Source organism: Megalobrama amblycephala, linkage group LG4, assembly GCF_018812025.1.
Source record: "Megalobrama amblycephala isolate DHTTF-2021 linkage group LG4, ASM1881202v1, whole genome shotgun sequence".
NCBI classification, from domain to species: domain Eukaryota; kingdom Metazoa; phylum Chordata; class Actinopteri; order Cypriniformes; family Xenocyprididae; genus Megalobrama; species Megalobrama amblycephala.
The window spans coordinates 49,260,220-49,326,838 of record NC_063047.1 but is presented as its reverse complement, the minus strand read 5'-3'; the positions used below and the strand labels follow the sequence as shown (position 1 = coordinate 49,326,838).

The following is a 66,619-nucleotide window of genomic DNA, read 5'->3' as shown; positions in this document are numbered from 1 at the left end:
TCTACTTATATTGTGGACAGATATTATGCAAGAGTTGTTTAGGAAATTGTTGTCTCGAACAACATTGAATACAAAGCTCATTATAATATTTGATGAAAGAATTGATTGGCCAATCAGAATCAAGTATTCCAGAGCACTGTGTAATAACTGAAATCAAATACCTCTCCAAGGCCCTTATAAGTGAAAATACTGTGCAGTCTTCATTTATTTAACCAAACCTGAGCATGTATCTGGAGCTTCTCTTTCCAAACAGTTGAAAACATCAACCAGAATGGAGAACTTGGTTCAGCAGTTTGCTCAGTCCACTATGTAGCATCAGCAGTTCCATCAATCTAGCGGTCAATGGATGCTGTTCCACACACACACACACACACACACACACACACACACACACACACACACACACACACACAGAGAGAGAGAGAGAGAGATACACTCGTTGGGTTTTCATGTTTTATGGGCACATTCCATTGACATGATTTTTATACTGTACAAACTGTCATTTATATCCCCTTAATATTCAACAATATTATTGATCTGCCTGCATTGACACCATTGAATGTGAACTGAACTGAGCTGTACGATGACATAACTGTTTTCTCCAGAGCTGCTGTAAAGATAAATAACTAAATTAATAACTAATGATTTCTACAAAGGAAATTAATCAATACTGAACTTACTTGCAACTTTATATCATGCAGTTCTGACTATAACTCACAATCGCAACTTTATATCACGCAGTTCTGACTATAACTAGCAATCATGACTTTATATCACGCAGTTCTGACTATAACTCGCGATTGCGACTTGATATCACACAGTTCTGACTATAACTAGCAATCGCGACTTTATATCCCGCAGTTCTGACTATAACTCGCGATCGCGACTTATATCACACAGTTCTGACTATAACTAGCAATCGTGACTTTATATCACGCAGTTCTGACTATAACTAGCAATCGTGACTTTATATCATGCAGTTCTGACTATAACTCGCGATCGCTACATTATATCACGCAGTTCTGACTATAACTAGCAATCGTGACTTTATATCACGCAGTTCTGACTATAGCTAGCAATTGCGACTTTATATGACGCAGTTCTGACTATAACTCGCATTAGCGACATTGTATGACGCAATTCTGACTATAACTCGCATTAGCAACTTTATATCATGCAGTTCTGACTATAACTAGCAATCGTGACTTTATATCACGCAGTTCTGACTATAGCTAGCAATCGCGACTTTATATCACGCAGTTCTGACTATAACTCGCATTAGCGACTTTATATCACGCAATTCTGACTATAACTCGCATTAGCAACTTTATATCACGCAATTCTGACTATAACTCGCATTAGCAACTTTATATCATGCAGGTCTGACTATAACTAGCAATCGTGACTTTATATCATGCAGTTCTGACTATAGCTAGCAATCGCGACTTTATATCACGCAGTTCTGACTATAACTCGCATTAGCGACTTTATATCACGCAATTCTGACTATAACTCGCATTAGCAACTTTATATCACGCAATTCTGACTATAACTCGCATTAGCAACTTATATCATGCAGTTCTGACTATAACTAGCAATCGTGACTTTATATCACGCAGTTCTGACTATAGCTAGCAATCGCAACTTTATATCACGCAGTTCTGACTATAACTCGCATTAGCGACTTTATATCACGCAATTCTGACTATAACTCGCATTAGCAACTTTATATCATGCAGTTCTGACTATAACTAGCAATTGTGACTTTATATCACGCAGTTCACATTATATCGAGCAATCGCAACTTTATATCACGCAGTTCTGACTATAACTCCCATTAGCGACTTTATATCACGCAATTCTGACTATAACTCGCAATCGCAACTTTATATCACACAGTTATGATTCTAACTAGCAATCACGACTTTATATCACGCAATTCTGACTATAACTTGCATTAGCAACTTTATATCTCGAAGTTCTGACTATAACTCGCATTAGCGACTTTATATCACGCAGTTCTGACTATAACTTGCATTAGTGACTTTATATGACGCAATTCTGACTATAACTTGCATTAGCAACTTTATATGACGCAATTCTGACTATAACTTGCATTAGCAACTTTATATGACGCAATTCTGACTATAACTTGCATTAGCAACTTTATATGACGCAATTCTGACTATAACTCGCATAAGCAACTTTATATCATGCAATTCTGACTATAACTCGCAATCGCAACTTTATATCACGCAGTTCTAGCTATAACTCGCGATCGCTACTTTATATCACACAGTTCTGACTATAACTAGCAATCACGACTTTATATCATGCAATTCTGACTATAACTTGCATTAGCGACTTTATATCACGAAGTTCTGACTATAACTTGCGATCGCTACATTATACCATGCAGTTCTGACTATAACTCGCAATCGCAACTTTATATTACGCAGTTCTAGCTATAACTCGCGATCGCTACTTTATATCACACAGTTCTGACTATAACTTGCATTAACGACTTTATATCACAAAGTTCTGACTATAACTTGCGATCGCTACATTATATCATGAAGTTCTGACTATAACTCGCATTAGCGACTTTATATCATGCAGTTCTGACTATAACTCGCAATCACTACTTTATATCCCGCAGTTCTGAATATAACTCACAATCGTGACTTTGTATCACGCAATTCTGACTATAACTCACATTAGCAACTTTATATCATGCTGTTCTGACTTTATATCACACAGTTCTGACTATAACTCGCGATCGCTACTTTATATCACGCAGTTCTGACTATAACTCACATTAGCGACTTTATATCACAAAGTTCTGACTATAACTCGCAATCTCGACTTTATATCACGCAGTTCTGTCTATAACTCGCGATCGATACTTTATATCACGCTGTTCTGACTATAACTAGCAATCGCGACTTTATATCACGCAATTCTGACTGTAACTCGCATTAGTGACTTTATATCACGAAGTTCTGACTATAACTCGTAATAGCTACATTATATCATGCAGTTCTGACTATAACTCGCATTAGCGACTTTATATCATGCAGTTCTGACTATAACTCTCATTAGCGACTTTATATCATGCAGTTCTGACTATAACTAGCAATCGCGACTTTATATCATGCAATTCTGACTATAACTTGCATTAGCGACTTTATATCACAAAGTTCTGACTATAACTCGTAATCGCTACATTATATCACGCAGTTCTAGCTATAACTCGCGATCGCTACTTTATATCACACAGTTGTGACTATAACTAGCAATCACGACTTTATATCACGCAATTCTGACTATAACTTGCATTAGCGACTTTATATCACGAAGTTCTGACTATAACTTGCGATCGCTACATTATATCATGCAGTTCTGACTATAACTCGCATTAGCGACTTTATATCATGCAGTTCTGACTATAACTTGCATTAGCGACTTTATATCACAAAGTTCTGACTATAACTTGCGATCGCTACATTATATCATGCAGTTCTGACTATAACTCGCATTAGCGACTTTATATCATGCAGTTCTGACTATAACTTGCATTAGCGACTTTATATCACAAAGTTCTGACTATAACTCGTAATCGCTACATTATATCTTGCAGTTCTGACTATAACTCGCAATCGCAACTTTATATCACGCAGTTCTACTATAACTCGCGATCGCTACTTTATATCACACAGTTGTGACTATAACTAGCAATCACGACTTTATATCACGCAATTCTGACTATAACTTGCATTAGCGACTTTATATCACGAAGTTCTGACTATAACTTGCGATCGCTACATTATATCATGCAGTTCTGACTATAACTCGCATTAGCGACTTTATATCATGCAGTTCTGACTATAACTTGCATTAGCGACTTTATATCACAAAGTTCTGACTATAACTCGTAATCGCTACATTACATCTTGCAGTTCTGACTATAACTCGCAATCGCAACTTTATATCACGCAGTTCTAGCTATAACTCGCGATCTCTACTTTATATCATACAGTTCTGACTATAAATAGCAATCACGACTTTATATCACGCAGTTCTGACTATAACTCGCATTAGCGACTTTAAATCACACAGTTCTGACTATAACTAGCAATCGAGACTTTATATCATGTAATTCTGATTATAACTTGCATTAGCGACTTTATATCACAAAGTTCTGACTATAACTCGTAATCGCTACATTATATCACGCAGTTCTGACTATAACTCGTAATCGCAACTTTATATCACGCAGTTCTGACTATAACTAGCAATCGCGACTTTATATCATGCAATTCTGATTATAACTTGCATTAGCAACTTTATATCACAAAGTTCTGACTATAACTCGTAATTGCTACATTATATCACACAGTTCTGACTATAACTAGCAATCGTGACTTTATATCATGCAATTCTGATTATAACTTGCATTAGCAACTTTATATCACGCAGTTCTGACTATAACTCGCATTAGCAACTTTATATCACGCAATTCTGACTATAACTCGCATTAGCAACTTATATCATGCAGTTCTGACTATAACTAGCAATCGTGACTTTATATCACGCAGTTCTGACTATAGCTAGCAATCGCAACTTTATATCACGCAGTTCTGACTATAACTCGCATTAGCGACTTTATATCACGCAATTCTGACTATAACTCGCATTAGCAACTTTATATCACGCAATTCTGACTATAACTCGCATTAGCAACTTATATCATGCAGTTCTGACTATAACTAGCAATCGTGACTTTATATCACGCAGTTCTGACTATAGCTAGCAATCGCAACTTTATATCACGCAGTTCTGACTATAACTCGCATTAGCGACTTTATATCACGCAATTCTGACTATAACTCGCATTAGCAACTTTATATCATGCAGTTCTGACTATAACTAGCAATTGTGACTTTATATCACGCAGTTCACATTATATCGAGCAATCGCAACTTTATATCACGCAGTTCTGACTATAACTCGCATTAGCGACTTTATATCACGCAATTCTGACTATAACTCGCAATCGCAACTTTATATCACACAGTTATGATTCTAACTAGCAATCACGACTTTATATCACGCAATTCTGACTATAACTTGCATTAGCAACTTTATATCTCGAAGTTCTGACTATAACTCGCATTAGCGACTTTATATCACGCAGTTCTGACTATAACTTGCATTAGTGACTTTATATGACGCAATTCTGACTATAACTTGCATTAGCAACTTTATATGACGCAATTCTGACTATAACTTGCATTAGCAACTTTATATGACGCAATTCTGACTATAACTCGCATAAGCAACTTTATATCATGCAATTCTGACTATAACTCGCAATCGCAACTTTATATCACGCAGTTCTAGCTATAACTCGCGATCGCTACTTTATATCACACAGTTCTGACTATAACTAGCAATCACGACTTTATATCATGCAATTCTGACTATAACTTGCATTAGCGACTTTATATCACGAAGTTCTGACTATAACTTGCGATCGCTACATTATATCATGCAGTTCTGACTATAACTCGCAATCGCAACTTTATATCACGCAGTTCTAGCTATAACTCGCGATCGCTACTTTATATCACACAGTTCTGACTATAACTTGCATTAACGACTTTATATCACGAAGTTCTGACTATAACTTGCGATCGCTACATTATATCATGAAGTTCTGACTATAACTCGCATTAGCGACTTTATATCATGCAGTTCTGACTATAACTCGCAATCACTACTTTATATCCCGCAGTTCTGAATATAACTCACAATCGTGACTTTGTATCACGCAATTCTGACTATAACTCACATTAGCAACTTTATATCATGCTGTTCTGACTTTATATCACACAGTTCTGACTATAACTCGCGATCGCTACTTTATATCACGCAGTTCTGACTATAACTCACATTAGCGACTTTATATCACAAAGTTCTGACTATAACTCGCAATCTCGACTTTATATCACGCAGTTCTGTCTATAACTCGCGATCGATACTTTATATCACGCTGTTCTGACTATAACTAGCAATCGCGACTTTATATCACGCAATTCTGACTGTAACTCGCATTAGTGACTTTATATCACGAAGTTCTGACTATAACTCGTAATAGCTACATTATATCATGCAGTTCTGACTATAACTCGCATTAGCGACTTTATATCATGCAGTTCTGACTATAACTCTCATTAGCGACTTTATATCATGCAGTTCTGACTATAACTAGCAATCGCGACTTTATATCATGCAATTCTGACTATAACTTGCATTAGCGACTTTATATCACAAAGTTCTGACTATAACTCGTAATCGCTACATTATATCACGCAGTTCTAGCTATAACTCGCGATCGCTACTTTATATCACACAGTTGTGACTATAACTAGCAATCACGACTTTATATCACGCAATTCTGACTATAACTTGCATTAGCGACTTTATATCACGAAGTTCTGACTATAACTTGCGATCGCTACATTATATCATGCAGTTCTGTTCTGACTATAACTCGCATTATCGCTTTATATCGACTTTATATCATGCAGTTCTGACTATAACTTGCATTAGCGACTTTATATCACGAAGTTCTGACTATAACTTGCGATCGCTACATTATATCATGCAGTTCTGACTATAACTCGCATTAGCGACTTTATATCATGCAGTTCTGACTATAACTTGCATTAGCGACTTTATATCACAAAGTTCTGACTATAACTCGTAATCGCTACATTATATCTTGCAGTTCTGACTATAACTCGCAATCGCAACTTTATATCACGCAGTTCTAGCTATAACTCGCGATCGCTACTTTATATCACACAGTTGTGACTATAACTAGCAATCACGACTTTATATCACGCAATTCTGACTATAACTTGCATTAGCGACTTTATATCACGAAGTTCTGACTATAACTTGCGATCGCTACATTATATCATGCAGTTCTGACTATAACTCGCATTAGCGACTTTATATCATGCAGTTCTGACTATAACTTGCATTAGCGACTTTATATCACAAAGTTCTGACTATAACTCGTAATCGCTACATTATATCTTGCAGTTCTGACTATAACTCGCAATCGCAACTTTATATCACGCAGTTCTAGCTATAACTCGCGATCGCTACTTTATATCATACAGTTCTGACTATAAATAGCAATCACGACTTTATATCACGCAGTTCTGACTATAACTCGCATTAGCGACTTTAAATCACACAGTTCTGACTATAACTAGCAATCGAGACTTTATATCATGTAATTCTGATTATAACTTGCATTAGCGACTTTATATCACAAAGTTCTGACTATAACTCGTAATCGCTACATTATATCACGCAGTTCTGACTATAACTCGTAATCGCAACTTTATATCACGCAGTTCTGACTATAACTAGCAATCGCGACTTTATATCATGCAATTCTGATTATAACTTGCATTAGCGACTTTATATCACAAAGTTCTGACTATAACTCGTAATTGCTACATTATATCACACAGTTCTGACTATAACTAGCAATCGTGACTTTATATCATGCAATTCTGATTATAACTTGCATTAGCGACTTTATATCACGCAGTTCTGACTATAACTCGCAATCGCAACTTTATATCACGCAGTTCTGACTATGACTCGCAATTGCGAATTTTTTTCACACAATTCTGACTTATAGCATGCAATTGCGTATTTATATCATGCAATTCTGACAAACTTCCATACATTTCTGTATATGTTTTTTAGTTGCGTTGTGAGTATTTGCAGCAAATGTTGTCAAACTGATGAAGATATTTTCTTAATTTGCTGGTGTTTTTTTCTATTTGCATGTGTTTTCTTCAATTAGAGCACACTGAGGTCTCTCGGCCACGTACATTCAATACAATTAAGAGCACTTAATTTTCACAAGGAGCCTTTAGTAAGGTTGCTGGACTCTGTACACACTATTTATCACTATCATGAACTCCTGGGTTGCAGCAGTTCCTATCGATAGGTTTATCAGTGTGTCCTGGTGTGTCAACAGTTTACTATCTAATGTAAATGTGTTCTTTTCCCTTTGAAAGGTGAATAGATGGTACTTTCATTCTAGAATGTCTTTCAGCAAATCAGCAAACATACATTGCTTATACAGGACTGACATAACTTTCCTTCTCCACCCAGTATCTGATTCATTTCCAGCCAAACACAAACACAAGTTTAGTGAATCAGATTCAGTGGTCAGCAGCAAAACTGAACAACATGATCTGAGCAGCTTGACAGGCTGCTGTGACCCCTGAGAAATCATTTGTCTATTTATATCTCCACTGGGTGATGTCATAAAGGGATCTGTCAGTAAAAACAAGGGAGGGCATATCTAGACCACATCTACATGACAGAAAATAATATAACTCTAAAAAGATGGTCGTATGAACTTACGCATCAGAGACTTTAAAAACGCACACACTGTCGAATTCGCAGGCACATTTAGTAACACACATGAATGAGTAAAAGAGCCATAATGCATGGTGACAGGGAGACGCCAAAGGCATTGCACAGCCTTCAGGAAACACTGTGATGGGTTATCATGTTGCACCAAAGGAAAACTGCCAACCAGTACTGTCAAAGGAGCAGGAAATGTACACAATAAGAAAACACACACAAGCAGCAAAGAATAAACTATACTAACCTAATATGAACACAGATGTCATTTGGATTTGTGCAGGGCAAATTTCATCATTGGTTACACACATGGCTGAAAACATACATAATCATACTCTTTATATTTCTACAAATAAACTCAATTATTTCATGCCTTAGGCAACTAAACATAAACGGAATATAAAATGTATTCACACATATGAATATGCTAAGTTCACACACTATATCTCATATCTACCAGAATATGCTATTATTCTACAGACTCTTAAAAAGAAAGGTTTCAAAAAGGAATGTTTGCTGTAATGCCATTAAAGAACCATTTTTGTGCCATTGAAGAAAATTACAGTTCTTAAAAGAATCAATGTTTTCTTAGTGTGTGAAGAACATTTTGATAATCTAAAGAAACATTTTCCACTATAAAAGAACCTTTTATGTAGGTTCCATGGATTGTAAAGGTTCTTTACAGAACCTTGGATGCCAATAACGAACCTTTATTTTTAACAGTGCATATAATTTAGCACACATTGTTTCTTATTGTTGCATTATAAGGACTGATCCTAACTGCACATTTTGCATATACTGCCTCATTATCTCATGTACTCCACTCTTGTTTTACCATGATCTGTATATGCATTTACAGACTCTCTTATACTTTGGTTTATTTCTCATATTTTCTATAAGTAAAGAAAAAAGAAAAAAGAAATAGGTATAAAGGCTTCTCTCTCTCTCGCTGAATATGTCCATGCCATCTCCACCTCTGTCAGTTCTTTGAGATTGTCTGCGCTTCACTTGTTTCATCACAATGAAAAATGAACGAATGACCTTGCTCATGAAACAATGTCAGATCACTGCAATATCTTAGGATGCCCCCTATTGTCATGCTACAATTCATTTTCTGAGCACCATATTATATTTATTAATGCTGGCTAAATACAGACCAATCTTTCTGAGATTAAAGCTATGATCTTTCCTGGATGCTCTCAGAAAATGGCATTAAAACCTCTTTACCATTTAAATTTGAAATACACCACAGGACTGAATAATCATCATAATATTCCCAAAACAGTTCCATAGTTTTACCAAAATGCATGCCCAAAAACTATGGTGCCATGTGCAAAAACATTTTTTTCTTATAAGTTGTGAAAAGTGACACAAGTATATTGTCATCTCCTTCATGGACATTTAAGAGCTATTGCTTTCTTCTGTAATCAAAGTTTTAAAGCTGTGATTTAAAAAAAAAAAAAATCAAATCAAATTATATAGTATCTAGTGAATTAAATAATAAATCATGATGGTTATTGTAGTTCTAGACTAAAAGTGAGCATGCATTTACTCATCTCACTTGAACAGAAACAGTGAAAAGCAAACTCAGAATATTACACAAAATCTATAATAAATAAAATTGATAAATAATACAAATATACTTTATGTATTTAATCTCACTTTATTTACTAAAGTTTTGCTGCTGACCTTCAACGATCCAAAAAACCATACCAATAAGCAAAAAACACTTTATAAACATCACATTTGGGTTTATTTTTTTATTTTTTTTTATTGCTTAAGTAAGAGTAAGAGTGTCCTATTCTTCTGCCGTCCAGAATGGCAGCACAGCTGAAAGGTTTGTTTGAGTTGCGCATTTCCTTCAGCCTGAGGCTTATTCATTTCACTTTTGGTTGATGGGCCGATTTCAAAACACTGCTTCGGAGCTTTACGAATCAAATTCGCAAAGCTCCGAAACAGTGTTTTGAAATCGGCCCATCACTATATTGTTGAAAAGTCATTATTTTGTTTTTTTTGGTGCACAAAAAGTATTCTCGTCGCTTTATAATATTATGGTAGAACCACTGTAGTCACATGAACTGTGTTAAAAATGTTTTTAGTACCTTTATGGATTCTTGAGAGAGGAAGTACCATTGCTGTGAATGCAGGTCTCACGGAACCATCGGATTTCATCAAAATATCTTAATTTGTGTTCTGAAGATGAATGAAGGTCTTACGGGTGTGGAACGGCATGAGGGTGAGTAATTAATGACAGAATTTTCATTTTTGGGTGAACTAACCCTTTAATTTCTCAAGTGGGTGCAAAATAACTCAGAAAACCGAACATGAAACCCGTTCAGGACGTGTTTGTCTTACTGCAGAGAAACTATAATAATTTAAATCCATTAATACCAAGAGCTGGTGCCTGACATAAAATGGAAAGTAATCTCTATATATAATTGTAGAAAAATATGTATACAGTAATCACAGACTATTGTGATTGGTCCATTCTGAGCAGCGCTGAGAAAAGTTACAGAAGTAACACTGTCTATAGGCTGCTTCAGCAGTTTGGACTTATAGAGTACCTCAGAGATGACGTGTTTTTGTATGCAAAACCCGGAAGCGAGTTAGCAGTTTAGGACTTCCGGATCCATCGCCCCATCGTCTATGGTTTTTTTAAATGCATTTTTGTTAAATCACCTGAAATAAGGTGTGTGGTTAACAAAGCCTCTAAATATTTTCACGTTTTGATCTATGACATAAAACACACCAGTTATTACCCGCAGAATGTATACATCTAAAATATGTTATGAATATGATATGACTGTTCTCTTCCAGAAGCATTTGCATTTATTTTGTTAAATTAGACCTCTGTCTGCAGTGGATTTGTGCAAATTCTCTCTTACTAAAGGATTAGTTCACTTTCAAATTAAAATTTCCTGATAATTTACTCACCCCTATGTCATCCAAGATGTTCATGTCTTTCTTTCTTCAGTTGAAAAGAAATTAAGGTTTTTGATGAAAACATTCCAGGATTATTCTCCTTATAGTGGACTTCAATGGAGCCCAAATGGTTGAAGGTCAAAATTACAGTTTCAGTGCAGCTTCAAAAGCGTTCCACACGATCCCAGACGAGGAATAAGGGTCTTATCTAGAGAAACCATCGCTTGTTTTCTAAAAAAAAAAAAAAAATTATATAAGTTTTAACAATAAATGCTCATCTTTCAAACTTTAGTTTGAAATAATTGTTATATACTTGCACTAGCATATTGTATTTGACAATTTAGTTCAAACTTTGACCTGTGGAGGGCAGTAATACACTTAGCAGTGTCTACACTGCTGGAATTATAATAGAGAAGAAGAAGAGAGCTAGTTCATGATGAGCATTTATGGTTAAAATGTATAAAATTAAATTTTTTTTTTTTTTAGAAAATGAGCGATGGTTTCTCTAGATAAGACCCTTATTCCTCATCTGGGATCACTGTAAACTGTAATTTTGACCTTCAACTGTTTGGAGGCCATTGAAGTCCACTATAAGGAGAAAAATCCTCGAATGTTTTCATCAAAAACCTTAATTTCTTTTCGACTGAAGAAAGAAAGACATGGACATCTTGGATGACATGGGGGTGAGTAAATTATCAAGAAAATTTAATTTGAAAGTTAACTAATCCTTTAATGTCTCACAGCGGAAAAGAAGGTAAGTGTCTGTCTCTTTAAGACATGCTACGCAAAATTACACGTCACGTACGTGCTCGGCACCGCGAGTGAAAACTCATATGTCATTGGTCCAAGCGTGTTCCGCTTGACGTGCGCGCTCCAGGCGAGTCACCTTGCTACACAACAGCAGCCGAATATCAGCGGAGCGGGCGGCAGAAGCAAAGGTGTCCTACAGAAACCCGAACAAACACTGCAGCCATGGCAGCCGCAGCGGACACGGGCAAGCCCAAAACTTCGCCCAAATCCATTAAGTTTCTCTTCGGTGGCTTGGCTGGGTACGTATGCACGCTGCGGCGCGCTCTGTTGCATGGGCTTGAATTGAATGAGCGACTGATGGGAGATTATTGATGAGTGTTGTCATCAGTCATCCGCTGCTCGAGCTATTGATCAGGATCAGCATACGGATTTTGTGTGCTGTGCATGAGTTTCTTGGCTCATTCTGCGAGTTCTGTTGTGAATGCAGTTGCAGGCCCGGATAAAGCCTGGTAACCCCGTGTCAATCTGAACTTCAGTTTAAATGTCACGCGTCGTCATGTGTCACTGAGGAATGCATGTTGTAGGCCCTCTTTTGTACCTTATTTGTCGCCAAAGATATTTATTGTGTGCCTCTTTTCAAATGCCTTTTATATTGATTTTTTTTTTTTTTTAACTCGTACCTCTGACCTTTAAATATTAATTCCATCCTTAAATATATTACTACAAATTTAAGACGCTCTCACACACATGACTCTCTGAAACACACAAGACCTGTAATTCAGTGCTATTTCTTATACAGGTTGCCCTTGGGCTGATGTTAAAGTCACCATGAAATCAAAAAAATATCTTGTCGTCTTTGATGACATGTATACTGGCGTGAGGGCGGGCAACCTGTCACTCACATGAGATCCACCAATAGACCGCAACAGTCGGGTTCCGGAAGTAAAAACTAAATTTTAACAATAACTTTTAAACTTATGGTGAGCTACGATGTTGTTAATCCATGGTATTTGCTTCTGTTGAAGCTGTCAGTCAGCATTATTTTTTAAAATAATCATATTTAACAGTGGAATTATAAGTAAAAAACTACATTACCCATGATGCTGTACCGAAATTACACCAATCAGAGAGTTGAAAAAATCAACAGGTGCCAAAAGAGCTGTTTATCTCCACCCACTCCCATGAAGCACTGCAAATTATGCAATCGAGTCAATCTAAGCTCTCAAAATATGTAAATATTTGTAGATATATGCATATTTTGCAATAAACGCAAATTATGAAGCGGTTAGTTTGATTCTGATTCTTGATTCTTATTCACGATAAAACACAGCGATGACCGCTTCACCCAACGGGTTTTATGTATCACTGCAAAACACCACCTTTAACATTGTAAACTTATGTTTCTGTTCACAACAGTATCAGTCCTTTCAAAATAAAAGTCTTCACTACTGACTCACTCAGTCTTTGCCACTGTCTGACTTTTCAGAATCTGTTTTTAGTTGATCTCCATGAGATGACACATTCTGTTGCTGTTCATGGTCAGTTTCCAGCAGAAGGAAGACTTTTAGTGATTTTACTTCATGAAAGTTGCATTGATACATATATTTGCTTTAATATTTGTGTATATGGAATAACCGTTTTATAAAAGCAATAAGCCCCGTGAAGTTAGTTCTTATCAGAACTCCGCTTCGTGTCGTGCCAAACAACACCCATTAGTTTTTATAAATTCACTGTAAACCACAGTTTTTTGGGGTTTATTTCTTTAATATGTTATTTATAAAATCAACATTCGTAAATGAGTAGTTTTATAATTCTCCCATAATTTTTAATTTGATTATGCTGTTCGCAATGCTTCATGGGATTGTAGTTCTTTCCCTCACTAAAGCCGTTAAGTACACAGTCTTGTGCCTTTTAGTCATTTCGTCCAATTTTGTAATGTAATGATTCACCTCGTAGCTGGTTGGCTTGGTTCATGGCTTTTATGACGCTTTAATGAAGACTTTTTGAAATCCATATGGGGAAAAATTAATGGAAAAATACTTCCGGAACCAGTGCCACTGAAAAAGGGGGCGGGATCTGTGGAACTCAATAGAGTACCTCAGAGATGACGTGTTTTTGTAGGCCAACCCGGAAGTTAGCGGCGCACGGGTTCCCTCGATCGAAGGCATTTTGGAAAATAGACTTTTGGAAAATCACAAAAAATAAGCTCTTACACTTACACGTTTTGTCCATCAAGATAATCTTTACAAGTTAACACAAATGTATACATTTTGAGGCCTAAATAAAGTCGTCAGATATAAACAGCTAACAGTAGGCTATAAACGGACTATAGCAAGCACATGGTCGCGGATCAACGTCACCACCACCAAGCTCAAACTTTATTTAAAAAACAACTTTATTTAAAAACATGCTCACTGATTATGATCTGCGCTGTGTATGAATACTTATCCACTTTTTCATGAGAAATTCTGTCCAATTGTCCTGTTTGTCATGATGACGTCTAAAGTCCCCACCAAAAGAAGTAGTCCCTTTTAGCAACTTGTTAGCAACCGCCGTTTTTAAAGCAGAACTAAGTAACTTTTTTTTACCTTCATAAATAGTTTTCTAAGTCCTTACGATGTTTAATTGACTTGTAGTGGTGTGTTTGAGGCGTGCACTAACCCCCTTTGGCACATCTACACCAGAAAACAGCACTTGCAAGTTGAGCTGCATTGACCCGACACAATCTCGCCTCATGTTCACTTTCACGCGAGAGTGACAAAATGCTTTACGGTAATTCAAAAACAATGTATATATTATGACTTTATAAGACAATTTCGAAAATTACCCACCTCCATCGAGATTTCTTGTACTGTATTTGCAAAACTACTGCGCTGGTGAGCGTTGTAGTCCAGAGCTGCGCTTGGAGTATTTACGACAGTGTGATTCACTGAAGGAACCTGTAGGGGGAGCTTCGCAAATCTTACTGAGTTCCGCTTTAAGACACAATAAAGGTTTAAAAAAATCACAATCGGGTTATAACTGGTGTGTTTTATGTCATATATCAAAACGTGAAAATATTTAGAGTAGGGCTGGGCGATATATCGCATGCGATTGTCACGCGCATTTCGTCAGTAAAGCCGGTTCCCTGATTACTGCGAAATCGCCATCACCTGCTTTCAAATGGAGCGCCATTTAATAGACAGAACCGTAGATCACTGACAAGCTACGCAATATCGCATTCATTATCGCAGATGAATCGCCTTCGATAATGAACGTGATATTGCGTAGCTTGTCAGTGAACTACGGCTCTATTAAATGGCACTCCATTTGAAAGCAGGTGACGGCGATTTAGCGGTAATCAGGGAACCGGCTTTATTGACGAAATGCGCGTGACAATCGCATGCGATATGTTGCCCAGCCCTAATTTAGAGGCTTTTTTTTAACCACACACCTTATTTCAGGCAAAACCCCATTAAAAAAAACCCATAGACTTTAGTGCGATGGAACCGGAAATCCTAAAATGCTAACTCGCTTCCGGGTTTTGCCTACAAAAACACGTCATCTCTGAGGTACTCGATAGCAAACCACAACCATCCAAACATCCGATCAATTCCCCATGGGCAAAATCAAGTCCTGCCCTACATTTTTTTCTTGAACGAGAAGGCGTTTCACTCGGATATAGGGAAGAAAAGACTATCTTCCATTTCATGCAGACTTTTATAATACTTTTAAAGCATAATACATTTCAATCATTATTTGGAAATAATCTCAAAGGATCCTGATGAGATTAAACTGCATGAACAGATACTGGATGGACAGAAATTCCTACAGGTCTTGTGTTATCAAGTTTTATGATTTTTCTAAATCTAAAAGTTTCCAACAGGGACATTTTATCCTATTGGGGATCATATTGGTCCTGTAGAGAAAAAAAAATCATATTAGCTATTTTCGTTTATGCTCATTTCAATAGGATTCATTCAGGATGAGGACAGGACTTTAAAGTAAATAAATGATTTAGCTAACACACATTCTTTCTGACTTCCAGGATGGGCGCGACAGTGTTTGTGCAGCCGCTGGATCTGGTGAAGAACCGGATGCAGTTGAGCGGTCAGGGCTCCAAGGCTCGCGAGTACAAGACCAGCTTGCATGCCGTGGCCAGCATCCTGCGCAATGAGGGCGTCCGCGGCATCTACACCGGGTAAGAAAGAGATCCACGCCGCAGACGCGCAAGCAAACGAGCGTTTTAGATAGAGAGGTACACTTTCTGAGAAGGCTAGAATGTACAGATACAGATTTGAATGAATTATTGAATTAATGTTTTTTGTATTTTTTAACATTAATTTTACCAGACACTGGATGTGAGAAACTAGGGAGCTCTAGCTGGACATCCTTACTGAGTGACTGTAGATGGAGCCCATAGCTTTACACCAGCAGTAAATATCTGATTAGGTTTATATCTGATACATTTATCTCATTCTTGTCTCACTGCACATTTATTGTGTTCACGTCTATTTCTGTTTCTGTTTTTAATTGTAGGCTTTCGGCGGGTCTGTTGAGACAGGCTACCTACACCACAACCCGCTTGGGCATCTACACGGTCCTGTTTGAGCGCATGACCAAAGCAGATGGCACACCTCCCAACTTCTTCATGAAGGCTTTGATCGGAATGACCGCTGGGGCCACGGGGGCGTTCGTCGGGACTCCAGCGGAGGTGGCGCTCATTCGGATGACGGCTGATGGGAGGTAGGAGAATATCATTACACTTCACCATATGTCACATTATAGAGCCGAACAGCTGTTTCAGGACAGTCTTAGCAGGATTCTGAAGACGTGTCCTCTTAGGGTGTGTTCACACTTGGCAGGTTTGGTTCGATTAAAACGAACTCTGGTGTAATTGCTCTGTTAGTGCGGTTCATTTGAATAAGTGTGAAAGCTGCCATCTGAACACTGTTGTGCACCAAACAAACGGACTGAGCCCCCTAAAAAGATGGGACTCGGTCTGCTTTCAATGGATGAAATATTTCAAGTGAAATATGAATGCAACACAGACCAAAAACATGTAAACAAACCAAAAACAGGACATGATGTCACAAGATCCAGCCCTAAAAAGGACAGAATGCTCAAGTATACTTGATTTTTCTCGTCATAGTCGCGATGTTGCCCATCGCAGTTCGGTACAGGCGTCAGAACCACATCTCCTCACAGCAGATCTTCATTTGTGTGGGATTCCTGCCGCTGTTTTGACTCCTTTATACATTTAAGATCTTCATGATCATGAGTTGTCAGCTCCGTCATATGTACGCACATACAGCGAGCGCATTTAGCCCAGAACACAGCATTGTCTGCAAGTTCCCTCGCAAAAATATACGTCATAAAAGTATCTTTAGGTTTGGTGTTAAAATGACAGTGTGATCTATAAGTGAACCAAGACTAAATGTATTTAGTCCACAACATTTACTTTTTTGGTCTGGACCAAGAGAACCAAACTACAAATGTGAACACACCTTTAGAGTTGTGAAACAAAAACTGCTCCTTTAGACAGAATGAGACTGACATGTAAAGTGACCAAACTGCAAATAATGTTGTTTTTACATGCCATTTCAAGGCAGGTGTACCTGAAATTGATGATGATTCCACAACAATAAACGTGTGGGAAAAAATTGTAATAAGAATTTTGGTGTATTAAAGAAGAAATAAATGTTTTTATTTAAATAAATAAAAAAACAAGTAAATATATTTTGCACTCTGCGCAGCTCTTGTTGTCTTGCTAATACATGCATCAAAAAACCTTTATCTTTCAAGGATTTTATGCCACTAATTCTTCTTCCTAAGTGTTTATTCTATCAACCTGATTCCTTGTAAACACAAGTTTGTTTATGCCATATTTACTATGTGCTTGTGCCCAATATGAATTTTGTCTGATATGCATTATTGATTATACATTAAGCCCTGTTTATAAATAATAGCATTCATACAAAAATTTCTGTCTACAGTAAAAATATCAATACATTTTATTATTATTAATAAAATGAATAGTTAACTAAAACTAGAATCAATAATTGTTTTTGTTAATTGAAATTAATATAAAATAAAATCTAAAAACCTTTGCTTAACTAAATAAAACTGAAATAAAATTTTTACTTTTAAGTGCTAAAATTATTAAAATTAAACATGAAATAAAAATATTTGAATGGTAAATAGACAAAACCGCATAACAAAATAACTAAAACTTAGACTAACATTAAAATGAATTGGCTTTAATTGTTAGTATAAAAATCAGTTTTAAAAAAAATAATAAATTCAATAATAGTATATGAATAATAGTAAAATAACTTATTAATATTAACCCAATCAAATAATAATATTGTCGTCATCTTATCATCATTATTATTATTAAAATATTGAAACGTTAATAAAATATCACTCCTCCTTTCTCTTTCTTGTCCAGGTTGCCTCCAGATCAAAGGAGGGGTTACACAAACGTCTTCAATGCCCTCGTCAGAATCACTAGGGAGGAAGGAATCACCACACTCTGGAGGGTAAGTGTGTGTTAGAAAGGTCACTGTGATTTTGCCAAGTCAGACATGTTCCTGGGTCAACATATTTTGTTGATCCTGGAACAACATTCCTGCCCCAAAAAATTTAGTACTAACCCTAACCATAAGTTATCCCTAAAATCAGAGGGAAATGATGGTGAATAACACTGATGTTGAAGCACCTAACCCTGATTCCAATCCTAAACTTGATATAAACTGTAAACTTGTCCCTCAAATCTGATTGGTTGATTGTAATGTTGTTCCAGGATCAACAAAGATATCGATCCAGGAACATGTTTCACTTGGTGAATTCAGGTTCACCATGTTAGAATATGGTTTGTGTGTAATCTTTGCACTAATACTCCAGATTACAGATGTTCATTCAGTTGATGAGTTTTATATCTTGTTTGTGTTTTTCAATCATGTATTTGTGAGACTCAGACTATTATTGGGATTTGATTAAACTGGTTAAACGTAAAAGAAATCCTGGAACTAAATGACTTTTCATTATCTTTATTTTCATTAACAGTCTTGAACATCTGCATTCTTCCACCAATGTACTGAAATACTGTGAAAGTGTTTCCTTCACCCAGTTCAGCTGTGATGCTGCTACTAAATGTACATAAATTATGTTTTAGCTGAATTGTGAACCTGAAAGAATGGGAAACACAAAATCATAGAAAGACCGGTGTAGTCTGATTCACAAACAAATGACTCTTACGAAATTCACTTTCAGACAAGAGGCTTAAATTAGCGAAATAACTGGCTGGTTGTTTGCGACAATGTGTACCTTACTGTTCCTTGAGTCTGTTTCTCTATGTTTGCTTTAGTATTCTGAAACTATGTATGTAATGATGTGTGTGTTTTATTTCTAATATAGGGCTGCATACCCACCATGGCCAGAGCAGTTGTTGTGAACGCAGCGCAACTTGCATCATATTCCCAGTCCAAACAAGCGCTATTGGACTCTGGTATGAACCTTCTTTTATCTTATCAGTCACAAACTTGTAGAGTCAGCTCTTCTGGAAAATCTAGCCGATGGTAGCTGGATAAACATGGTTAGCTAGTCCAGACTAATCATTCATGATCATTCAAGCTGATCTAGGTGATTTAACTAGTTGGAATACCACCAGCTGGGCGAAGCTCAAATCAACCTGGGGTTCCCAAACACATTCTGGAGCCTCCCCAACACTGCATGTTTTCCATGTCTCCTTAATCAAACACTCCTGATTCAGGTCATCAGCTCATTAGTCGAGACTCCAAGACCTGAAATGGGTGTTTCAGACAAAGGAGACAAAATGTGCAGTGCTGGGGAGGCTACAGGAAAATGTTTGGGAACCCCTGTGGTAGACCATTGCCCTGTCCAAATACCCACACTTGCAGTCTTTGCACTTGACCACTCTCAAGTGTTTAAGTGTGTGTGAAGACTGCAAGTGTGTGTAGAACTTTTGATTACCCAATGGAAGTTGGAACACATAGTCTTGCAAAAAATGCAAGCGTTTACAGCTTTTTTAAAATTGTTATTATTATTATTTTCAGTACTTTGCATTTTAAAATACACTTCTAAATGTCTGTTCAGTAACAGAAGACACAATTTTAAAATTGTGGTGCTTCTTTAAGTGATAAACAGCAGTTGCAAATGGTGTACAAACCCGATTCCAAAAAAGTTGGGACACTGTACAAATTGTGAATAAAAACAGAATGCAATGATGTGGAAGTTTCAAATTTCAATATTTTATTCAGAATACAACATAGATGACATATCAAATGTTTAAACTGAGAAAATGTATCATTTTAAGAGAAAAATAAGTTGATTTTAAGTTTCATGGCATCAACACATCTCAAAAAAGTTGGGACAAGGCCATGTTTACCACTGTGTGGCATCCCCTCTTCTTTTTATAACAGTCTGCAAACGTCTGGGGACTGAGGAGACAAGTTGCTCAAGTTTAGGAATAGGAATGTTGTCCCATTCTTGTCTAATACAGGCTTCTAGTTGCTCAAACTGTCTTAGGTCTTCTTTGTCGCATCTTCCTCTTTATGATGTGCCAAATGTTTTCTATGGGTGAAAGATCTGGACTGCAGGCTGGCCATTTCAGTACCCGGATCCTTCTTCTACGCAGCCATGATGTTGTAATTGATGCAGTATGTGGTCTGGCATTGTCATGTTGGAAAATGCAAGGTCTTCCCTGAAAGAGACGACGTCTGGATGGGAGCATATGTTGTTCTAGAACTTCAAGATACCTTTCAGCATTGATGGTGCCTTTCCAGATGTGTAAGCTGCCCATGCCACACGCACTCATGCAACCCCATACCATCAGAGATGCAGGCTTCTGAACTGAGCGCTGATAACAACTTGGGTTGTCCTTGTCCTCTTTAGTCTGGATGACATGGCGTCCCATTTTTCCAAAAAGAACTTCAAATTTTGATTCGTCTGACCACAGAACAGTTTTCCACTTTGCCACAGTCCATTTTAAATGAGCCTTGGCCCAGAGAAAACGCCTGCGCTTCTGGATCATGTTTAGATATGGCTTCTTTTTTGACCTATAGAGTTTTAGCCGGCAACGGCGAATGGCACGGTGGATTGTGTTCACCGACAATGTTTTCTGGAAGTATTCCTGAGCCCATGTTGTGATTTCCATTACAGTAGCATTCCTGTATGTGATGCAGTGCCGTCTAAGGGCCCGAAGATCACGGGCATCCAGTATGGTTTTCCGGCCTTGACCCTTACGCACAGAGATTGTTCCAGATTCTCTGAATCTTTGGATGATATTATGCACTGTAGATGATGATAACTTCAAACTCTTTGCAATTTTTCTCTGAGAAACTCCTTTCTGATATTGCTCCACTATTTTTCGCCGCAGCATTGGGGGAATTGGCGATCCTCTGCCCATCTTGACTTCTGAGAGACACTGCCACTCTGAGAGGCTCTTTTTATACCCAATCATGTTGCCAATTGACCTAATAAGTTGCAAACTGGTCCTTTAGCTGTTCCTTATATGTACATTTAACTTTTCCGGCCTCTTATTGCTACCTGTCCCAACTTTTTTGGAGTGTCTCACTTTCAACATTTGATATGTTATCTATATTCTATTGTGAATAAAATATAAGTTTATGAGATCTGTAAATTATTGCATTCCTTTTTTATTCACAATTTGTACAGTGTCCCAACTTTTTTGGAATCGGGTTTACAGCCTATACAGCCTACTCATCTTTGCATCAATGAATTGTGCAACACTTTATATTTTACTACCAAATTATATGTAATATATAATTAATTTAACTTAGTCGAATGTTTTCCTTGACATCTTGCGATTTCGGGCCATGTGAGTTCCCGAACATAATGCATGATGGAATACGCTTAGCCTCGAATACCGCTCTGAAGCGCTATTCAAGATAGTGTGGGTTTAGTGTGCATTAATGGCACTGCACAATTTTTAAGACATGGGACAGTCTTAAAAGCACCGTTCCATCACATTTGTTCAAAAATCACATCACTTCCTGGGAAATTGGCACAAAATATCTAATAAAAATGGAAATTGCTGTAATCAGGGAAGAAACTGTAGCTCTTTTTTTCCCTACATTATAAATGACTTGTCTCAGAGCATGCAGATGAAACACAATAAATGCTGTCATGTTATCTTGCGTTCGGATGCCTGGTGTTTGGGAATGCGATTGTGTCATACGGTTCTGGGAGGGAATGAAACCAAATCATTTTGAGACATTTCAGAATGATCAAACCAACATTTGAGATGCTGTGCGCTACGACTGGTCCACTGGTTAGTCCAGTTATCCAGTCACATCCACTGTTGAGGGAAAGTCATGTGAGTTTTTTAGGTTGTGCATTGAGGGATTTCTTCAGTAAATGTGTTTCCATTGTAGTTTATGCACATGTTTTATTGGATAAAAATTGTATCCGTATCAATTGACTGCATCCGTTTTTTTTATGTGCATTTTTAGAATTTGTGCATATCTTGGTGTTTCCATCCAGCTTTTTTAATGCGATATCACAAAATGTGCATAAAAATGGGTGGATGAAAACATAGCTAGTGGCCATTGATAATGCAGATGGTGGTGAAATAGACGGTTGAGGAAAGTTGATCTTTTTGCAAATTATGCAGCAATTATAATGATCTCTCATGACCCGTGCTCTGTGGTATAATGTAGTTGACTGCATGATGGAGAATGACCAAATCAGATCTGAGCTGCATTTCCCAAAAGCATTTTATGGCTAAGTAGATCGTAGAGACCATTGGTGCAAATGGTTTTTGCGATCTAATTACACATATGATGCTTATGGGAAAACTAGCCCAGATCAGTTTTGCAGGACATCCAGCAGTAGGAACACCTACTGTGAGTATTTCATGTGGTCAATCCAGAGTGTTTTAGTGAATATGCTTTAGAAGCAATGTTTAAGTGAACTGGTGATTAACCAGTCATTAACTGTTATTTATTTACCCTAGTAAGTGTGTATTGTTCTATGTGTGTTCTTTTGAATGAATGAGTATTGCAATGAACTACTTAAAATATCTCTCTACTTTTGTTTTTGTGCAGGGTATTTCAGAGATGATATCCTGTGTCATTTCTGTGCCAGTATGATCAGTGGACTGGTCACCACCGCTGCCTCCATGCCAGTAGACATTGTTAAGACCAGGTACTGCTTTACTTCCTAATGAAAATTCTGTCATTTATTCACCCTCATGTCATTCCAAACCCATATAACTTCTATTCATCTTTGAAACTCAAATGATGATATATTTAATGAAATCTGAGAGATTTCTGTCCCTCCATTGAAAGTCTATTCCCCCAAAACTGACGGTTTAAAACATTCATAAAGAGATTGTAAAAAAAAAAAAAAAAAAAATCCATATGAATTGAGTGGTTTAATCCAAGCCTTATGAAGAAAAATGATCGCTTTATATGTTGAAGATTTAATTTGGGCTTTTATTCACATAGAAACATTGATCGGTGAACTATTGCTTTCAATTTTGGTAAACAGAAGCTCAGGCATACTTGCTAGATGTCACTTTTGTTTATTTCAATGTTTATATGTGAATATAAGCCTAAATTAAATCTTTTCATCATATAAAGCCATCCAGTCTCTTCGTAAGACTTTGATTAAACCGCTCGATTTATATAGATTTATTTTACAATCTCTTTATGAACGTTTTGGGTGAATAGACTTTGAATACAGGGACAGAAATCTCTCAGATTTCATTAAAAATAGATTCATTTGAGTTTCGAAGATGAACAAAAGTCTTATGGGTTTGGAATGAGATAAAGAGAGTAATTTATGACCGAATCTCTTTAAACAACTATAACACGCATGATAACTAGCAATGCATGTGTTGACTGAAGCCGACAATTAGTCAATCATTAATTTCCATTTTATGGTCCAACACCAGTGTGACAGATGTTAAACCTGCTATTGCATTCACAATAAATGCTTGAATGATCTAATATTGCCTTATATGAAGGATATATTGTGCATCCCTAATGTTGACCGTATCAGCATCACTTTTATTTGTCATGTGGTTTACAGTGTTTTATAAACAAAACAAGTTTATTAGGAACTGGCTTGATGCCAGAAGTATCAGTATTGCAGAAACATCATAAACAGTACAAAGTTCTAAACCTCATATGCATTAATATTACTGAAATGTTTGTGAAAATTGTGCATCTGTGTGCTTTTAATACCAAAACTATCAGAATATAACATTGTATGGTGGAAGGATGAGTGCAGGTCAACGCAGGTAGTTGACAGAGTATATTTTGTTCAGTTGTGTGCTGGTAAACGTTGTAAATTCTGGAGCTGATAAGTAAGGAAACATCATTATTTATTATCTTATAACGTATACATGCTAGAGATCAAAGGGTTTTGCAGTGACTAATATGTAGAGAGCAAGAAAATACATCCATTTTTATACTATTTATAATAATGTTAAATGTGAAAAATACCATGGTCATGTGCTTGTTTGATGAATGATATGAAATGTATGGCTTGATTGCAATATAAGTCAGTATAAGCATCTGCCAAATGCATAAACGTAAATGTCCAAGGCAAATACTTCATCTCATTCGATTATTATTTCCATTTTTACAACTTGGACGCAAACAAAAAGATATGATTATACTCCACAAATGAGTCACTCATTAAATAAGACATGACTTAAAAACAATAGACTCAGAACATTATTTCAAATCATTAACATTTTTCTGGCTGTTTTCTGTGCAGCAGGTTTGTGTGGAAATTGTGCTGATTATGCAATGCTGACATATATCTTATTCTTTTCGAAAGAATCCAGAACATGAGAATGATTGATGGGAAGCCGGAGTACAAGAATGGTTTGGTATGTTCTCTGCACTCACAGTCAATCTCTCGCTGCTTTCCCCTGTTACTCTGTCTGTTTTAAGCAGCTGATCTCAGACAGCTAGAGTTGTGACCTTTCAGTCACGTTGGAGTATGGAGAAATCAGAAATGGATCAAGTTTCAGGAAAACCTTTCAAAGCTTATTTCTGCCACAAAATAAAAATATAAATATGTAATTGTGACTTTTGTCTCACAATTCTGACTTCTTTCTTGCAATTGTGAGTTTATATCACAATTCAGATTTTTCTCAGAATTCTAGATTTAGATGTGGCAATTCTGACTTTTTTTTTCTCTCAGAATTCAAGTTTACATCCCCTAATTCTGACTTTTTCCCCCTTGAATTTCTCAGTTTACATCTCGCATTTTCACTTTTTTCCCCTCGGATTTCTCAGTTTACATCTCACAATTTTCACTTTTTTCCCTCAGTTCATATCTTGCAATTCTGACACTTTTTTCTCTCAGAATTCAAGTTTACATCTCTCAGTTCTGTTTTTCCCTCAGAATTGACCCTTTGCAAAGACCCGCTCCTCTTAGTTACTGTTAATTTGTCCAACAAGCCATGGCGCTGCCGCGCTGTCACGCCAAACACAGTGAAGAATACATCACGGAGCAAAGAGGACACTGACAACACGTCGACAGACAAGACAGAGCAGGTTACTTATGATATTAAACAAAGTCCCAGCTTTCAAACTGTGTAGTTTTTTAAGAAATTCAAGCAATAAATACCATTTTGTGGCTCTTTAATGTGTCGTGACCGATCGCTGTAGCACCTCAGCTCAAGCGGCTCGTGAGCCAATCATCTCTTCTTACTAGTTCATTTATAGCATCAAATAAACATGAATGAACATCAGAAGGAATGTTGTTTCAAGTGCGGAAAGACGTCAGTACACACCATTTTTCAAGTTCAAGTTCACCGGGGTTAATCTTCTAACTCCTGACTGCTTTGTCGGACAAAATGGCGGATTCGGCGTTCTGGTTGGTTAGATCGCTTGTCAATCAAACTCCCTGCGAAGGGTCAATTCTTAGTTTACATCTCGCAATTCTGATATTTTTTTTCCTCTGAATTCTCAGTTTCCCTTCAGAATTCAAGTTTACATCACTCAGTTCTGATTTTTTTCCTCTGAATTCTCCGTTTACATTTTGGCAATTCTTTTTTTTTTTTTTTTTTTTTTTTTTTCTCGGAATTCTAAGCTTACATCTCCCAATTCTCCTTCACCCCCCCCCCCCCCCCCCCCCTCAGAATTCAAGTTTACATCTCTCAGTTCTGACTTTTTTTCCTTGGAATTCTCAGTTTACGTCTTGCAATTCTGATTTTTTTTTTTTTTTTTTTTTTTTCCTCTGAATTCTCAGTTTACATTTGGCAATTCTGAATTTTTTTTTTCCCGGAATTCTAAGATTACATCTCCCAATTCTCCTTTTCCCCTCAGAATTCAAATTTACATCTCGCAATTCTAACGTTTTTCCTCAGAATTCAAAGTGGACTTCTCTCAACTGACTTTCTTCCTCAGAATTCTCAGTTTACATCTCCCAGTTCTGACTTATTTTCCCCTTTGGATTTCTCAGTTCACATCTCTCAATTCTCACTTTTTTCCTCGGAATTCTCCATTTACATCTCTCAGTTTTGACTTTTCCTCAGAATTCTCAGTTCACATCTTGCAATTCTGACTTTTTTCTCAAAATTCTGCACGTTTATGCAGTCACGTCAGAAAATTCAGAGAAAAAGCTGAATTATGAGATAAAGTCAGAATTCTGTAAAAAGTCTAAACTGTAAGAAACTTACAATTGCAATTGATTTTAGTCTCTCAATTCTGACTTCTTTTTTTTTCTCAACTTCCTTCTTTATATTTTTATTCTGTGATGGAAATAGACTTCCATTAAATCTTCTAATGTTTTAGGGAACCAGATGACTTGGTAAACACTTAATTTGCAGGTATTAGAGCACCAACAGTAACGTTTAATCAACAGGTCAGGATTGCATGCCATTTTCAGTATAGTTGTAATGGTTACACTGGATAAAATGCTAAATAAAGTGTAAATACACTTGTGCAATAATCAAATGTCTTTTTTTTTTAGTTGTTGTTGTTAGTGGAATAGTCTCTGGCACTTCCAGCCCCCTCTCATCCTTCTCTTTTTCTTTCTCTTCCTATAGGATGTATTGGTGAAGGTCATAAGAAACGAAGGATTCTTCAGTCTGTGGAAGGGTTTCACTCCTTATTACGCTCGTCTTGGGCCACACACAGTTCTTACCTTCATCTTCCTGGAGCAGATGAACAAGTTCTACAAGATCTATTTCCTTGACTCCTAGATCTGTCCTTAAGGTCATCTGGGGACAGCACAGGCCATACTTCATTATGTTTCTCTCCCACATCTGGTTTCCCAGTATAGTTTCCATTTTTGATGGTTTGTAACAGAACCAGTGTTCGCACTGGGTTGCGTCCCTTTGTTGCGGTGGTAACTGTGAAGACCGTTTGGACTCTATTACACAGACTGACTAACCATACTGTAAATCGAACTGAATGAAGGTATCGCTCACTCCAGTAGGACCCCTGTTTAGTTTTAAATTATATTTATGTAATCTCCCTTCCCCACGCAAACATTTCCTCCTTAAAGATCAACAACTGTACTGACCTGTCGACAGGCTTAGTTGTGAGGAATCTTTGTCAATACAGATGTCAAACCTGTATTCTGAGTGAATCATAAAAGATTTTTCTCTTTCTTATCTCACAATTCTTTTGATTCTAACCAGCATACACAAAATGGTGTGCAAAACACTTATGATCCCAATGCAGTGACAACTTAGCCTCAGATGTCCACCTACCATAAAGGACTGCTTACAGTGCAGTGAACATTTGGTGATGTTTGCTGACGCTGAGCACAATTAACTGGAAACTGTGTTGCAATAAAGATAATGAGGTGTGTAAAGGCCAATACTACACCAGATAGCTGCTTGTGCTGTATTAACGTTTGAGGTATTAGAGAATTCATGAACGTAACAGTGGAATTATTGTGTTCCAAATTTTTCAACACTTGATTTTCATCCTAGTATGTAAGGAATTGTATTTTTGTTTTTAATGAAGAGTGAAATCAAACAAAGAGACCAGCTTTAAAAAATAATCCTGCTATTGTGGCTTTCATCAAGTAAAGAAACTATTAAAATGATTGGCTATTGTGTTGTTTCTCATTTATTTGCTATGCAGAAACAACAAACAAATTATGCAATCTGAACAAAATTTAAATACTTCATTAGGAAACTTAAAACATGATTTTTAAATATTATTTTTAAAGGGTTATGTTGCAGTTGTACTGCTGGGTTTCAGGTTTTAACATTTAGAACAATAGTTTATTCTTGCTATATGACATCCACCTAAAAAGAACAAATTGATAATTTTACTAAAATTCTTTGCAGAAATGTAATTATTAAAACCTAAAAAATAAAAATATTCAAAACTAATTTTAAAGAGTGTCGACAATAAGCTGACGACAGTCTCAGAATAAAATAAATATTGTTTCTAAATTTGAATCACAAAAATGATCAAGAAACCATAATATGCAGCACGTCAAAAGCATTTTTGTACATAATAAAACCTATGTAGCAAGCATTTGCACAACTATACAAAGAAATTCATCTTTTTTTCTTTTTTTTTACGGATCGAGTTTTTTTTTTTTTTTTTTATTATTTTTTATTAGATATTAAGACATAACATAGAACATTTACACTTTTAACATGACATCCAAAAAGATATTGCATTTAAAATAATGGGTTTACATTGCACAAGGAAAAAATAAATACAATAAATAAAATAATAACCAAAAATATAAAATAAATAAAGAAAAAATACCAGTTCAATTTTCAAGTAACTTCAATTCTTTGGCGAATAAAAGTGTATCTCTACATTTTTTTGTCATCAATACATTGGAGAGACTCAACATACAAATGAAAATCAATCATAAAGACCTTCAAACAGTGTTTAGAATTATTTCTTTTACTTTTATGAATATGAAATTTACCCAATAAAATCATAAGATTCATCATAAAATAAGAAATTCAGCCAATTGATTTAGATGTAATGACGTCATTGTGAACTCCGCCGCTTGTACCACATTACCCAGAATGCAATTTCAAGAATGCAGCATGCAGCGAGTTTCCGGTCAGAATTAGACAGTCCAAAGATGGCGGACCTCCTGGGCTCGATCTTGAGCTCGATGGAAAAGCCTCCAAGCGTTCACAACCAAGAAAGCCGACGGAAAGCTAAAGGTATAAAGTTTTAATTATACAAATACACTTCCTTGCAGCTTAGAATATGAAACTGAGAATGCTTCTAGATGTACAAGTGGAAATGAACAAATATCCGAGTGTCCTCTGCGACACCATCTCCGTAATATAACCAATCACCGCCCGAGGAATAATATATGCAGGTGCATACGTCATCTGTCGTTGAAAATCCCCTCAACGTCATATCTGGTTTGTTGATGCCTTTTGTGGTTTGTGTTAAAATGTTATAAATAGGCCGTGCATATGTATTAAAGCGCGTGTGTTATTAAAACACTTTCAGTTCAACAATAATAGCTAAGCTTTAATAATATTAATATAAACAATGTTCAATAAATTATTCGACTGTTCACTAACAATTCAAACTGTGCACTTGCATGTGTTGTATCATTTTTATGATATATTTTGATGTCTTTTTTGCTCTTCCTGTTACTGTGCAGAACAAGCAGCCCGGCTGAAGAAGATCGAGGAGCATGAGAGGAGAAAAAAAACAGAGTTTAGGAGAAAGGTATAACTTAATTGCCTTTCTTTGTCTCGCATAAACAGGAGCCTATGACATTGTTTATGAAAATGAGTGATGTTTTTAGATGGAGAAGGAGGTGTCAGACTTCATTCAGAACAGCACAGTGCAGAAGAAGAAATATGACCCAATGGGAAAGATCGAGAGAAGCATATTGTAAGTTCAACACAGTGTTATTTTAGTATCATTGAGATACTATTATTGTTTTTATAAATGGCTTTTAATATTTTTAAGTGTGTATTTTAAATTTAGTTGATGTTTTAGTACTTTTTTGTGTGTTCTTAAAGGGTTGTTTCACCCAAAAATTAAAATTCTGTCATTTATTACTTACCCTCATGTCGTTCCACACCCTTAAGACCTTCTTCGTCTTCGGAACACAAATTAGGATATTTTTGATGAAATCCGATGGCTCAGTGAGGCCTGCATAGCCAGCAATGACATTTCCTCTCTCAAGATCCATTAATGTACTAAAAACAAATTTAAATCAGTTCATGTGAGTACAGTGGTTCAATATTAACATTATAAAGCGACGAGAATATTTTTGGTGCACCAAAAAAAACAAAAAAACGACTTATATAGTGATGGCTGATTTCAAAACACTGCTTCATGAAGCTTCAGAGCGTTATGAATCAGCATGTCGAATCAGCTGTTCGGAGCGCCAGAGTCACGTGATTTCAGCAGTTTGGCGGTTTGACACGCGATCTGAATCATGATTCATAACGCGCCGAAGCTGGTGCACCAAAAATATCCTCGTCGCTTTATAACATTAATATTGAACCACTGTACTCACATGAACTGATTTAAATATGTTTTTAGTACATTAATGGATCTTGAGAGAGGAAATGTCATTGCTGGCTATGCAGGCCTTACTGAGCCATCGGATTTCAATTAAAATATCTTAATTTGTGTTCAGAAGATTAACGAAGGTCTTACAGGTGTGGAACGACATGAGGGTGAGTAATAAATGACATTATTTTCATTTTTGCATGAACTAACCATTTCATGCTTTATGTAATAAAGCACATCATTATTTTTTTTAGATTCATGTCCTTGTAATGTTTAATCAAAGTTTACAACAGGGGAGTAAGGACTATCACAACTTCTGTTTCATGCCGACTTTAAACTAAACGAAAAACATTGCATTGGCAGCTAACCAAACACGACAAAACTAAAGCTCATGCTTAGAATAAACAGAATGATATCATCGTCCTTTACATTGTTTTAATACAGTTTTTCTGCAAACTACATGCTTATAGAAACTTGTGCAGAGATACTTTAGATTGTCAAGCTCAATTTTAGCTCCAGAATGGCATAAGATCTTCTCAGAGTCTTTAACATTACCAGCTGTGATTTAAAATTGTTAAAATATATTTATTTTTAATAGATACTGCTATTCTAGTTTAATATTAAAGGGGTCCTTGATTATGATTTCACTTTTTAACTTTAGTTAATGTGTAATGTTGCTGTTTGAGCATAAACAACGTCATAAATAAAGTTACGACGCTCAAAGTTCAGTGCAAAGGGAGATATTTTCTTTTACACGATTCGCTGTTTAAGAACTACAACGAGCTTCTCCTGGGTTGGTGACATCACTAACCATAAAATTTACATAAACCCCACCCCCGAGAGCACACAACAAAGCAGGTGAGGCCATGTTGGGCTGCTTTAGAGAAGAGGAAGAGTTGTTGTAGTAGAGTGTTGTTATCATGCCGACATTTTACGCCGGACTGCTTCACAAACGAGGGTCAATTCAACACTGGATTTGCACAAAAGATTAACATGACGGCACATGCTAGTGAATGAGTTGATTCAACTCCACAGCAACTACATAAATTTATCCACTAATCATTCAGAAACATCCAGTTTCATTCTAAAAGTTGTAACTTCTTCCTGAGTCTCTCCATCAGTGTCGACTCCGGTTTGAACAATGTAAGGCTGAACACCGTTACTGACAATCCTCATTTTGGCTGCGTGAGATTCTCCAGCTTTGTTGTTGTTGAGCTGTTAAAGCTCCGCCCTCTTCTGGAAAGGGGGCCGGGAGCAGCAGCTCATTTGCATTTAAAGGGACACACACAAAAACCCAAGTAGGGGCAAATTTGACCAGCTATAATAAATGATCTGTGGGGGATTTTATGCTGAAACTTCAGACACATTCTGAGGACACCAGAGACTAGGGCTGCACGATTAATCGCATGCTATTCTCACGCGCATTTCGTCAGTAAAGCCGGTTCCCTGATTACCGCTAAATCGCCATCACCTGCTTTCAAATGAAGCGGCATTTAATAGACAGAGCCGTAGGTCACTGAAAAGCCACGCAATATCGCGTTCATATCGCAGATGAATCGCCTGCGATAATGAACGAGATATTGCGTGGCTTGTCCGTGAACTACGGCTCCGTCTATTAAAAGGCGCTCCGTTTAAAAACAGGTGATGGCGATTTAGCGGTAATCAGGGAACCGGCTTTACTGATGAAATGCGCGTGAGAATAGCATGCGATTAATCGTGCAGCCCTACCAGAGACTTATATTACATCTTGTGAAAGGGGCATAATACGACTCCTTTGCTGTTTTTTTGGGGGGTTTTTTTGATTGGTCCGACTTCTCAACTACTGGCTCAACCAATGGCAGAGTTTTAGGCAGGACTTCCTGTTTTCCCGTGTACCATACAGTTCATGCTAACATCTCCACTTCTCTTAGGCACGATGTGGCTGAGGTGGCAGGGCTGGCGTCGTTTTCCTTTGGTGAAGATGAAGAGAGCAGATATGTCATGCTGTTTAAAAAGGTACAAATATATTGCAGACAATTTCCTCTCTTGAGGATCTTTGTAAATATGTTTTCTTGTGTTTAGTATACTGAACATTGAAAGATTCTAATTCTTTTCTCTCACCTGAGTTATTATAGTTAACTGAAATTAAAACTAAAACCATAAAAACCTTTTTGTTGCTTAAAAAAATAAAATAAATGTTAACTGAAATAAAATGGCAAAAGGTGACAGTGGCAAGGAACCAAAACCACATCAGGTGACAGTAGTGGGGAAAAAACTCAGGAGAAATAAGTTCAATACATGTGTTTGATTATGTGTGTTTGGTTATGAAGGAGTTTGCACCATCAGATGAAGAACTGGAGGCGTATCGCAAAGGTGAAGAGTGGGACCCGCAGAAAGCTGAGGAGAGGCGTCGGCTAAAGGTGAGAGGAGATTCATCCTGAATACTGTGAAAGAACAGCAGTCTGTTATGCTTCAAAACAGCAGATAAGCAGAGAAAGTAATCTTACAGAGCTGTTTTGAATGACTGTTTCTGTTGGGAAATATGTTTTACTGCACCCTTTTCAGGAAAAGGCCGCATTGGAGATTGAAGCGGCCAGTCACAGTCAGAAGAGGCCTGCGTCGCCCAATTCAAACTACAGAGACAAATACAGCCATCTGATTGGAACATCTGCTGCTAAAGACGCCGCCCACACGCTTCAAGCCAACCAGACATATGGCTGTGGTGTGTATATTTAAAGGATACACTTCAAATCTGAATTGCCCAGTTCTGTGTCCCCTAAATAACTAACGAATGAAGTCTTTAGTGCATTTCACACTTGAATGTGCGCACCGATAACAGTGCGCAAGTACCGAATTGAGTTCTCTTTAGCTGCTTCTTGTGCTTGAATGGTTTAAAATAGCTTGAATGTGTAAATTGGCAACACAAGATGGTTAAACTTTGCACTTAAAGGGTTAGTTCACTCAAAAATGAAAATTTTACATTTACATTTACATTTACATTTATTCATTTGGCAGACGCTTTTATCCAAAGCGACTTACAAGTGAGGAATACAACAAGCGAGTCGTCATGACGAGGCAAATAGACAAGAAGTGCTCATAATACAAGTTATAGGCAGTGCTCAGATTATCCTAAACTACAATAGAGAGGGATTAGAGGAAGTGAAAGGATAGGAGTAAGAAGTTTTTTTTTTTTTTTTTTTTTTTTTTTTTTTTTTTTTAAGATGAGGTTAAGTGCTCACGAAAGAGATGGGTTTTCAGCTGTCTTTTGAATATTGCCAGGGATTCCGCATTCCGGATGGAGGCAGGAAGATCGTTCCACCAGCAAGGAACAGTGAACGAGAACGTTCTGGAAAGTGATTTTGTGCCTCTCTGTGATGGTACCACAAGCCTTCGCTCCTTTAATGAGCGCAGGTTTCTGGTAGGAGTGTAGACTCGTAAGAGTGAGTGGAAGTAGGAGGGTGCTGAGCCTGTGGCAGATCTGTAAGCAAGCGTCAACGCCTTGAATTTGATACGAGCAGCAAGTGGTAGCCAGTGAAGAGAGATGAAGAGAGGCGTGACGTGGGCTCTTTTGGGCTCGTTGAAGACGAGACGTGCTGCTGCGTTCTGAATCATTTGTAGAGGCTTGATTGTGCATGATGGCAGTCCAGCCAGAAGAGCATTGCAGTAATCAAGCCTAGAAATGACCAGGGCCTGGACCAGAAGTTGTGTTGCATGTTCTGTTAGAAAGGGCCTGATTTTCCTGATGTTGTATAGTGCAAATCTGCATGACCGAGCTGTCTTTGCAATGTGGTCTTTGAAGGACAGTTGGTCATCAAGGATTACTCCAAGATTTCTGGCCGAATTTGACGGGGTAATTGAGGATGTACCTAGCTGGATGCTGAAATCGTGATTTAGAGTCGGATTGGCAGGGAAGACGAGAAGCTCAGTCTTAGCCAGGTTGAGCTGTAGATGATGTTCTTTCATCCATGCCGAGATGCCCGCCAGACAGCTTGAGATTCGTGCAGCTACTGTGGGATCATCTGGTTGGAATGAAAGGAAGAGTTGTGTGTCATCAGCATAGCAATGGTAGGAGAAACCATGTGCCTGAATGATGGGACCAAGTGATGTAGTGTAAATGGAGAAGAGGAGGGGTCCAAGAACTGAACCCTGAGGAACACCCGTGGTTAGTTGATGAGCTTTGGATACCTCCCCTCTCCAGGCAACCCTGAAAGACCTTCCTGTGAGATAGGATTCAAACCAGAGAAGCGGAGTACCTGTGATGCCCAGTGATGAGAGGGTGGACAGGAGGATCTGATGATTCACCGTGTCAAAGGCAGCAGATAGATCGAGCAGAATGAGAACTGATGATTTGGAATCAGCCTTTGCAATCCGCAGGGATTCAGTGACCGACAGCAGTGCAGTCTCAGTCGAGTGGCCACTCTTGAAACCGGATTGATTGACATCCAATTGGTTGCTCTGTGAGAGGAAAGATGACACCTGGTTGAAAACAACTCGTTCAAGTGTTTTTCCTATGAATGGTAGGAGAGAAACAGGTCTGTAGCTGTCTACAATAGACGTGTTTAATGTGGGTTTCTTAAGCAGTGGGGTTACCCGAGCCTGCTTGAATGTGTTAGGGAAAGTGCCAGTGTGGAGAGATGTGTTGATGATGTGTGTCAGTGCTGGTAAAAGTGTGGGAGCGATGGCTTGTAGAAGGTGTGTGGGGATGGGATCTAGAGGGCAGGTGGTGGGATGGCTGGAGAGGAGAAGTTTGGATACTTCTGTCTCAGTGAGGGGGGAGAATGAAGAGAGGAGGTGTGTGGCTGTGTGTGTGGTTGGTCTGAGTTCCTGTGTGTGTGGAGCGGAGAACTGACTGCTGATGGTAGATGTTTTATCAGTGAAAAATGTAGCAAAATTATCAGCAGTAAGGGATGAGGTGGGTGGTGGTGGAGGGGGGCAGAGGAGAGAGTTGAATGTTTTGAAAAGTGTGCGTGTGTTTGGAGCGCTGTTGATTTTGTTGTGGAAATAGGAAGATTTAGCAGCATGAATTTCAGCAGAAAAGGATGAGAGCAGAGATTGATAGCTACTTAGGTCAAATTGGTCTTTTGATTTGTGCCACTTTCTCTCTGCAGCCCTGAGTTTGGTCCGATGTTCACGAAGAACATCAGATAACCAGGGATTAGAGGGAGTGGCACGTGCAGGCCTGGATGACAGAGGACAGATACTATCTAGAGAAGAAGTTAATGTGGAACATAAAGTGTCTGTTGCTGTATTCACATCTAGAGATGCGAATTGTGAGGGTGAGGGAAGAGAGGATGATACAGTGGAGGAAAGATCAGAAGAAGAAAGAGAGCGCAGGTTTCGTCTGAAGGTAACTGGTAGCAGGGTTGGTGGTGAACAAATGGGGAGTTGTAGATTAAAAGTAATGAAGAAATGATCGGAAATGTGCAGAGGTTTTACAAGAATGTTGTCGGTGATGCAGTTGCGTGTGTAAATGAGATCAAGTTGGTTGCCAGATTTGTGTGTACTTGTGGAAATGAGCCGATTAAGATCGAATGAGGCTAGAAGAGAGTGGAAGTCTGAAGCATAAGGCTTCTCTAGATGAATGTTGAAATCGCCAAAAACTACAAGTGGGCTACCATCCTCTGGGAATGAGGACAGCAGCATGTCCAGTTCCTCTACAAAGGTACCCAGTTGGCCTGGGGGGCGATAAATTACTACGATATGAATTTTGACAGGAATTGCGATTGTAATAGCATGAAACTCAAATGAACTGTAGTTGCAAAGAGAGGAATGAGTCGAGTATTTCCAATTGTCAGAAATGAGAAGACCTGTGCCCCCACCCCTACCAGATTGGCGAGGGTATGAGAGAAAGTGAAGTTGTTGGAGAGAGCAGCAGGAGTTGCTGAGTCCTCTGGACGAATCCAGGTCTCAGTCAAGCCCAAGATATTAAGAGAAGAATTAGTAGCAAAGGCTGGAATGAAGTCAGCTTTGTTAACTGCTGACTGACAATTCCATAGACCCACAGAGACAGAGAGAGGAGTATTAGTGTTAGAAGAGGAGTAAACAGGACGCAGGTTAGAAACATTGCGCTGCCTTTTACGTGGGTTAGTGGAGCGTTGCCGAGAGACAACAGGAATGAGTTGAAAGCACATGCTGAGGAAGAAGGAAAAGTGTGAAAGGAGGGAAGAAACTTAAGTGCCTACCGGTGTTGTTGCTCGGTGGAGTCGCGCAGGTAGAGTCGCAGGTCTTTACCCGAGTCGGTCTTCACACGAGGAGGCTGAACGCTCCCGCTGACGCTTCCGCGACAGCGCGCACACACAATTAATATACTGCTTATTAACACGTGATTGAAACGAGCTAGGCCCGCCTTGCAAATCAGCAGTGCAAAAGCCTAAACCCGTGAATGGCTGAAAACCGAAACTAACTAAAGCTTAAGTGCGGGCAATAACACCAATAAAGTCTGCAAACGCAGCTGTTATTCTAAACAAGTACAATTAAAATACAATTCTATATAGTCGAGGTAGGAAATAGGACTTTTCACTGATTGGACAAACGCAGATCTAAACGAACCATTTGACATTTTCCCCTTCAAACGCTGAAGCTACTGTTTATACAACATGTGGTGTTCCTGTGACTGTCCAAAGCATGTGAATATGAGGCACACAGTTGTCTCTGTTGCTTAATACCAGACTTAAACGGCATACACAATAAAACCCTGTATTAAAAGAAGTAAATCAATTTTGGTTTTATACTGACTTTAAACCTTTTGCTTTCATGGAAGTACAGTAGCCCCGAGTGATTTCTGTCCTACTTGCCTTTGTTATAGTTCCTGTGGCCAATAAGAGAGACACTCGCTCCATTGAGGAAGCCATGAACGAGATCCGAGCCAAAAAAAGGCAGAAGAAAGACGAGGAAGAAGGAGCTGGCAGCGGCAGCGGCAGCGGCAGCGGTGTGTGAGAGAGGTGTGTGTGTGTGTGTGTATATATGATCAGTTGGGTGATGGAACAGTATTTTACTCCTATGACAATGTTTTACATGAACAGCAGGGTTTGGTAAAGATGAATTGTCATGCACATAAAGGCAGTCCAGAACTGCCACAGTATAAGTGCACTGTTCAAAAATGCTTTGAACTATATTACTGTCCCAAATAATGTGTTTTTAGAGGCCATTATTAGAATAAACAGAAGCGTGGTGTTTAATATTGCAAATTCCTGTGTATTTTGGCATGGTGATCTCTAATAGCTCTGTTTGATATAAGTTCTCTATTAAAACACATTTGGTTTTATTATAGTTTTCATTTGCATTTCCATTGATTAAAACAGTCGTATTTATTGCCTTGACATAACTGTGGTAGGTTTGACTCCATAGCCATTTTAATTGTGTTTATTTTAAGTCATGAGACAGTATGTCCTTAAACTAGTAGTTGTTTCTTGTAACTGTTCTTTTGGTTTGTTTTAAATAAATTTGGTTGATATGTTTTTAAGTGTACATTGTGTCTTTTATGTACAGTTGTTGAATGCAGTCTATGCAGTTCTAATAAGCATATGTATCTCATCTCATCTGTATCTAACATATTTTGTCCGTTTACACTGGCTAATCATCATTCTGGGTCGTGGACCACGACTAGATGGATCAAACATGATGCTAATGGTATTTAAGCCTACTGTAATGACAAAAAAACGTTTCAAAATAAAGGTTCAGACTCAATTGTGCTGAAGGCAAACCGTATTCCCTGTCTCTTTACTGATTGGTGGTTTACCCTTTATTTACCCTTCAAAAAATGAATGCATATACCATGAAGTGAAATTTTGATCATTATTTATAATATTGTAAATATTTACTACAATTGTTACCCTTACCATATTTTAGATTTATTTATTTTTTTCTTGGTTTATTTTTTTTAACATTTAATTAATTTGGCATTGGAATTTCCATCAAACTGCACTACCTTCATGAATCCCCAGGTGGATCCACGCATAGATATACATATACGTAGATGCCTCATTCCACCGCTCCACACAGACATTGAAACGCCCGCCATCTTGCAACGGTCAGGGTGTCGTCACTCGCAGCAAGAATCAATGATGGCACAACATTACGCAGCTTCTGGTTGTGAAACCGCCGAGATTTAAATTCCCGAAGAAATGGGATAACCATTCACAGGTGAGAATGTGTTTGTGTTTTTATATGTAACTCAGTATTACATGTTTTTACTATGGTGCTTTTAATGTTTTTTACTTTTACTATGGTAACTTTTTAATGTCTTGTCAGCTGACGCCTTCATCTTGTTTAGGTTTTCATATATAGATATTCATACATGCATCTAACTACAGTTGCAGACACTGTTAACTTGTACTCAAATGTTCACGGACCGCTCCAATATGGCGGATGGCTTTAAAAAAACTTAAAAAACTACAGAATTCAACAGCAAGTTCTTGACACATTTTCACATTTTGTATACATTGAAACAACAATAATTTATATAAAAAGAAACAAAAAATGAACTTAAAATTAAAGGGCATCACAATATGTTAAATTCATTTAGCAAAGATATTTTTTTTTTTTTTTTGAAAAATATACAGATTCTAAATTAACTTAAAAGGGTTAGTTCACCCAAAATTGAAAATAATGTCATTTATTACTCACCCTCATGTCGTTCCACACCCGTAAGACCTTCGTTCATCTTCAGAACACAAACTAAGATATTTTTGATAAAATCCGATGTTTCAGTGAGGCCTGCATAGCCAGCAGTAACACTCCCTTTTTCAGATGCCCTGAAAGCTTCTAAAAACATATTTAAAACAGTTCATGTGACTGCAGTGGTTCAACCTTAATATTATAAAGCGACGAGAATACTTTTTGTGCGCCAAAAATAACAAAATAGAGACTTTATTCCACAATATCTAGTGATGGGCGATTTCAAAACACTGCCTCATGAAGCTTCGAAGCTTTACGATTCTTTTGTTTCGAATCAGTGGTTCAGATCGCGCCAAAATCCCATGATTTCAGTAAACGAGGCTCCGTTCTGTCATAAGTGTTTAGTTCACATGACTCTGCTGAACCACTGATTCAAAACAAATGATTCGTAAAGCTTTGAAGCTTCATGAAGCTGTTTTGAAATCGCCCATCACTAGATATTGTTGAATAAAGTCGTTATTTTTGGTGTGCAAAAAATATTCTAGTCGCTTTGTAACATTAAGGAAGAAACAATGTAGTCACATGAACTGTTTTAAATATGTTTCTGGCGATGCAGGCCTCACTGAGACATCAGATTTCAACAAAAATATCTTAATTTGTGTTCTGAAGATGATCGAAGGACTTACGGGTGTGGAACGACATGAGGGTTACATTACATTATTTTCATTTTTGGGTGAACTAACCCTTTCAAAGCTCCATTTCCATTTAGTTTAGTTATAAAATTTTCCTAATAACAAAAACAAATTGATAATATATATTTTCCTTTTGGAAAGTCAAATTCATTTTTAAAATTCCATGAATTAAAGGGTTAGTTCACCCAAAAATGAAAATAATGTCATTAATTACTCACCCTCATGCCGTTCCACACCCGTAAGACCTTCGTTAATCTTCAGAACACAAATTAAGATATTTTTGTTGAAATCCGATGGCTCAGTGAGGCCTGCATAGGGAGCAATGACATTTCCTCTCTCAAGATCAATTAATGTACTAAAAACATATTTAAATTTGGTGCGCCAAAAAAACAAAAAACGACTTATATAGTGATGGCCGATTTCAAAACACTGCTTCAGGAAGATTCAGAGCGTTATGAATCTTTTGTGTCGAATCAACGGTTCAGAGCGCCAAAGTCACGTGATTTCAGCCGTTGGCAGTTTGACACGCGATCTGAATCGTGATTCGATATACTGATTCATAACGCTCCCAATCTTCATGAAGCAGTGTTTTGAAATCGGCCATCACTATATAAGTCGTTTTTTGTTTTTTTGGCGCACCAAAAATATTCTCGACACTTTATAATATTAATATTGAACCACTGTACTCACATGAACTGATTTAAATATGTTTTTAGTACCTTTATGGATCTTGAGAGAGGAAATTTTATTGCTGGCTATGCAGGCCTCACGGTGCCATCGGATTTCAACTCAAATATCTTAATTTGTGTTCCGAAGATGATCGACGGTCTTACGGGTGTGGAACGGCACGAGGGAGAGTAATTAATGACAGAAGTTTTATTTTTGGGTGAACTAACACTTTGAGTAAAACAGATGATACATTTAAAACTAGGCTGCAGCTCAGATATCATCTCATGAAACGGCTGCTAATGAGGCATCTATGTTTATATATATCTATGGATCCGCGCACACTCGTTTGGAATCTCAGTCACTGATATCGCGATAATTCCAGTTCTCGCACTTCCTGTTGGCCTTGCAGAATTGTAAACAATGTGAGATCGTAGTTCCACTAAGGGTCAAATCAGCCAAGCATCCCGTGAAACCGATACAGATCAATGAGCTCTGAGCTTCGAGAAGGAACTTGTGGAAGAATAAGCGGCGAGTTACAGCGATTAAAGCTGAATCAAAGCAACGACGCGAGAGGAAGACATTAGCTGTCCGCTCAGGAACACAAGTGATAAGCCAGCTAGCTGGCAGTCGCTTGAACAGTGAGTAAACCATTACAAACCTCTAACTAACTGACGCCTTGGCGTTGTTCCATTACAAATGACACTGATAAGTACTTTTCGAATATAATTTGTTTTTTCAAGAAGTAGTGTAATATATTCAACGGGACAGCAGGAGTTTAAGTAGCTTCCTTTAAGTCGAGGTTTGATCGATTCATGACGCAATTGTTGTATTTCGTACATTATCATAGTTAGGAATTCTGGGATTTTCTTTTAGTCCCTATTTTGTGTCTGTGTGTGTCAGTTAAAGAATGATAGATGTGGGGTGTTGTTAAGTTGTAATAGTTGGTTATAAAGTCAGTGTGCTGTTGCTCAGAAGCTTTAAAGTCTGCTAAAGCATTACTAGTTTAACTGATCTATGAGTTGACCGACTTGTGCGTTTTACTATTCCTCACAATTATCCAGGGCTTGGCAATAAATTGCGTAAAGAAAGTCATATGTCACGTCTTGAAGTCAGTAGTCATCACAAACAGAAAAATTAACATGTTTTCACATGTGGCGTACCATAAAAAGGCGTGCATGGTATTGTAAGCAATAAACATTAAGAGATTCTCACTATTTTAAGTAGAATAATGTTGATTATTAAACAGCAAAGTGATTTTAAATCTTCCATGCAAAAGAAATGCCACTAATATTAATAGGTTGGTGACAATAATCTCCAAACAGCTGAATAGTAGGCGATTAATCCATCCACAGACTGTGTATCAGAATCATAGCTGAAAAATGTTGCCTAGTTTCTTGTTTATTCAGGAAACAACGCAAATAATTTAATGTAAGCAATAAACATTAAGAGATTCTCATTATTTTATCCCTTATAAGGTCTTTGGGGTCTTTTTAGACCCCAAATGACGTTTGCTAAAATAAAAAAAATGTTCTCTTTGTCCAAATGACATGAAACTTTGTACAGTTGTTAACACTTTCTAGATCTACAAATAATAATAATAAAAAAATAGAGTGATATCTTGTTTTTATGTTGGTGTAAAAAAAAAGGTTTTTTTTTTGTAATTTTGTAACAAAATTGTTTTAAAAAAAAAAACAAATGTAATTTTACTCTGTTTATTAATGTTTTTCCTTCATATTTGTGCAGTTTTTGGAGGATTTATCATATCAAAATTTAGCATTTTTTGTATTGAAAAAATAAGGTCCTAATGAAGACCGCACAAGTGTTAAGTAGAATAATGTTGATTATTAAACGGCAAAGTGATGTTAAATCTTCCATGCAAAAGAAATGCCACTGATATTAATAGGTTGGTGACAAACAGCTGAATAGTAGGCGATTAATCTGTCTTGTTGACTGTGTATCAGAATCATAGCTGAAAAATGTTGCCTAGTTTCTTGTTTATTCAGGAAACAACTCAAAAATCCCATTTGCAAATGTAGAAAGACTGTTCCTCATTTGAGCCACCAGCTAAAAACATGTTGGATGACTCTCAGGCACACCTTGCATTCATGTCTTATCTAGTGTTTTGTTTTTTATTGAATTGAATGCTCATGTTTGGTTTCACCAATACATGTTTCTGAATTAACCCCATTAAGAGTAGATCTTTACACTGGCTTTAAACCTGTGTTGTGCTTCATAGAGGTCAATGCAGTTTGACTAGAGAGATTAGTTTCAAGTTTGTTTTCTAGGCTCTGTTTTCCCTCTTAGAATGTTAATTCTTCCTGTGGTTGTTTCACTTCCCGTGACTCATTTAAACGGCAGGTTCCTCACAGTGTCGTAACACTTGAAATCGCTGAATGGGTTAGTTATTTATTGGAAAGCTGAGTAGAGTGAAATTCTCGAAATGACTCTTAGATTTGATGCATTCATGTTAAGAGGGGTTTGTTTAAATAAACTGTCATTGAAAGACACTTTTCATGTGTCTGGTACTTTTGCAAATAGCTGAGAATACAAGTCAAGCACTAAAACCAAATCTTGTGTACAAAGAATAATTAAAAAACAAACAAACAGCGCTTCATGATTTGGAGGAAAAATGTAACTCCAATTATTGTAGACAAAAATTGAGATTGGGATTTGGTTTGCTGTGCTTGTCTGTCGGGCTGCACAAATTGGCAAAAACTTTTTGATTATACTGTATAGCAATATGGCTACAACATAATAATAATAATAATAATATGACAAATGACAAAGACTAAATAAAAAAAATACAAAAAATTACTAAATAAAAGCAAAAATATGAAATATTACTATTGCAATATTTCATTCTAAAAAATTAGTATTTAAAAACATTATGATAATTTTATTTATTATAACATTACACCTGTGAAATTACAATACTCACCCAATTATTACTCACCCTCATGCCGTTCCACACCCTTAAGACCTACGTTCATCTTCAGAACACAAATTAAGATATTTTTGTTGATATCCGATGGCTCAGTGAGGCCTGCATAGGGAGCAATGACATTTCCTCTCTCAAGATCCATTAATGTACTAAAATCATATTTAAATCAGTTCATGTGAGTACAGTGGTTCAATATTAATATTAAAAAACGACGAGAATACTCTTGGTGCGGCAAAAAAAACCGGGTGTGTAACGACATGAGGGTAAGTAATAAATGACAGAATTTTAGTTTTTGGGTGAACTAACCCTTTAATTCATTTTCAAACTTATTGATGGAGAATTGCAAGAAGTCCTTAAAGTTTAAGAGGACTTACTGACAAAAATGCAATTTAATATATATAACTGTTTTCAGTGGTATATCTTACATGAAGAATCATTATGTTTTTATTTCATACACTGCGGGTCCCCCCTCCATGTCAAGTCATCATTTTGCACCGGCATGTTTCTACAGCAGCCCTAAACGGACAAACACTCTAAAGATCGCGTTTAGTCACTATGTTTAGTACACTAAGGCAGCATGCATCGTCACTACGTTGAATACGCACAAAGTAGTAGTAGGTAGTCGTCTGGTTTATTAGAAGCAGAGACCGTTCTTTGTTAGAAGTAAGAAGAAACCTCATTGCTTCACACAAGCTACTCTCTGCTCTCTCAGACGATGACATATCGGCCAGACGGCCCCGTATGCTGTTTGAATAGACCTATTTTGTGTTTGCAAACAGCGATGATGGTTTTTGTGGGCGGAGCCTGCCTGGTGGCAGAAAATGACAGTTCTGCAGTAGCATTCTGTGGAAGCCACGGAATAAAAGAATCAAATAATGTTAATTTCGAGTTTATATCTCACAATTCTGACTTTTTTCCTCACAAATCCGAGTTCATATCTCATAAGTCTTAGAAGGAAAAACAGAACTGTGACATATACTCGTTATTCTGTCTTTTTTCCTCATAATTGTGAGTTTATATTCTGAAATTATTATTATTATTTTTTTCCCCCTCAGAATTGTGATATAAACTCACGATTGTGAGATTTGAAGTCCGAACTGGGACATATAAACACGCAAATGCAAGAAAAAAAGTCAGAATTGTAAAATAAAAATGTTATAGGCTATGTTTAAAATGTAAAATGTTCATGCTGTAACTGCTATGTATGTATGTCCCCTATGAACTGCATATGTGAATATTATGTAGACTTACTGTTTACGTCAAATTCATGCTTTAATAGTAGACTAATCATCGCAGGTTTCATCAGTCCAGTCTGTGACTTGCATCATAAACAACTGTGTTTAGCTGCAAAGGGCATCGATGGTATACTACAAAAATGAAGACTATATTTGTTGCCCTCGGATTCTGACATCCAAAGGCACAACAAATCAATATTTGTCAGTTGTATTTATTTATTTTTTTTACATTTTCCTCCACTTCTTACCACTATTTTTCTTCCACCACTATGTGCACGCACAGCTGCACGTGACGTAACTGTGACGTCTGCTCCAAACTGGTCTATAGGAAACTATTTAAAAACAGGAAACTGTTTTGGTCAGATCATTGAAGTCAGCATGCAGTCTATTTTGTAAATGCTTTTTATATATCGCATTGTGAACGATTCTTCTGTGCATTTAAATATTCTTCTTTCTTTATTTCTTTTGATATGGTAATGTATAATCAAAATGTCAAAACTCATTCTTCTCTCTGGTGACGCATGCTGGACTTCCCCAGTAATTTTTGTCCACTTAAACTCCCATGTTTTTTTTTTTTTTTTTACGCTCTGATTTACACCACAAAATGGAAGAAAAGATCTGTCACTACTTCAGTTTCATTAGCTCATTAGTGGGTCACTGCAGTGATATAAATAACACAGATAAAATCATTCATAACTCCAGATTTATTATTATTAGCACAGATCAGCCACATACAAAACTGCTGATAATCATGACTTCATCCTGAGGGAAGAAATGTTTTTTCATGAGCTGATATGTGCAATTTGTAAGTCAACATTTATTTCATAGTTATAAAGCTATATAAAAAAAGTGATCTATGTATTTAACAGATTGAACTGTTTCTTGTATCCTTTTCTTTGTCTAATTTCTTTAGACATTGTTTTTGATGTTGAAGGTTTTAAAATCATGAATCTGTGTGCAGGTCTTCATCGCCCCTCATCAGGGCCCAGCCTAATTCAGGATGGTGTGTGTGGGGACTCTGGGTGTCTCGGTCCTTGTCTTATGCTTCACTCTGGCACCCTCTCCTGGTCAGGCATATATATATGCTGTAAGTGTCTGCTTTCAGGATTATTAAGGCTTTAATTGCTTTTATAGGCATTTCAATTGTATATAGTACAGTACATTTGTCGAGTATTTGGTTGCACAAAATCTACACACTTTACCTTTCTACAATCAATATTAATTTTATAATATGGGTTGTTTGATTGCTTTATAATGTCTTTATTCCGCATTTGCTAATGGCCTCTTTTCTGTTCCATGCAGCATTACAGTAACATGACCTCCATGCTGTTCGAAGATCTGCCTGCTCTCTTTGGCTCTCCTCTGCCAAAAGATGGACTCACGGTAATGAATCCCTGCTGCTGGACTTGTAGTTTTACACAGTAGCTAAAATAACTGCATGAGAGTGTCTGACTTCTCTCTCTCTCTCTCCCCCAGGGTGTGCTGGTTGAAGCAAGTCCTCTGAACGCTTGCATACCTATAGATCCTCCTCCAGTTTCTCCCACACCCTCCGATCCCACTACAAACAGCACTACAACAAAATACATCGTCCTCATTCGACGCTACGACTGTAACTTTGATATCAAGGTTAATGTTCCTGCACAGCAAGGCTATTCCAAAATTTGGGTTATAAAAGTTGAAATGTAAAGTTATATGTTTGACTTATATTTTTTAAGCAATATACCCTTGTGAAAAAGAAGTACACTTCAGCATAATTTAAAAAGAGAACTTAAGGAAATAATATACTTTAAAAGCATATACTTAAGTGCAAACTGAATGTAATGTTTTCAGACAATTGCATGTTAATTGAAAATATATTATAGTTTAAATTTATATTAAATGCAATTAGCTGAACTTTAGAGTGCTTTTTTTGACAAATTTAAGTAGGACTTAAGTACATCTTTATATGTAACTTCATAATCACTTCTGTTTATGGTTAAAGTGTACTGCCAAATGGACTGACACAAGCATTTATGGTAAACAAAAAAAAATGTCATTTTTATTGAAACTTGTGTGTCATGGATTTAAATATATCTGTAATTACACAGTTGTAATAATGAAGTTGCAAATTAGTACATTTAAAATAAATAAACTTTAAATGTAGTGCACATTTTAAAAGTGTACTTAGGTGTATGAAGAATTAGTAATGAAAGTACTCTCTTTAAGTACACTTAAGTGCCCTTTTATTTCAGCAATATATAATCTGCATGTAGTTTTTTTTTTTTAAATATACTTTTAAGATTTCAGGCACACTAAGTGCACATTTAATGTAATTAAGCACACTTCGTTTTCACAAGGGTATATTATCTAGTGACAAAGCAGCCATCATAAAGTCAGCCATGGAAAAATAAAAAAACTGCCATTGAGGAAAAAGTATATGAATTAAAAATATATATTTTAAAAAGTGCTAACTATATCACAGACTGATATGGCCACAGAAATGTCATGCATCCATACTTGTCTAGTCGATAAGAAGTGAGCAATATTGTTTTGGTGTTTTTTTTGTCTTATAGGTGCTCCATGCACAGAGGGCCGGTTTCAGTGCAGCAATAGTTCACAACATGTACTCTAATTCACTTCTCAGTATGGGATACAGCAATGGTGAGATTGAAACACACATGCACTGCTTGTATTGAACAATTATGGGTAATAAACGCATGTGCACCTAGGTTTGTTTAATGTTCGTAGATATGGGTAGGCCCACAGAGAATTTGTCCCGAGTGTGGGTGAAATGTTATTGAGAATACTACACTCTTACTGATATAGCTGAAAACAATCAAATAAGACACACTGGTAACACTTGATTTCAATGGTCCACTTTAGACATTCTACTAACTATAAGTAACTTTGCAACTACAACTACCAATCAGAGTATTATTAGACTGGCCTTTTTTTTTTCTTTTTTTGAAATATCAATACAGTCCTTTTCAAAATGGTTTGAGACATTTGTTGTAAGACGCATACTTTATCATCCTCAATCTGTTTTGTTTCTGTTTAGACACCATCGCAGAGGAGATCGAGATTCCCTCTGTGTTCACAAGCTACTATGCCTCTCAAATACTGCGCAGCTTTATCATACCAGAGAAAGGGTGAGAATAAAACCGGCTACATACATTCTTACACAAAAATGCAATACAGATAGATAGATAGATACATAAATACAACCAGTCGTTTGGACTCACCTACTCCTTTATAATTGTTATTATTCCTATACTTTTAGTCTAGTAGTAAGTGGTCAAAACATATTCTAAAACATATTACAATACAAACACCATAAAATAAACATTGTCATAATTCATCAACAGTAGATCATAAGCAATCGCTTGGCTTAAATGCACTGTATTCGTTTATTGGAAACTGCTCTAAAACCGCAAACCTGTAAAACAGGCAACAGAGCCACATTTTTACTTTGAAAGTGCATATCTCACATTTATTTAATGAAATCATCGGTTTAATTTGCAATAATCAAATTAAACCATATCGCTATTTCCAGCCCCGAAATGTAAGACCTCTTAAAATGATAATTATGACTTTTGTTATATCATTTAAGATACTTATAAGACCTGCGCACACGTCTATTTTTAGTTGCAAATGTGAGTAAAATGCTTGCCCTGTCGAGCCCTGATGTTGTAATTATGCAGTGACTGGAAATAGTCAACAAATCAAAATGTTATCTTATGTTATCTATTGTTATCTTATGTCATATCTTTTGTTTGAACTTTTTCAAAGTTGCCTCCCTTTGTGTAGTTTACATTATAGGAGGAGTTCCAGTGAAAAAGACTTGTTTACTTTTCTTTAACTATCATCTTCTCCAACTCATCCACTTACTAAAAAGAAAAGAAGAAAAAAGTGAAAACTGTTTATATTTAGTCATTTGTTGCAAAAAGTCATGCTTGAGCACATTTTAAATTTGTGTAAAAATCTAATTTCAATCAGAGAGCATCACAATCATGTCCAAACATGTCCAGACTTCTGACTGGAACACACATTTTGATTGACTTTATTCAGCTTACCAACCTCAGGGGCAAAGTTTGTTTATGCATGTTATTGTGTGCGTAACGTTTTGCTGACCTTCTTTGCTGCAGGGCCTATGTGATTCTGAAGCCTGAGTTCTCCTTTCCTCTGTCCTACTATCTCATCCCCTTCACTGGAGTCGTGGGCATGATCATCATCGTCATGGTCATCATACTGGTCAGTGCTGCCATGACTTCTTTATAAACCCCTCAATGTGTACAAGAATCATGCATGAGATTACAGTTGGTTCTAATGATATGAAATGCTGTAAGATTTACTAGTGTACTAGTTGTTGGAAGAATGTTTGTAACCAAGCAGAAAAAAATACTATGGTAGTCAATGGGGGGCGAGATCTGCTTGGTTGCAAACATTATTTCAAATATCTTCCTTTGTGTACAGTCGAACAAAGAAATTTATACAGGTTTATAACAACTTGAGGGGGAGTAAATGATGACCGAATTGTCATTTTTGGGTGAACTATCCCTTTAAAAAAATACAAAAGTACTGAAAAAAGTATCTTATAATAGCTTCCGCGCCCTTATGATGTCCAAAAATGTTGTCTAGGTCTGCAGCTATTTTGGATTTAGAAAAGAGCCAATTATGCGTTCATTGGTGGGTGATAATTTATGTTCTTCCTTCTGATTGGTCCAGATTGTGCGGTGCGTGCAGCACAGGAAGAGACTTCGGAAAAACAGACTCTCCAAAGAACAGCTGAAGAAAATCCCCACTCACAAGTTTGTTAAAGGTGAGAAAAAGAGTTTATTAATGGGTTAGTCTGGGTTAAATGCAATATAAGCTCTATGGACCGCATCTAGCATACTTTTTTATTACCACAGGAAATAGTCCAAAAGTCCAACATATGGCCAGGTTCGCAAACCAAACATAAGTTGGAGTCTAAGAAAAATTCCATAGCATAGCTTAAGAAACGTATTACAACTGCTAGTCACAAATAATAGAAGTTCAGCTATTTTCTATTCCATAAAATCATGTTTAGGTGCTCTAAAGAGAATAAAAAGCAGCACTGTAATCTTATATGTAGGAGTATACATCATATACTTGAACAAAGACTGATGGGTTCTGATAGCAAGCATGATTGTTCTGCTGGACCATCTAACACTTCAGTAATGCCATGTTTTTCTCAGGTGATGAGTATGATGTGTGCGCGATTTGCCTGGATGAATATGAAGAGGGAGATAAGCTGAGAGTGCTGCCGTGTTCACATGGTAAGTGAGCTGCTCAATCATCTGTGTGAGAGAAGTGTGTGTTTTAGTTGAATCTGTGTTGTTTTTATCCTCTGTCTAATAAGCATATCTAAAGTATGGATTTCAAAGTTAAAGTGAAAGTAATTAAATGTTTTAGCTTGACATTACAATTGCTCATTCTGATTTGTGTGATTTTGAAAACAACTTGAAATATTTAGTGCAGATTGGAAATGGTATAAGTGAGTGAATATTTTACACGCACTCTCGTATATTAGTGGGGACATTGCATAGACTTCCAAAGATTTTTATATCAGGTTAATGATATTTCCTACATCTGAACCTACCCATCACAGAAACATATGCAAAACCCAAGATTCAAATAAAAACGTTTTGGTCGATTTATAAGCTTTTTTAACTACTGAGGACCTCACTAGTCAGTGTTCATAATATTTCACTATATAAGTGAGGACATTTGGCCCTCACAAGTATAGTTAAACAAGTACACACACATTGGCCACCCTACTCTCTAAGATATTGGCTTTGGCATCGCCTATAAAAAAATCCATGTCGGTTGACCACTATTCGGAACTTTTTTTTTTTTTTTCTTGTATTGTCTTCTTAAATTTCATAAATCCTTATGAGAAACAATCCTGCCGTTAAGCCACCAGAAGAAAACAAAAATCACGGTGGGTCTTGGTGTTTATTGTGAGAAGTGGCACTGTGAGTCTGGCTTGAATTTGATACATCAAGGGGAAAAATTAATTCAAATACAGCAAGGGAATACTAATTAAGTAAATATTATGTAAAATAAATTTAATTGCAGAAATTATGCATGTGGTATTTACTATCTTTAACTTAAATGGTGTGATGTAGATATCGACTTGGGGTTAGTCTTAATATTGATCGAACATTTCTGCCATTAAACCACAAAAATCATAGTGGCTCTTAGGGGTATCCGATATATCGGTATACACGATAAACTGATTTGTCAACCGGTAGAGATTTTGGACTATTGTCTCTATCGTGGTTACTCTCACGTGACGTACCCATGCTGCTCCGTCATTTCGTATCATAAAAACAAGTGATTTTAAACCATTGAAGTGCTATAAGCAGTGAAAGAGAACTTATTTTGGTATATTATGTGCGCACTGTCTGAGAGACATGCTCGTATGATGCCGCTGCTCATAGAGCGTGTGAGTACTGAATCTTTTTGCCGCCTTATTGGGCATGAAAGTCAAAATGCCCATCATTGCAAATATCCACAGTAATTTATGTCTTAAGTGAACATAAACAGTTAAGAAAGAAAGCACACGTGTATCAGTATATTAGATCAGTGCATTCGATCTTAAAGTGACAGCAGCCTAATAAACATTTATCTGAAATAGAAATCTTTTGTATGTCTTTAGTGTCACTTTTGATCAATTTAATGCATCCTTGCTAAATAAAAGTATTCATTTCTTTCATTTCTTTAAAAAACAACAAACAACTGTTTGTACACAACTCTTTTCAACATTGATAAGAATAAATGTTTCTTGAGCGGCAAATCATCATATTAGAATGATTTCTGAAGGATCATGTGACACTGAAGACTGGAGTAATGATGCTGAAAATTCAGCTTTGATCACAGGAATAAATTACATTTTAAAATATATTCAAATAGAAAACTTTAATTTTAAATTGTAATAATATTTCACAATATTAGTTTTTTTTTTTCTTATTTTTAATCAAATAAATGCAGCCTTGGTGATCAGAAGAGACTTTTTCAAAAGCATTAACTTTCAAACGTTTGAATGGAAGTGTATGTCATTATCATGAAAAAAAAAATACTTATATCGTGATATAAGATTTTGGTCATGTCGCCCACCCCTAGTGGCTCTCGATGCTTGTTGTAAGAAGTGAGTCTGGCTTAAATTTGATGCAGTCAGGGAAGAAGGGATTTTCATTGTTTTCCACATCAGCGAAATGACAACAATCATAAAAATGAGTTATTTTTAGGTAGAGTTCATTTTTGTCCCTGTTCAGAATACCATAACCTGATTATTTTTGCTCCCATGATTCAGCTTACCACTGCAGGTGTGTGGACCCCTGGCTCACCCAAACCAAGAAAACCTGCCCGGTGTGCAAGCAACGCGTGACCCGTCCCAACCCAGAACACTCTGAGTCTTCAGATTCTGAGGAAGAGGCAGGGCCGCGTGAGGCTGGCGAGGAAGAGGAAGGAGTAATCAGTGAGGCAGATTCTGAGCGCACCCCTCTCCTTCGTTCATCCAACCCTGCGTCTCCTGCCTCCTCCAGCCCGCCTCCCAATTACGCCTCCACCGTAACGTCCCCGGCAGCCGCGGCTACGGTAACAACCTCCGCACAGTGCTTGCCGCACACGCCGCAGCATGATGTGCCCCTCCTGGGCCAGGATGAGTACTGCTCACCCGTAGAGGACTCGGATGAAGCTACTGATGATGAGGAGGGTCACCCCTCGGATAACGACACCACAGAGCTTATTGGACGTGGCGCTCTACGAGTCTGAGCCGTTGATTTAAAAACGGTCACTTTGGTTGTTCTAGGGATCCATTTTCTCTGATGTCTATCACAGATTTTGGATTTTTACACCCCTTTTTTGGGATGCATTTTGTCTCAGTCCAGTCTCACTGAGATGCACGTGCATCACACTTTTAGTTATAGCTAGTGCATCCAACACTAAACAGCATATGTGCAGCAGTTTTTGCAGTTCCTGACAAAAATACACAGAGTTAATAAAGTTGCTGACAGCGTTTCTTGACAAAATAGTCAATACATAAATAAATTAAAAACACCATTTACTCACCCTCATGTCATTCCAAACCCATATAAATTTCTTTCTTCTGCAGAACACTACGGAGCCCCGCACATTACATGCAGGGGAAAAAGTAAATCGTGCATATGATTTACTATTTAGTTCCCTCAATTTTCACACGATTTACAATTTCTTTCCCTCGATTTGGTAATTCGTTCCCTAGATTTATAAATAGTGTGCATGATTTAGCAAATCAAGGGAACGAATTCATGCGTACGATTTATGAATTGAGGGAACAAATTAGTAAATCGTACGCACAAATTTTTTTTTTCCCCTGCATGTCATGTGCTGGGCTCCGTAAAACACACAAAAAAAAATTTGTTTTGTTTTTTTGCAGGATGTTTTGCAGTGTATATGACATGACAACACTGCACTTTTTTAATTATTAATTTTTTATAATCTGACACACCTATTTCAGGTGTTGGAGTCTCTACTAATGAGCTAAATGGGGAAACACTGTTCTACAAGACAAAAAAAAGACCTGTCAAACCTGGACACGTGTGAAGCCTAAATAGGTGGAAGTGCAAATGAGATTTTCTAACTGTTGCAGGAGCAGATTTTCAGTGAATGATGACTAGTTCATCCAAAAATGAAAATTCTGTCATCTTTTACACACCCTCATGTCGTTCCAAACCCATGAGATTTTTTTTGTTCCTTTAGAACACAAATGAAGATATTTTTAGTATTCTCTCATCCGTCTTGTGTCCCTCTACTGAAAGTCCAAACAACCAAAACGTTAGCGCATTACAACAAAAAGATATTGTAAATCCATCCATATGAATTGAGTGGTTTAATCCAAGTCTTTTATAGAGACACGATCACTTCATATGATGAACAGATTAAATTTAATTTAGTATTGTAAACAAAAACAAAATATACTTGCTTGATGCACAAGAATCAATGAGGTTTGTTCTCAGGCGTCATGTGAGTAAAGTTGAGTTTTGTTTACCATGTTTGATGTGCTCTATGTATGTGCGTTGATCAATGTTTAATGAGAATGAAAGACTAAATTAAATCTGTTCATCATATAAAGTGATCGAGTCTCTTTAGAAGACATGGATTAAACCGCTGGATTCATATGTATTACTTTTACAATCTCTTTATGAACATTTTGAGGTGTCAAAGTTTTTGCTTTCATTAAAAATCTTCATTTGTGTTTCAAAGATGAATGAAATTCTTAAGGGTTTGGAATCACATGAGGGTGAATAAATGATATTTTTGGGTGAGCTATGCTTTTAAATTCTGCTGTGTTCCTCGCACAAAGCTGTCGTATGGCTTCACAAGATAAAGAATGTAGCACATGAGTCATATGGATTATTTTTATGCTTTTTATTGGTGATTTATTGTCTTTTTGTGAGCTTGGTTAGCTTATGAAAAAGAGCAGCCTCCTTTATAATGCTAAATTTCTTAGTTTGTGTTCAAAAAAAAAAAAAAAAAAAACCTCCACGTGGGTGAGTAAATAAAATTTTGGGGAAACCGTTCCTGTAAGTTGGTGGTTCCTGCCTGGTCACCATTTATGTGCAATACGGACAGGTTGCCAGTTTGTAAATGAATACTAATATTTTATTTATACCTACAGAGGTCGCACAGAAATGATTGCAGACTTCTGAATTAGCGTCTTTGATAAGTAAATTCTTTTATGTTATTTTTAGGAAACACCTGCATTGATCAACTATACCATTCACACAGAATTCACTTTAAGAGCCTGATGATTTAGAATATATTTGGTTGGTTATTACAACAGCAACAACAACAACAACAACAACAAAATCCTTTATAAACGGTTATTTTTTGTTATTTTCAATACATAAACTGACTTTCTGAACCAGTTCCTTGCAGATCTCTCTCTCTCTCTCTACATTATGTAAAGGCATTATTCTCTCTTATTTACAAAGATTGCAGTTGAAATAGTTTTATTATTGTTATTGATGCAAGCTAAATGGACTAACTTTGTTTAATATAGACATTTACCATTTAAATGCTAGCTGCTGTTTCAGATTTAAATTGGCTTTGATCATGATTGACGGTGTATAGACTTAATGGCAGTGTTTATTACCTTTTACTGTCCTCTTAGGTTCCATCTTTCATCTCAAATGATTAAGAACCTGTGTTGTCTATACTAAATAAACATGTGCCTACTTCAAATTTTCATTTGTAAATGTAACACCATCCATCTCTTCCTCTAAATCACTGATCGGTCAAATGAATATTCACTGTCACATGTCTGTTTTTCTTTCCCAAGTTTTATCATTGTGATTTTAGTTTAAGTTTTTTGACCTCTCTGACATTGACATCACGCATTCAGATATATTTGTGTCTCCTTTTAAAAATATAAAGCAAATAACACTGTAAAGAATCATAGGGTTTGCACCTGTAGTATGCTGAAACAACATCTTTTATTATTATTTCTACTCTGTAAATAATGTTCAGTCCGTGTCTGTGTTTAATCATTGAGTGCTTCATTCTAATTGTTTGAAGATTTATTTAGGATTGTACCATTGCTTCATTTTGTGCCATAAAAATAATTTTACTATTTCCCGAGTCAAATTTTATACTATGAACTCCATTGAAAGGTTTAACAAATGCAGTTTCATGCAATTAAAAGTCCCAGTGGGCGGGGCCTATAGTGTGATGATGTATAACTATTCGCTGAGTTCATACTGAGGGTTTTGGCTGTCTAAGACAAATTTTGTGAACCCTAATAGATTCCTCTGATCCTGGGCCAAAATCTGAAGACTTTGATCACTAGTCATGTTCGCAGACAGTCGATTAATGACCATTGACAGTTTTACCTCAGACCAAATTCTGGCAGTGTCCGAATACTTGAGCCGCAGTTCTGCAGTGTGACTTCTATGACAACCACCAAATCAAAAACCAGAAGGAGCGTGGAAACTGATGACACGATTGGTTTGATGTAGCAAATTAGCTCAAAGGGGAAATATTAAAGGGTTAGTTCACCCAAAAATGAAAATTCTGTCAATTACTCACCCTCATGTCATTCCAAACCAGTAAGACCTTCTTTCATCTTCAGAACACAAATCATCAAAATCCGATGGCTCAGTGAGGCCTCCATTGACAGCAAGATAATTAACACTTTCAGATGCCCAGAAAGCTACTAAAGACATATTTAACACAGTTCATGTGACTACATATGGTTCAACCTTAATGTTATGAATCTTTTGTTTTGAATCACTGGTTCGGAGCGTGTATCAAAATGCCAAAGTCACGTGAACCATTGAAATTTTGAAGCGTTTCGAAACACTGAAGAGGTAACAAAGCCTCATTTACTGAAATCATGTGACTCTGGCAGTTTTGGCAGTACACGCTCTGAACAAAAAACAAAATTCGAAATAAAAGATTTGTAAAGCTTCGAAGCTTCATGAAGCAGTGTTTTGAAATCGCCCATCACTAGATATTGTTGAATAAAGTCGTTATTTAGTTTTTTTGGCGCACAAAAAGTATTCTCATCGTTTCATAACATTAAGGTTGAACCACTGTAGTCACATGAATTGTTTTAAATATATCTTTAGTAGCTTTCTGGGCATCTGAAAGTGTTAATTATCTTGCTGTCAATGCAGGCCTCACTGAGCAAAAATATCTTAATTTGTGTTCTGAAGATGAACGAAGGTCTTACAGGTTTGGAATGACATGAGGGTGAGTAATTAATGACAGAATTTTCAGTTTGGGTGAACTAACCCTTTAATAATTATTCATAAGTTATGATTAATTATGAATATTTGAATCAGTTAATTAGATTAACTTGATGTAGCTACATTAACATTACAATCAGTCAGTTTATCCTGTGAACACTCAGTATTGATTATTAATTAATTCTAAGAAAAGGGAATTTTTCATGACCACAGAAAAATAATTTTTTCTTAGCATTTACAGCGCTTAGAACGTGTAACAAGATCAAGATCATTTAAGTGACAATTTATCTGCAGGCAGTGAGTCAGAACCAAATATGTATTGTGCACAAGTTTTATTAACTAAATCACAAACACAATCACTCGTACATAGGTAAGATGGAAAGTGACAGAATGAAGCCGGAAATGGGTACAGGGAATGAATCTATGGAAAAGAGTCATTTAACTAGGAAAAGAACCATCAGTCTCTCATTTCAAAACACTCAGTAAGAGGATTTTACTGCTTATCATTTAGTTAAAATATTCGATACTTGCATGCCTTTGCAGTAGAAGCAGTCTGAACAGGTTCTTGGTGATTCCGTGAATCGATGGTGTTGAAGTTGCAATCGATTTCTCCTGCACTGAATGAAGAAATTATGACAAACTTGCATGGTTATTTTGATTCTTGTAGTGGAGAAAGAGTTCACTCTCTCTTCTAGGTAAGCACATGGCTGGAGTGCAGGTTTAGGCAGGCCACCCAGCAACCATGAGATGTCTAGCATCAGTCGGAGGAGCAAGAGAGCAGGCAGAGCTGTGTGTGGTTCTTTAAAGTCTGGGGAAAGTCACACCGCTTAGGGTTGACCTAACCAACGAGAAAAGGAGGAATTTCAAAGCGGGAAATACCTCTCCAATTAATACAACAAACACACTGCATTCTATGAGGAGGTGACATACATAAAAGTGTGAGGTTGCATGAACTAATAGTTCACACATAAGGTATGCATAAAAAAAATACAATGCAAGGAACACTTTACAAGACAGTTATAATCATACACACAATGTCCTGGGATGCATGTTCAGTTTGTCTGTAAATTGAGGCACAAGAGTCTGTTTTTACAGGCATTGTGTCTTCCCTATGGACTCTGCTATTCCACGTGGCTACATTGTTTAGAGCAATAAACCATCTTATCAGTTGGTATCCATGGTTACTGAGGCCCTTGCCCAAGTCTGTCTTTTCAAGTCAAGTCACCTTTATTTATATAGCGCTTTTTACAATGCAGATTGTGTCAAAGCATCTTTACATTGATAACTGGTATATAATTTTGGCTGCACAGCAGCTATAGTGTCAATGCAGGCAGATCAAAGCACTGTTGAAAGTCAAATGTCAAGTGTCCCCAACTAAGCAAGCCAAAGACGACAGCGGCAAGAAACCCAAACCCAAACAGGTGACATCAGGTGGCAAACAGGTGGCAAATAGGTGTTAAAATGGAGAAAAAAACCTTGGGAGAAACCAGGCTTAGTCGGGGGGCCAGTTCTCCTCTGGCGAACAGTGCTTTGTTATGATTCAGGTTGCTATCATAAGTCTGATAGGATCGCAACATTCAAAGTATTTATTTCGGTTCCATCCAGTTGAGGATTGTATTCATCACGCCGGTATGGACGGTTTGTTGAGGAACTGTGCCACTGGCTGTCGTGTCGATGAGGCCTTCACAATGGATGATCTAGTTGACTCGATCTCTGCTGATACTTCAGGGCTGCGTTGGGGTCGTGTCAAGGCACCGGTCCTTGGTCTCAGCTGGATACGGCCCGGATCCGGTTGACTACGGTAAACCAAGGAATAAACAGAAAGACTAATATTAGCATAGATGCCATTCTTTTTCTGATGTAACGAGTACATCTGGTGTTATAGGAAGTGTTCCCGGTTCCGGCTGACCTAATTTATGCAGCCTAATAATCCTTTAACGGATTTGAAAATATAAATTTATAATGGTTTATGTGTATGCCAGGTTAAAGAGATGCGTTTTTAGTCTAGATTTAAACTGACAGAGTGTGTCTGCTTCCCGAACAATGCTAGGAAGATTGTTCCAGAGTTTAGGTGCCAAATAGGAGAAGGATCTACCGCCTTGATATTCTAGGTATTATCAGCTGGCCTGAATTCTGAGATCGCAATAAACGTGAAGGACTATAATGTATTAAGAGCTCGCTCAGGTACTGGGGAGCTAAGCCATTTAGTGCTTTGTAAGTAATTAGCAAGATTTTGAAAATCTATACGATGTTTAACAGGAAGCCAATGCAGTGATGACAGAACTGGGCTAATATGGTCATACTTCCTAGTTCTAGTAAGAACTCTAGCTGCTGCATTTTGTACGAGCTGTAGTTTATTATCAAGCGGGAGGAACAACCACCCAGTAGAGCGTTACAGTAATCTAGCCTTGAGGTCATGAACACATGAACTAACTGTTCTGCATTCTTCATTGAGAGCATATGTCTTAGTTTAGATATATTTTTAAGGTGGAAGAATGCGGTTTTACAGATGCTAGAAACATGGCCTTCAAATGAAAGATTGGTATCAAAGAGCACACCCAGGTTCCTAGCTGTCAAGTGTTAGACAGTATTCTAGGTTATTACATGAAGAAGTTTTTGGTCCAAAAATTAGAATCTCTGTTTTTTCTGAATTTAGTAGTAGGAAATTACTGGTCATCCAATTTTTTATATCAGCTATACATTGAATTGGTAAGTTTTGTCAGGGCGCGAAAAAATATAGAGCTGAGTGTCATCAGTGTAACAGTGAAAACTAACGCCATGCTTCCTAATGATATCTCCCAAGGTCAGCATGTACAGAGTGAAAAGCAACGGGGAAAGGTCTTTTGGTCTTTTGGGGGAAAGGTCCACAGACCCCAGAGTGAATTTTTGAAGATTATTTGTCAAGTATACAAATAATTGTGTCTGATTTGTCTCAGTCGTTACAGTGACAACAACAAACGACGGCTGCATCTGAAAGCGCATACTTCCCTACTATATAGTATAGGTGGAAAACAGTATGTGACAAAAGATGTCCAAATTCACAGTAATATTAAAAGAGTAGGAAAAAAGTTTCCGGATGACTTTCTACTTCCGGTGAGATTCTGAAGTGTGCATTCGATGGACACTTTACTATCCCATGAGGCCACGGAAGAGGATTTGTGAATGGCAGTAAAGCGACGCAAGTGACACATGATAATGACAACATGGCGAATGTAGTACGTCCGGATTACATTCATACTACACACTCTCATAGAACATACTTTTTTATTAGATGTGAAGTAATTACTTACTCAAAATAAGTACAAGAGAGTATGTGATTTTGGACGCAGCCCACCACTTGCTCCACACACACTTCTTCGTTTTTTTTTTTTTTTTGTTTGTTTGTTTTCTTTTTTAATTAAAGCCATGATTGAAATCAATGCTTGAGATTATTCGTACAGTCTGACAAGCAACAGTCATAAAGGACAATTACAAAGCAGGATCATTCACTTGAATTAAAACATTTTATTCCTCAAAACATGGGATTTTTTTTTTGTTTTGTTTACGTTGTAGACTTAGTGCAGCGCTCCCAGGTTGTATGTCTGAACGCCGACTCGATATTGGCCGACGCTGTTCACGTGAGCAGCACGACGCATAAGTGTGATGCTGACGCAGGAGTCGGCCAATTATGAAACGTCAGATAATGGCTGTATCCGAAAACTGAAAAATGCTGCATATTTCAAAGTAGGAAGGCATCAAGGCATGTCCAAATCCAATGTTAGCTTCACTTCCTGTCTCCTGAGATACCTTCATCTGATCGATTTTCGAAGGCTGCATAGATGTATCCTTCGCTACCTTTGATATCCCACAATCCTGTGCTTTCCATTCTGTGACAGTTGAGCTAGAAAAACAAAAATGATGTCCGAAAGTTGCGTTTGCTGGTCAGTTAGTGTGTAAATGTACATTTTTGACATTCAGTTTCCACTTTACATGTCATCTCTAGCGAGAAATTTCTAGTAATTAAATATTTGTTTAGTTCTCACCACAGCTCCTGCTATTTTGCTGTAGATCATTAACCCTCTACTGCACACATGTTGATGACACATGAAAAAAATATTCCACATTATTTTTTTGGTTAATTTGGGAACATTTTATTGATAAAAAAAAGTTTTTGACCCCACCCTCCCCCTACCCCAAAATATTTGCTCGTTGCCTCAGGGCAACGTTGTGCAACAATGGTACAGAACCATAGAGAAAAATTCAAGAAATCATTAAGTAAATAAAAAGGGAAAAACACTTAAAAAACATTGATATATTGAATTTGATACATGCATAGGTTTGTCTCATGTAGTTTGTCTTGTCATAATGTACTTCATGTAATAAGATTTCACTCTGTACGAAACAGTTCTTCTCTGCTGTGAAATAGAGGTGTATGTTACAATTTTTGCACATCACTTTGGGTGTTCGTGCACACCCGCATCTTCCCTTCTTATAACACATTATTGTCAATGTGAGGTATTGTCCAAAACATCCTCGAAAAGTACCCCTTATCGCAGGCAACGAAAAGAAAAACTGAATTTCTGAACATGCAAAATAAAAAAAACTTCATAAAACCTGACAAAAGGCTTCTCGACGCCTTCATACATGCACACATATTTTTTATGTTCATGTCATTTTAAATAAGATTACTAAAGCAAATAATATCGCCGCCTTCTCACACCATGTGCTCCTGTGACCATGTGTCAGAACAGGATGTCCCACCTTCAAATGGTGTTTGATAGTAACTCCAACACCCTACTGGACTGTTCTTTGGTATTTTCTCAACCTTTCTAATTGGTTGTAATCATTTAAAGAAAACTGTAGAGGGTTAAACTGTTACGCTGCCTCAGAAGTCTGTCTGAAATCAGTTTCGTGAGGTGCCTTCATGCACAAATGCCGCCTTACAAGTCATTGCCTGACAGGGCAGTGAGGTAACAAGTCAGCTGCCTAGGTTTTCAGATGCAGCCATCGAGCCGACGTTCCGACGTAGAACCTGGAAGCGCTGAACTAAGTCAACAACGTAAACAGCATAGGAGAATGACAAGGAAGAGAAATCTTTTTTCCAAAGATTTCTTACCCCGTTGCGCCCTCTATAGGCCATGACCAGCGACTAGTCGACATCATGCTTAAAGCGTCATGGCAGAGCATTAAAGTCGACCAGTCGATTAGTCAGTGCAACCCTAGTTGTAGCTTAAGTCTTAATGTAGTTCTCATTTGTCCTGCACTACTTCCTGTATGATGGACCATTATTACCACACACATACAAAAGCATCACATTAAAACCTGACAAACAGAACATGTTTATATAAAAGTATTAAAACAGCTGTAATTATTTACAACATTTTAGGTCATTATGGGTTTAGCTGAAAAAAAGGTTTTCACAATTGTTAACAAACTAATAATTCATAAATACACCACATACAAAGGTCACTACTTTCACTGTATGTCAATATGGCTCCATCAGTGTTTTAATGGTCAATACTTCATTTAAAAGTGTTTTATGCCTGGAGCCAAGCCAACTTGTTACTTGTCCTTCTCCAGCTGCCCCAAATATAGCCTTTTATCAATCTATACCAACAGCTTTTTTGACGTTTTTGCAATGACTTTCAATCAGCTGACGCCTCAGTGATTTTTAGTGGACATATGAAGTCAGTTCTCTTCAAGTTCACATAGAAGTCCTTAAAGAGTAACCGCAGGTGTAGTTCATCACATTCATTTTTCCACAAAATGCAATAACCAGAAAGTGTTTAAATTTTGAACACTATATTCACTGCTTTATATTATTCTCAACGTAAAATATTTTGCTTGTAAAGTGTCTTGCTATGTTTCTTTAAAAAAAAAAAAAAAATGCCACTGATATTTTGTCATTATAAAGACCTAATGCAAAGTTATTCATACATATTCAAGCCCCCATATACTTTTTCGGGCCACTGTATAGAGTACTAGGCTATATCATGTTCAAATTTTACATTTAAATTACAATATAACATTGTTTATAGCATCTGGTATTTAAAGGTTCTCTAAGCAATCCTGGCTGGAGTAACTTCCTGTTGACGTTCGAAGTGTTGTCAAACAAAACAGAGGCTAGCTAGACCCTCCCTCCTCCTCCTCCTCCCCTCCCCTCCGTGCTTCCTGAAACAGTCATGAACGCGCATTTAAAATCATTCTTGTCGGTTATTGGCTGGAGCGTGTTTATTATGTTTTGTGGTCCAGACTCCACCAGTTTGTTTTTATTGCCGTTCTCGGAGCTTGTGGCGACTACAGAGACCGCGTTTTTTTACAGTGTGTTCAGGGGACAGGCAGCTAGCGGATAGTGAGGAGATGTTTGCTGTATGTGACAAAAAAATGTTTTGGCCTAAAAACGCGTGACATCACTTAGAGCACCTTTAAGTATTTATGTAACCAGCTGAAGACACCGTTGTGTTACACCATATTTAAAACAGAAGTGTCCATCTCTTGTGTGAAAAAGTTAGTACGCCCATACATTTTTTTTCTTCACTGTATAAAGTGCCCTAAAAATCAGTTTGTCAATTTATCAACATCAATACACTGGTCTGGTTTCATCATAAATGGTTAGAGAGAAAACTGTTCAATAAAGTCGTTATTTTTGTTTTATTTTTGCGCACAAAAAGTATTTTTGTAGCTCCATAAAACTGAGGTTGAACCACTGTAGCCGCTGACTATTTTAACAACGTCTTTAGTACCTTTCTGGACCTTAAAAAAGTCGTAATTAAATTGCTGTCTATGGAGGAGTGAGAGCTCTCGGATTTCATCAAAAGATCTTCATTTGTGTTCAGAAGATGAACGAAGGTCTTACAGGTTTGGAACGACATGAGGGTGAGTAATTAATGACAGAAATTTCAGTTTTTGGGTGAACTAACCCTTTAGGATTTTTAAAATGTTTTTCACTCTGAAAGGATTAGTTCACTTTCAAATAAAATTTCCTGATAATTTACTCACCCCCATGTTATCCAAGATGTTCATGTCTTTCTTCAGTCGAAAAGAAATTAAGGTTTTTGAGGAAAACATTCCAGGATTTTTCTCCTTATAGTGCACTTCAATGGAGCCCAAACGGTTGAAGGTCAAAATTGCAGTTTCAGTGCAGCTTCAAAGAGCTTTAAACGATACCAGACGAGAAATAGGGGTCTTATCTAGAGAAACGATCGGTCATTTTCTACAAAAATACAAATGTATATGCTTTATTAACACAAAATATCACCTTTCAACTGCTTCCGCCAAAACCTATTCTACTTACGGTATGAACACAGTGCCAGTTCCATTTTTTCCGTAAGTAGAATAGGGAAGGCGTAGGACATACAGCGTAAGCTTTTTGAAGAATACAAAGTGCTGTTTTGGCGGAAGCATGTGCAAGGCGATCATTTGTGTTTATAAAGCATATACATTTAAATTTTTTTAGAAAATCACCCATCGTTTCACTAGATAAGACTCTTATTCCTCATCTGGTATTGTTTAAAGCTCTTTGAAGCTGCACTGAAACTGTAATTTTGACCTTCATCTGTTTGGGCTCCATTGAAGTCCACTATATGGAGAAATATCCTGGAATATTTTCATCAAAAACCTTCATTTCTTTTCGACTGAAGAAAGAAAGACATGAACATCTTGGATGACATGGGGGTGAGTAAATTATCAGGAAAATTTATTTGAAAGTGAACTAATCCTTTAAGAGCTGTTCAGTGAAAGGTTCCTTATGGCATCACTGCAAAATAACCCGTTTGTAACCTTTATTTTTAAGAGTGAGGAGGATATAATTAACAAACGCACAAAAAGAGAATTAGGCCTAACGTTACATGTTTATAGCACACCTTTCCAATCCTGAAACTGTCACATTACAGCCCCGCGCTTCTCCTGCTTTACGCGCCAATTTGATTGGTTCTCACAGTTGTAATCTCCAAAGAAGCTTCCAAATCCTGAAATGCAATTGGTGCTCAGAACTGTCCATCAACATGATAATCCCGCCCTATAAAGCAATGCCCTGACGGCAGCGCATCCAGACGCTCCGTTTCATCTGCATTCAAGCCACTTTTGGTAAGCGAAAATGTTTTGAAATACATACTCAAAACTTTGTGAAGTGCTTCGTTGTTATAATATAACTAATCGTACATGTTTACATAGTTTATTTAGGGCATAGGTGTGTAGATTACCGGTCCCCTATAATAAACTCAGTCATCTAGTATTCAGCGTCATTAATGAAGACGCATTATTAATTAAGCGAGTCCTCAACTTTAGCAGCGTTTCGGAGTCGGGAGCGCTTTGTCAATTCCAATTCTGTGTGCAAAAATGACTGGTGGTGGGATGAGGTGATGTCATGGTACTTTGAACTGAATTATTGTCATGTTTATATTGTTGATTTTTACCCTAGTACTTCAAAAATATCATAATCTTTTTCAAAAAGAAAAGAATATAAGTAATTTCTGATTCTTTTGTGAGTAATTTCTCTGTGGTGATGGCATGCAATAAAACCCCATCAACAGTATTTTGCTGATTTACTTGTTTCTCATATTTCTGCACCATCATCTGCATTTCTAGTAGGTCTTCAATAATTTAAACTAATCAAGTTTTATCTTAACAGAAATGTTTTTCCCTCATGCTCTGTGCTTTTACTAGTGAAATGGAGCACTGTTGACTATAGTGAGCCATTGATTTCCATTTGAGTTAATGGACCTTTCCACAAGCCTGCCTGCCTGATTAGAGAGATGCTGACCAATTACACGTGCGCTTGGCTTCTCCTGAAACCTGAAACCTAATGAGACAGGGAATGTGACTTCAAACCTGTGTTATATATGAAATATCTGTTAATGGAAACATTGAGCCTTGGATTGAAGTAAACCAACATTCATGCCTCTCCTCTGTACTGATATGTTCTACAGGAAGGTGACCCTGGTGTAACACGCTGTGTTGTGGATTGAATGGTTTTAGCTGTTTTATTCTACACACGTTCTTGGCTTCATGCTTTAAAGAGTATACTATGCACAAATGTGTCAAATCTTTTGATGCATCTAGCAGTGTTCTCTCTCAAATGTGTCACTTGGAGTTAATGTGACAGCGGGTGTAATCCAGAGAGCAGTGTGTGTGTGTGTGTGTGTGTGTGTGGGTGTGTGTGTACATGCATCTAATAACTTAATCCTGAAAGGCTGGGAACACCAACCTCCCCCTGTATAATCTTCTGGTGACACACAGTTACCTTACTCGCTTCTAGTAGGCCACAGAATGAAACTAACATTACACGTGGAAGCTTTGAAATTACCTGGTGTTTATATAATATATAGGGGATCCTTTATGAAAAAGAAGTGCACTTAATTGTTTTAAATGCACATTAAATGCAACATGCACATTCCCAAGTTTCTATATATCGTAATTATTGTTAATATATAATTCATTATTTCCAGGAGCTCATTGCTTCTACCTTAAATTAATCTGCTAACACTGATTGTAAATTAAATTGCCTAAATTATTAAATTGTTAGCTTACTGCATGATTATATGTACATTTCTGAAACCGGATACATTGTACAGTCACCTCTGATACCAGATTCTCTAAATTGTAATGTTGACATGCATTCTCTGTAAAGCTGCTTTGAAACAATATGTATTGTGAAAAGCGCTATACAAATAAATGTGAATTGAATTGATGTGCACTCGTAGTGTATTTCAAATCTTAATAGTATTTTTTTCTTCAAAAAAATAATAATGAAATAAAATAAAATTAATGAAATAACTTAACAGTACACGTTCATGACAATGTTTAACACACTTAAGAACACTTAAAAAGTGCACTTTGTAATAATGTCAAATTAAAAGTATTACCATTGTGTTTTAATAATTTTTTTGTCATGCTTATACTGTTATTTTGATGTGTTGACTAACACACTAAAGCACGTATAAAGTACTTGATTATAATTGTAACTGTAGTGTTTTAAATGTCATCATTATAAATGTGTAATTACAAAATTAGATTTTAAATACTTGTCATACAAGTAGAAATTACATTAAAATATATATATTAACATGCAATTAAGTGTACAAACACATTACATTCAGATTTCACTTAAGTGTTTTTTTTAAAGTAGTATTCTTTTTAAAACTAGCAGGAATAATTGTTAAAAAAATCTATACATCTG

At 37.0% G+C, this 66,619-nt stretch overlaps 4 protein-coding genes across 5 annotated transcripts in view; all 4 read left to right on the top strand.

Moving 5' to 3' along the window:
- Positions 1–12,235: 12,235 nt before the first annotated feature.
- slc25a11 (solute carrier family 25 member 11) lies at positions 12,236–27,742 on the top strand. Its single transcript, XM_048189751.1, has 8 exons — positions 12,236–12,437; positions 16,166–16,318; positions 16,657–16,863; positions 18,569–18,659; positions 19,537–19,627; positions 23,208–23,307; positions 24,952–25,003; positions 27,173–27,742. The coding sequence occupies exons 1-8, from the start codon at positions 12,361–12,363 to the stop codon at positions 27,326–27,328; spliced, it is 927 nt and encodes a 308-aa protein (XP_048045708.1). The 5' UTR covers positions 12,236–12,360; the 3' UTR covers positions 27,329–27,742.
- A 1,378-nt stretch (positions 27,743–29,120) lies between these two features.
- On the top strand, positions 29,121–38,280 carry spag7 (sperm associated antigen 7). 2 transcript variants are annotated; one of them, XM_048189752.1, is made up of 7 exons: positions 29,121–29,278; positions 29,734–29,801; positions 29,881–29,969; positions 32,510–32,594; positions 32,909–32,998; positions 33,144–33,300; positions 37,384–38,280. In XM_048189752.1, exons 1-7 carry the CDS (start codon positions 29,149–29,151, stop codon positions 37,512–37,514), a joined length of 750 nt encoding a protein of 249 aa, XP_048045709.1. In that variant the 5' UTR covers positions 29,121–29,148; the 3' UTR covers positions 37,515–38,280. The 2 variants fall into 2 exon arrangements, with proteins under 2 accessions (XP_048045709.1, XP_048045710.1); XM_048189753.1 differs by lacking the exon at positions 29,121–29,278 and adding an exon at positions 29,397–29,485.
- Positions 38,281–40,927: 2,647 nt separating this feature from the next.
- Positions 40,928–55,348, top strand: rnf167 (ring finger protein 167). The gene is made up of 10 exons (XM_048189750.1): positions 40,928–41,193; positions 45,693–45,818; positions 46,034–46,114; positions 46,208–46,357; positions 47,284–47,371; positions 47,769–47,859; positions 48,856–48,961; positions 49,436–49,529; positions 49,927–50,007; positions 52,047–55,348. Exons 2-10 carry the CDS (start codon positions 45,732–45,734, stop codon positions 52,505–52,507), a joined length of 1,239 nt encoding a protein of 412 aa, XP_048045707.1. The 5' UTR covers positions 40,928–41,193; positions 45,693–45,731; the 3' UTR covers positions 52,508–55,348.
- A 9,114-nt stretch (positions 55,349–64,462) lies between these two features.
- Positions 64,463–66,619, top strand: part of wasf3a (WASP family member 3a) — a 15,054-nt gene continuing 12,897 nt past the window's right edge. Inside the window, exon 1 of the mRNA XM_048186602.1 lies at positions 64,463–64,527. The gene's annotated coding sequence lies outside the window, so the exon portion shown is untranslated. The remainder of the gene's footprint in view (positions 64,528–66,619) is intronic.

What these genes read in the sequence shown, in the direction of transcription:
- spag7 (XM_048189752.1), top strand. Translation starts at nt 29,149, where the DNA reads ATGCAGCATGCAGCGAGTTTCCGGTCAGAATTAGACAGTCCAAAGATG. An exon ending in AAACAGAGTTTAGGAGAAAG is followed by an intron (nt 29,802 to 29,880) that starts GTATAACTTAAT and finishes TGATGTTTTTAG; the next exon opens with ATGGAGAAGGAGGTGTCAGA. An exon ending in AGGAGAGGCGTCGGCTAAAG is followed by an intron (nt 32,999 to 33,143) that starts GTGAGAGGAGAT and finishes CACCCTTTTCAG; the next exon opens with GAAAAGGCCGCATTGGAGAT.
- rnf167 (XM_048189750.1), top strand. Translation starts at nt 45,732, where the DNA reads ATGGTGTGTGTGGGGACTCTGGGTGTCTCGGTCCTTGTCTTATGCTTC. An exon ending in GTCAGGCATATATATATGCT is followed by an intron (nt 45,819 to 46,033) that starts GTAAGTGTCTGC and finishes TGTTCCATGCAG; the next exon opens with CATTACAGTAACATGACCTC. An exon ending in TCGTCATGGTCATCATACTG is followed by an intron (nt 48,962 to 49,435) that starts GTCAGTGCTGCC and finishes TGATTGGTCCAG; the next exon opens with ATTGTGCGGTGCGTGCAGCA.
- slc25a11 (XM_048189751.1), top strand. Translation starts at nt 12,361, where the DNA reads ATGGCAGCCGCAGCGGACACGGGCAAGCCCAAAACTTCGCCCAAATCC. An exon ending in GTCCGCGGCATCTACACCGG is followed by an intron (nt 16,319 to 16,656) that starts GTAAGAAAGAGA and finishes TTTTAATTGTAG; the next exon opens with GCTTTCGGCGGGTCTGTTGA. An exon ending in CGGAGTACAAGAATGGTTTG is followed by an intron (nt 25,004 to 27,172) that starts GTATGTTCTCTG and finishes CTCTTCCTATAG; the next exon opens with GATGTATTGGTGAAGGTCAT.